This window comes from Adiantum capillus-veneris, chromosome 20 (assembly GCF_014529385.1).
Source record: "Adiantum capillus-veneris isolate H3 chromosome 20, ASM1452938v2, whole genome shotgun sequence".
Classification (NCBI taxonomy): domain Eukaryota; kingdom Viridiplantae; phylum Streptophyta; class Polypodiopsida; order Polypodiales; family Pteridaceae; genus Adiantum; species Adiantum capillus-veneris.
This window is the reverse complement of record NC_140950.1, coordinates 40,850,148-40,922,236: the sequence shown is the minus strand read 5'-3', so window position 1 is coordinate 40,922,236 and position 72,089 is coordinate 40,850,148.

Below are 72,089 nucleotides of genomic sequence, written 5' to 3'. Positions count from 1 at the left end.
GGTTTGGTTCCAAGGTCCACCACTTGTCCAAGCTAACTCTATTGAAACTTAGAGAGAAACAAAGGTCCACCACTTGTCCAAGCTAGGGTCCATTGAAACATGGAGAGAAGGATGCTCCACCATTTGTCCAAGATAGGCTCCATTGAAACATGACGAGAAGCAAGCTGCACCATGTCTCCAAGATGTTACGCTCCATCGAAATACATTAAACCCACGATATTTCGTAGATGAGGGGTTTACATTCAAGGTCCACCACTTGTCCAAGCTATTATTGCTAGTAGCCTGAGTGGTTTGGTCTCAAGATTCACCACTTTTATTAAGAATATGTGGGTGTTAAGATCCACCACTTGTCCAACCTATAAGGCTACATCTTAAAGGTTATTCTTTCTTACTACTTGGAGTGACCATGATAGGTTTTACATGGGGGTTTGGTTCCAAGGTCCACCACTTGTCCAAGCTAACTCTAATGAAACATAGAGAGAAGCAAAGGTCCACCCCTTGTCTAAGCTAGGGTCCATTGAAACATGGAGAGAAGGATGCTCCACCATTTGTCCAAGCTAGGCTCCATTGAAACATGAGGAGAAGAAAGGTGCACCATGTCTCCAAGATGCTAGGCTCCATTGAAAAACATTAAACCCACGATATGTCGTAGATGAGGGGTTTACATTCAAGGTCCACCACTTGTCCAAGCTATTATCACTAGTAGCATGAGTGGTTTTGTCTCAAGATTCACCATTTTTCCACTCTATGTCATTATATTAAGAATATGCGCGTGTTAAGGTCCACCACTTGTCCAACCTATAAGGCTACATCTTAAAGGTTATTCTTTATTACCACTTGGAGTGACCATGATAGGTTTTACATGGGGCTTTGGTTCCAAGGTCCACCACTTGTCCAAGCTAACTCTATTGAATCATAGAGAGAAGCAAAGGTCCACCACTTGTCTAAGCTAGTCTCCATTGAAACATGGAGAGAAGGATGCTCCACCATTTGTCGAAGCTAACTTTATTGAAACATGGGGGGTTTTCGTTCAAGGTCCACCACTTGTCCAAGCTATTAGTGCTAGTAGCATGAGTGGTTTGGTCTCAAGATTCACCACTTTTTCACTCTATGTCATTATATTAAGAATATTAGGGTGTTAAGGTCCACCACTTGTCCAGCCTATAAGGCTATATCTTAAAGGTTATTCTTTCTCACCACTTGGAGTGACCATGATAGGTTTTACATGGGGGTTTGGTTCCAAGGTCCACCACTTGTCCAAGCTAACTCTATTGAATAATAGAGAGAAGCAAAGGTCCACCACTTGTCCAAGCTAGGGTCCATTGAAACATGGAGAGAAGGATGCTCCACCATTTGTCCAAGATAGGCTCCATTGAAACATGAAGAGAAGCAAGATGCACGATGTCTCCAAGATGCTAGGCTCCATCGAAATACCTTAAACCCACGATATTTCGTAGATGGGGGGTTTACTTTCAAGGTCCACCACTTGTCCAAGCTATTATCGCTAGTAGCATGGTTTGGTCTCAAGATTCACCAGTTTTCCACTCTATGTCATTATATGAAGAATATCTGGGTGTTAAGGTCCACCACTTGTCCAACCTATAAGGCTATATCTTAAATGATATTTTTTTTGACCACTTGGAATGTGCATGATATGTTTTACATGGGGTTTTGTTCCAAGGTCCACCACTTGTCCAAGCTAGATCTATTACATATATATTATACATACAATATTCAACTAGATTCCCTACCTATCATGTCCAGTAGCATGGATGCTCTAGCTTGAAGGTCCACCACTTGTCCAACCTATACTCTCTTATGTAAGGGAGATCTCGCTATAAATTCAAAACCTTCCCGCCTAAATTTAAAATATCCCTCCCAAATCTTAAATATCCCGCCTAAATTTTAAAATATCCCGCCCAAATTTTAAAATTCAAACTTTTTTATAAAAATTTAAATTTTACTACTTAAATTTAAAATATTCCACGCGAAATTGATTTTAAATTCAAGTTTACCACAAAAAGATATCATTATACCACCTAAATTCAAATATGCAAACCTCAAATCATTATATTGTACATAAATTCAAACAAATTCAAATTAACAAGCCTAAACTGATATTAGTTTGCATAGATATGAATTTATCACACCTAAATTATGTCACCATGTTAGAGAGAGTGGTTAGAGAATTTGAACAAGGTCCACCACTTGTCCAACCTAGATACCAAGAAGGATTGAGTGTACAAGGTATTGTTTGGAGGTCCTTATAGTCCACTGGTCTCAAGGTCCACCACTTGTGGTAAGGGTCACCAAAAAGTGTATATATTCATCCAAAGAAATACACGTATTTTTGGTCTACATGTCCTAGTTTAAACCATTTATGTCCATTAGGTGTATCACTAAACAACACTACTATTTTTGAGAAACAAAAGTTACTATCATATCTACAAATGGATTAGAGGAAAATCAGCTCAGCATACATCCAGAACTCGCTACAAGAATCGACTTTAACAGATCACGCAAGTAAGTCTTCCATTCAATTTTACTAGTATTACAATGTGTTAGTTATTTGTGATATTTATGTATGTATATATACTATGTGTGCATATCGTAATTAAGTGTAATTGTGTATCTGCATTATGTATGAGTATTACAATGAAATAACACAAATATACATACATACACATAGATAACACAGACGCACACATACATGAGCATGTATTTTCAAGAGAGAGATAGCAAGATACAGAGATAGATAGATAGAGAGAGAGAGAGAGAGAGAGAGAGAGAGAGAGAGATAAATACCTGTTTTTTAGAGAGAGGAGAGAGAAAGATAACAGATTTCACTGTGTTTATGTATGTGGAAGAGAGGAAGACGATGTATGGGAATATGTGCACGTATTTTCAAGAGAGAGACAACAAGATAACAGATTTCATTGTGGTTATGTATGTGGAAGTGAGGAAGACGATGTGTGGGAATATGTGCATGTATTTTCAAGAGAGAGACAGCAAGATAACAGATTTCACTGTGGTTATGTATGTGGAAGAGAGGAAGACGATGTGTGGGAATATGTGTATGTGTGCGGGGATACTTTTAAACTATGTATCTCTGTCTTTTGACGAGAGAGTGTGTGTGCAAGAAGAGTTACAGAGAACCATCTTCTCTATATGGAGAAAGACAGAGAGTGAGAGAGAAAGAAATACCTGTTTTTTCTCTATTCGTGAGGTGTGCAATGTCTCCTGAGAAGACTGCCCGATCCTGCCCTTTAGGAAAGCGTTGTGTACGCTGCTGTTTCTTTATCTTGTGCGCAAACTTTCAATCTTGTGCACTCCACCTGTGTGTTGTGTACGATGCCGAGCTTGCTCCTCTACGCGCGCGTATACTCCAACTGTGTGCGATCCGTGTGCGCTTTCTGTGTGTTTGCTGCTCGCCTGCTTTCTCTGTGTGCGTTGCTCGTGCGCTCTCTGTGTGCCTAATCTTGATAGGGTTTATTAGAATGCCACGTATGCTACAAGTCCATGTTTTATCATAGGATTAAAAAAAACAAAAGCAATATAAAAAATTAACCAATTCACACGGCCAAAATTAAAGAAATCATGGTTGAAAATATGAAAAACATGCGTAACTCTATAACCTTGACCCCGCCCGGGGCGCTGCCCCGAACCCCGCCCAGAACAATATCCCAAAATCAACCTCCCAAGCCCCGCCATCGAGAGCGCTATATTCCACATCCCCATCAAGAGCGCTACCCCCAAACCTCATGTGGAAGTGCTGCCTTGTCACCCCATTGTGGCATTGCCCTAAGATCCCGCATCTGGAGTGCTAAATGGGAACATTCTTCATTAGTGAAATTTTGAACATAAATTATATTAGCATATACTTAAATATAATACAAATATTAACATATTAGCTATACTACTAATTTACTATAGCAGTTCTAGATTATGTCCCATACTTTATTTAAGGTGCCAAAGGTTTGGCCTTATGGTCCTAGATTTAGCCAAGTGGTCAACACATATAGGACCAAGTGCACACTGTGCCACAAAACTTGGCCACCACTTCACTTGCCAAAGTTTAGGCCACATGGTCAATCCTAAGTTTCCAATGTTCTTATTATGTCACCTTTTGCCTCGTGGAAAACCTAGGCTTGTTTTCACATACTCAGGCACTTCAAGCCACAATAAATTGTCATTACTCTTCGGCAACCCTTTTGTTCAAGTCTTTGAAAAAACATTGTTTAAGGCCACCCTAAACCATTTTCATTTAGGGGTGTCTAAAACTAGCTTTTTGGCAATTCGAGAAGAAAATGGTCAAAGTTTTATACTTAGTTTTAACCACTTGACCAATTCAAATATTGGAAAGCAAGGTCTTGTAATACTTTTCTTTGGACATCACACATTAAAACTAGGTCCCTCACTTGTCCAAGCTATGCTCTAATACAATAAAGGGCTTTTGGTTTCAAGATGCACCACTTTCCCAACCTTGATTCCATTAAAGAAGCTAGCTCTACTTAGACATTTAATAGCAAGGTCCTGCAGCAGTTCAGATTGAACATTTTCCATGGCAGCTAGGTCCACCACTTATCTAAGCTATGCTCTAATATAGTAAGGGGGTTTTGGTTTCAAGATCCACCACTTGTCCAAACTTGATTTGGGAAGCAAGGTCCTATAATAGTTTGCTTTGGACATTCACCATTACAACTAAGTCCACCACTTCTCCAAGCTATGTTCTAATACACTAAGGAGGTTTTGGTTTCAAGGAGAACCACTTGTACGACTTTGTTTTTGGAAGTAAGGTCTTTACATAGTTCACCTTGGACCTTGGACATTGGATACTACAACTAAGCCCACCACTTGTCCAAGATATCCTCTATATATAGCCAAAGGGTTTGGGTTTCAAGATTCACCACTTTTCCAACCTTTCTTCCATTAAAGAAAGGAGGGGCATTATAACTAGGTCCACCACTTGTCCAAGCTATGCTCTGATATAGAAAGGGGATTTTGGTTTCAAGGTCCACCACGTGTTCAACCTTGCAAGACTCAAGGGATACTTGGACATTGGAAAGCATAGTCCTATAGTAGTTGATAGGTGGCAGTGGGTATTACAACTAGGTCCAACCTATACTCTCATATAGCAAAGAGGCTTTGCTTTCAAGGTCCACCACTTGTCCAACCTTGCTTCCATTAAAGAAATGAGGGGCTACGTAAACATTGGCAAGAAAGGTAGCAAGGTCCTAAGGTGTTTCACCTTGGATATTGGGCATTATAACTAGGTCCACCACTTGTCCAAGCTATGCTCTGATAAAGAAAGGGGATTTTCGTTTCAAGGTCCACCATGTGTTCAACCTTTCTAATATAGAAAGGGGATTTTCGTTTCAAGGTCCACCACGTGTTCAACCTTGAAAGACTCAAGGGATACTTGGACATTGGAAAGCATAGTCCTATAGTAGTTGATAGGTGGTAGTGGGTATTAAAACTAGGTCCAACCTATGCTCTAATATAGCAAAGAGCTTTGGTTTCAAGGTCCACCACTTGTCCAACCTTACTTCCATTAAAGAAATGAGGGGCTACGTAAACATTGGCAAGCAAGGTAGCAAAGTCCTAAGGTATTTCACCTTGGATATTGGGCATTATAACTAGGTCCACCACTTGTCCAAGCTATGCTCTGATATAGAAAGGGGATTTTTGTTTCAAGGTCCACCACGTGTTCAACCTTGAAAGACTCAAGGGATACTTGGACATTGGAAAGCATAGTCCTATAGTAGTTGATAGGTGGCAGTGGGTATTACAACTAGGTCCACCACTTGTCAACCTATGCTCTCATATAGCAAAGAGGCTTTGGTTTCAAGGTCCACCACTTGTCCAACCTTGCTTCCATTAATATAGCAAGGAGGATTTGGTCTCAAGGTTCACCACTTGTCCAACCTATGCAAACCTTTTTCATGTTGTAGCATGATTTTTTGTTTGAAGAGTATTTTTCTATAACTATGGATTTAACAATGTAATCTTTTTACTTACAGGATGGACTTCAAATCTGGGGAGAAAGTACATATGATACTTGACAATGAAATCGTTGGTATTGGTTGTGTGTGTAGAACAGATCCAGATTCCACTTGTGGTGGTACAAAGATAGGGCTGGGAAATGTCTCCATACTAGTGGAGGAATGCTTGAAGGATGTGGTCCTACCTTTTCCTACAATGGATACTTCATCTCTCCAAGGCTCATTATGGAGTGCTGTTCGATGGTCAAAGCTTCTTTTGCAATCTTTTGTATTAAATGGGAACTTAATTGATCCACACGAAAGGTACAATGGTGATGAAGAACATGATCATTCTGATCCTCTAGTTACATATGCAATACCTATGACAAGCCCAGAATTTGAAGCAATGATTCGAGAGTCTTGGAGAAATCAGAGGGTCCTTTTAAAAGATGACACAATGATGCAAACCATGAATGAAGGGACCATCTTATATGTATTTCCACATGATTATGTCAACTTTCAGGAACTTGGTCCTGATTGTGTGGGTGTGGGTATTGAAAGAGAAAATGCAAGCATTGATGATGTGGTTGAAGTGGGTAGCATCACTTTGCTAAAGCGGCCCATCAAGCAGACAACAATGTTGAATGGGAGCCCATTACAACGCTTTGTTCCTGTTGATGGCATGCATGCTACATATGAGGATGTATCCAACGATGGCAATGTTGGAAAAAAACTTGATGGGAGTAATGTTGTCCAGTTGTCAAGGAAGAGACGATACACTTTCATGAACAGGACTCAAAAATCAAAAGCAGCACCAGCTTCGACTTTTTACCTTTCAAACAAATCAATTCAAAGGGTATCATGCATTGATTGTTGTGCACAAAAATGCTGCCAATTTGCAGATCGTGATATGGTGACAAGGTTACGACAACAATTTTGGGGAGAGTCTCAAAAATCACGCACTAATTATGTTTATGATGTTCTTTCTATATGTTATCAGAAAGATGAGAAGTCACGATACCAATTCAGGCTAAATGGCTCTATTGTTTGTTGTAGAGCATGGTATGAGCTACATGGAATACCAAAGACATCATTTTATCGATACAAGGAGAACTTTGAAAATGGTGTGCGCCAATATGTACATGGGAACACATGTACATTGAGAAGGGGACTTCAACATACTAGTTTAGCAAGAGCACTACTAAATGAGTTTGTGGAAAAAAACTATGAGAAGATGCCACATAGAAGTAGAACACTGCTAGATGGCTCAAGAGAGACTCAATTGGTGATTCCATCAACATACAAACAAGTGGATATTTTATGTGAAATCAACACGACACTTGACCAAATGGGCTATGAGAAGAAGCTATCCCAATCTTCTTTTGGTAGAATTTGGAACAAAGAGTACCCACATGTCACTTTAACAAAGACGAGTGAGTTCTCTAAGTGCAATATTTGTAGCTCAATCAAGGCAAGGTTAGAAGCTAAACCTTCTCTTGAAGAGAGAGCTCTTCTCTTGAGGGAGAGAGAAGTTCACATGGCACAACAAAAGAGTTGCAGAAGCCTATATTATGCATGGCGCACGTATTCAGAAACTCAACCACAAAAATATGTATGCATAATCCATGATAAGATGGATCAAAAGAAGACTGCCATTCCTAGATTACGCATTGTTCCCAAGGGTGTGGATTCAGGATATAATCTGCAGGTGGCATTGATTGGCATGATCACTCATGGACATGGAGAAGGTCATTACGGACACTTTGTCTTGAATGGTTTGTGGCCAGCTGATCCAAATCTTACAATTGGCTCAATTGCTAATTGTTTACATAACCTCGAGAGGATAGATAAGCATCCTCTTGGTGATCTAGTAACAAATGGACTTCCAAGGAGCAATATTTCACTACTACATGCTTTGAACTCAAGGGATGCTTTGGACTACCATAACTTGAGTGATGGAAAAGAGCCCATTGTGCAGTCGTCAAAAATTGCAGAAGAGGAATTGGGGTCAACATTTCGCAGATTGCCAGAGAACTTGTTGCTACAATTGGATAATTGTGCAGGGGAAAACAAAAATCGATACTTATTTGCCTATTTGTCAATGCTTGTTGCAAGGGGTGTTTTCAAAACCATCCAGCTGGGATTTTTAATGGTTGGGCATACACATGAGGACATAGACGCCATGTTTAGTAGGTTTTCAGAGAAGTTGAGAGTTACACAAACCTATACTTTGCCACATTTGATGGATACATTACGAAACAGCTCATCTTCATCTCCAGCTCCATTTTTTCTCACAAAGATCCCCGATTTCAAGCAATATTGTGATGGCTATCTTTGTGATGGACAAGACATACTTGTTGGACATTCCAAACCGCTTCAGTTCAGGTTCTTTATGCAGGATGAGACACCAATGATGCAATATAAGGCACATGTAGGTGTATCAAGTTGGAGTGGAAGTATTCGCCTTTGGAAAACAGACACAGAAGGCAAGCCAATGTTACCACATGGAGATCCACCTCTAGTACAAATGGCGGAGTATGTCAAGGCCCACGAAGAAGTCATTTTGGGGCTAAAGAACTATATAAAATTTTGGAAAAATTTAGGGAATGGTTCAAGTATTCCGCGATATTATAGACCCGTGATAGATTATTGGAGTAAGGTAATTGAAGAGATTGGAAAAGCAATCATATCAGAGGGAGTCTTGTATGAAATGTTTTGGCCAAAAACTCAAGAATATTCTCACCTACAAAGCACTACAATGAATTTGCAACAAGGAGCAACGATCATTTTTGTGGGCCTCAACGAGATAGGCCAAGGGAAGAGTTTGACCCTATGTCTGATGTGCACCAAGGTGACTTTCTTATGCTTGTTCCGAGTGACACAGAAATCTATCCAGTGTGGCTTGCAATGGCTTTATCTGACATTGATAATGAGCCTACATCACCAAACTACAGAAAACTCTTGATTCAATATTGGGCACCTTGCGCGAGAAAAAGTGGGATGACAGATACTCAAGCTTACAGTAATTGTTGGAAGGGTTATTGGGCTGTCAACTATAAGGACCCACAAGTGTGGGAAACTATAGATGCAATTGTTTGGTCCTGGAGACCCAACAAAGAAGGACCATTTTCTAGAATAAAGATTCCAGAAAGACATGCTCTAAAAGCCAAAGAAGGCCTCACTCGTGCACATCAGCCAGACTTGGATCAAAGTTCAGATATGGTATCAAATGTGGAGTAGAATTATGTGGAGCTTCTATTGTGACTATACTAGTCAATTTGTAAACAAAATCTTTTTTGTATCTTCCTTTGTTTTATGTAATTTATAGTTATTATTCAAATCCATGTGTTGTACATCCTCTTGACTTTTGGTGTTTATCAACACCACAATCCTATGAGATTTTCACTTTATTTACTAGCCACACACCTCAATTTTTCCCACTTTAAGTGGAAAATTCCCAAATTACATGAATTCGGTCGATTTGGAGATTCCCATAATGTGAGATTTTTACCAAAATACCTAATATGGTCTTTACAATGAACAAAGTCGGAGAATACTACGAAGGGGAAGAAGGAAACACCACCCTTCCAGTGAAATATAAATTGGCTGAGGGACATATCAAAAGACCCTTATGACTGCTTGAAAAAGTGATAGTTAATTCCCGTGGGATTGAATATCAACACACTTTTGCCATAGTAGACTTTGGAAAGAAACTCAATTACGAAATCCTATTGGGAAGATCTTTCATGCGACAGGTACAACTCATCCAAGACTGGGGAAACAATTATCTATATTTGAAGCAAGTGGGATCATTAACAAGGGTTAATCTAAGAGATCACACATATAGAGATGTCATGAAAACACCCATCCAGGAATTTGATTCAGTCTCTTCGGCTGAAACTAAGCTTCCATCTTGATTGAACAAAGACATTCTTATTTGGATGTGTGGAGCCTCAAAAAATGGGAGCTTAAAACGAGAAGAATGCATCTTAGAAAGGGATTGCACAGATGAAGCCTATGTACCTGAACCCTTTCCAGAGCATTTGTTTGAACCATTTGAGTGGACTCAAATCTTAGCGATAATGGATGTATGTGTAAATACGTCTATGCCCACTCAATTTCACAATGAGGATGGCTATGACATAATTCCCATCCAATTAATGATCTCAACCCTTCACATTGAAGACGAAATTCCAGAATCCAAGGACTGATGAAAGCTCAACAAGTCTTTTCAGACCTCTACTATGATGCAACAGATGAGATAGAAGAACATTCAGCTACCTCAGATGATTCGGGTCGGAAAAAGAACATGTGAGAGCTAAACTGCTCATGAAAGGAGGGGAGGAAAAGTTTTTTGACTTTTCAAACTAGAAACCAAGAAGACAAAAACTGTACAGATGAAAAAGAGACACTAGAAACGTGAAAGCTAGACCTATGCCATCAGTCTCCAGTAAACCATAGTTCCTGATGCAGATAGATGCACATGATTGTGTCAAGGACAAAATCATTGGTAAATATCCTTTAAACGAAGAACTTGAAATGACAAAAACACTGAGAAAAACGAGAAAGGAAACTCAAGCAAAACCAAAAAAACAGGACAAGAACTCAACCATGACACGAGTTGAACGAAAAAAGAAGTATCAAGAGTTGAAAAAAGCTCTAAAGGAGATATATACGACAAAAATGGAAACCATAGAAGAGGATGGTAAAGATGTAATAAGCGTTCCATCCCATTACAATAAATATACTTTCCCGGACCAAAAAATCATAGTCGAACAACCTGTCAGGGAACTATGAAAACAGTGTGAGTCCTATGAAGGACCTAAAAACGTGAAAAAGATAGATCTGGCCAAACCACGAGAAGAGCCTAGACTTGCATACATTGCAAATGACCTGATAGAAGAAGAAGAAGAGCTTTTTTTAAGCTTACCGAGATATCTTTGCTTGGTCATATAAGGATCTCAAGGGTGTTGATCCAAAAATCTGTCAATATACCATACCCATCAGAGATGATGCTAAACCAAGTAGACAAAGACCATACACATATAACGAGACATTTGCCAGGAAGATCAAAGAAGAGATTGAAAAACTAAAGGAAGTCGAATTCATTTATGAAATTGAACACACACATTGGGTTTCTCCAATTGTGGTAGTACCCAAGAAAAATGGAAAATTAAGAGTGTGTGTCAATCTCAAGAAAGGGAATGCCGCTACTACTAGAGACAACTTTCCTCTTCCAATCACTAAGAATGTTTTAGAACGAGTTGCAAGTAAAGAAGCTTACAAATTTTTAGATGGCTTTCTGGTATACAATCAACTTTTGGTTGACCCAAAAGATCAGCATAAAACTGCTTTTGCAATGGAATGGGGTATTTTTGCCTATTAGGTTATGCCATTTGGGTTAACTAATGCTCCTGTCACCTTTCAAAGATTGATGAGCCATTTTTTTAAAGAATATCTTATGAATTTCTTGGAAGTATATATGGATGATCTATGCGTACATTTATCAATCTGAGCTGATCATTTTGCACACCTCAAAAAGGTATTCAAAAAATGTAGACTTTATAGGATTTGCCTAAATCCTGAAAAGTGCACATTCATAGATAGACAAGGAAAAATTCTTGGACATATAGTGTCTAAAAATGGCATAGCTATTGATATGGTTAAAATTCATGTTATTGATGATTTGCCTAGACCAACAACAGTCAAGGGGATTCAAGCCTTCATGGGACATTGTGGATATTACAGACGATTCATTTACATGTACGCTATAATTGCAAAACCCATGTATAGTTTGATCACTTTGAATGGACTAATGAGTGTGAAGAATCCTTCATGAAGCTTAAGCAAGCTCTCACCTTAGCTCTAATATTGAAAGCACCAGATTGGAATAAGATATTCCACATACATGTAGATGCTTCCAATTTTGCCATTAGATGCATACTAGCTCAACCAGGAGATGGAAATTTTGATTTTTCTATTTCTTATGCTAGGCGACAGTTGAACATGGTAGAAAATAATTTTACCACCATCGAAAGGGCAGGATAGGAATGATCTATGCCGTAAAAAAGTATAGACATTACCTATTAGCAAACAAATTTGTGTTCTTTGTGGACCACCAAGCCTTATTGTACTTGGTCAACAAGCCATGCAACATAGGAAGAATAGTGAGATAGTTCATCATTCTTCTGGAATTTGATTTCACTGTAGTTGTACAAAAGGGCACTACTCATCAAAGAGCAGATCATTTGTTAAGAATAGTTTCAAGAGAACCACCTAAGGGTGTAGATGATGATCTACCAGATGCATATCTATTCTCCGTAGAAATGATACCTCGATGGTCGAAAAACATGGTATCATTGATGACCATAGCTCAAGAGGATTTGCAAATACCACTTCCTATTACAATTAGATTAATTGAGCAATCGGCTATGTATCAGTTACTAGCTGGAAGGTTATACAAAAGAAATCAAGATGGAATATTGCTCTTATGCATTAATCCAAAAGAGAAAACCCAATACCTAAGTCAAGCACATATGATGGTAGTAGGGCTTAACTTTACGGAAGACCAAACTATGCAACGGATCTTGACACTTGGAGTATTTTGGTTAGCTATGAGGAGAGGTGTTCATTCTTTTGTGAGAGATTGTCATGAATGTCAAAAACAAACATCCATACCTCATGTAACATTGCTCCAAATGTCACATGTTCCTAAGTGGAGTAACTATCTAGTCACTTACTTATCGAGCCGAACATTTCCTAAGTAAGAGATTATGCTCTTATCGGAAGCCAATTGTATCGGAGAGGTAAGGATCAACACTTGCGTCCTTCATTAGGAAAAATATGGACTCTCCTTGGGCCTTTTTGATTAGTGAAGGCTTAAGGGAGAACCAATGAGAAGGCTCTTGGGATATCACCTAGAGGGGGAGGAATGGTAGGGGTGCAGCCTAATTGTCTCCCTCTTCAATGCTTGGTTCTTAGAGAGAGGTGGGAGGTAGGCTAGGGGGGGGGGGGGGGGGGGGGGGGGGTAAATAGGAGGAGAGAGGTGTCATAAAAGAGGGAGGGACCCCCCCAAAAAAAAAGCGCATCCTTAAAAACCTTAAAAATTGAATTTTTTTTAAAAGTTCCAAAGTTGACCCATTTGCCTCCAAAAAGTGCCCCAAAACATAAACTAACTTAAAAAAGTCAAATTTTCCCCCCAAAATCCACTTTTTTCTCTCTCCCTCATTACTTTTCTCTCCCACACTCTCCCTCTTCTCCCTCCTCCCATTCTCTCTCTACAGTCAAGGCAGCCATAGCCAAAAGCTTTCCACCACTCTCTTCCTCTCTCTCCATAGCTCCCCCTTCTCTCACACCTCCATCAACCCTCTACAGTCCCACACTCCATAGCCCACAACTCAACTATCCTCTCTACCTCTCACTCCTCCTCTCTTTCTCTATCTCTACTGTCAAAGCCACCATAGCCACCATAGGCAGCTCACCTCACCCTCCCCTCAGCTCCTTATTCTCTCTCCACAGTACTCAACTCTTTCAAATCCCTTCCTAAGCCCAACTTCCCAAGCATGTCCATGCATAGACGGCCCAAACGAGAGATAGAGGAGATTGTGTTGCACAACACAAAAGACTCAGAGGGGATATGGATCCCACAAGTGTTCAAGAAGGGTGCATGGATCTACATGCAACCGTCACGTGCTGGACCTCATCGCGTACGGTGTCGAGGCGTATTGGAAGGGCCGGCTATTGGCATTCAAAAAAACAAAGTCCAGAATGGTGGCCATCGTGCAACACGTCTACAGTGCAGCTGAGCTCCACCTCAAGAGAGCTTCTACTCAATTTGCACCTCATTGTAAGTTTTCATGGTTTAGCTATCCTATGCATATGTCATGTTTGCGTTTATGTGATCATTATGTTTAACTAAGGGCATTTGTAAAGATATTTTTCCATCCAGCTTAGTTGAGGAGCAGCCGCTTGAGTACCTCTCAGGCACGTTCATGGTTGTGCATGCTCACATTGGGGAGCTTATGTTTCCTAATGTTTCATCGAAAAAACTTACCGAGCAGCGAATATTCATGTACTCCCACAAGTACGTGGTGCCGAAGTCAAGCCAAAGCTATGGTAGGTTAGAAGCCGTGGAGACACCCTCATTGCAGAGTGCAGAATGGCCAATTCCAGACCATTGGGCTTTTCTTTCTTTCAAGTGCAAGATGCTACAAGATTTCCAAGGGTCCCTAAAGTTTGGTAAGGCAACCAGATCGGTGGGTCTCAGTTGTCATTGTCCTATTCATTTGTTTGTGCATGCATTCCGCTCTCTGCCGATTGTAGAAACACCAACAATGCTTGTTTGCAAAGAAGTTGACATAGATGCAATGGACACCATTATAGGTGTCAATTGGGGCTATGTTGACGGTTTGCATGATGGTGACCGTTATAAGTGCAATGTGTCCCCCACACAGCTTTGCCTTCGGTATTTGAAAGCAAGGTGCACCTTGTATGCACGGTTTAGCTATGAGAGGTGGATGCACAAACGTGGCAAATGGATACCCTTGCAGCTGACAGCTGAAGAGATTCAATCCTTTGAAATTCGTGTCCGCATGCCCAATAACGAGGTGGAGGTGGTTGCAGTGAATCCACATTGGACTCTTGCCAATCTTCGGGAACACTTTGTCATAATGGGATTCGAGGATGTCGGTAATGCAAGTTTCAAACTAGAACAACGCAAGGTCTGCTTTGTGCTTGCTTAGCTACCTTTTCTTATTTTTTGTGGGTTTTTGTATTTTGATTGTCCATTTTTGGTTGTATAGATTGGAAGGCGGATGGAGGCCACTATGCTTGTTTACAAAGATTGGGCTACAGACGAAATCATCTTGTCTAAGTGAATTGGCTTGTAACTTTAATCGTTTATATATTGGATATTTTATTAAAGATTTTGAAAAGTTTTAAGGTGTTGTACTTGAGTTTTAAGGTGGTGTAAATTTATTTTTTAAATGCACGTTTTTTGTTTTTTTTGAGATGGAATATGTCTATATAAGGAGGACCACCTCCTCATTTCACCATTTTCATCCCAGCATTGCAGAGAGACCTAGCATACCCAATCACGCAAAGAGAAGACATGGCTGCTACTAGTGCTTTAGATGCATTCCTTACTGAGGTTGGGCATGCAAATCGCCTTGAGCTTCAAGCATTTTTCACAACCCAACCCGATTTGGAAACCACCTTGACCCTCCACTCTCAATCTCTTGAGCACATTACTTCATACATTTCCACGTGCATGGGGAGATTCATTGTTGAGTTACCAAACCGGCCAGGGAAATGGGTCCCTGAAGGCCTTCTCCACCACATCTACCAAGGGGACAGGCCATTTCATCAGCGGCTTGCACGCTTTGCCACCATAGCACAACCCGTCGAACAATATGTGCTGCTTGAAGCTGATGATGTGCGAGCAATGCGTAAGGGAAGGATCGGAAACACTTTTTTCTCTGTTCAGGCCATAATGATCTTCCTCCTTCACGAGTGCCCAACAGGCCCTGACGTAGTGCTACCTCACTTGCAGATCGGCGGGGTATTGGTTGATGTGAAGGACCCCAAGCCCGCGGCCATTGACTCATCCGCAGAGGAGAGGACACTTGCCTTGACCTACCCTGTAGGGATTCAAGGCCTCTTGGAGGCCTCTCCATCAGTCGGTTCATCCTCGGGACCGCCAGAAGGAACCACCACTCGGGATGCCATCCCTGAGGTAGAGATTACCCGCTTCTCCTCCATTGTGGTGGGTGGGGAGGAGTTTGTGTTTATGCACGATCTGGAGAAATCCTTTGGGCTTCGCATGGATGAGTGTTTCGCCATCCTCGATGCCCATGGCAAGTTTGAGCTTGATACCACCACATCCCATGACGATGATCTCCTACTGCCCATGGGGAATACTTTGGCGGACACAGTGGCGATCGCACAAGCTGAGGTGGCAGTGGCCGAGCAAGCCAAGGTCTCTGAGGAGGAGTTTTTGGCCATGCAAGCCATGTGTTTGGCTAAACGCGCAAGAGTGGATTCACCACCACCTGCTGCAACACCTGTTTTGCTTGATCCAAAGTGGATCTTTACTTGCACCCGGATGCCGATGAGGAGGATCGTAGACAAGAGGTATAGATGCTCACATACATTTGATTGTTACAAATGATTTTGTTAATGTTATATCATAATTCTGTGCCATATCTCAGAAAACCTATGTTCTGCAGGATGTTCTGGAGGGGTTGACGCCTGGGCGCAACGGTTAGGGGGGAGGAGGACGCCGTTCGGACCTCAAGCGGCACTTGCTCACAACCTTGGCACACTTCCCACTGGTGTCGTGGTGTTTGTCCATGCCGACTACTCTCCCAATGGTCGCTACAACATTTTTGCTCCCCGTTCACTCTCCAAGGCGTTGTGTTTAACAACACTTGCCCAAACGGCCAACCTTGTAGTGCTTGTAAAGAAAGATTTTGCAATATCCACTTTCGGTGTAAACTTTCGCGGGCGCTTTATTGCCCATGTCGGCATGAACCAAGTTGTAGGGGTTAATGACACCCAAGAAATCACAACCACTTTACTAAACAGGGAGCCACCCCAAAAGGCCAAGCGCTAGAAAATTGTAATTAGAAAGATCCTAAAGCAAAAGCCGGATATCATGTAAAGCATTGATTTCTTTAATGAAACTACTTTTTGCTGTCTATGACTCTCTTTCTTGCAAGGTTTTGAATTTCTTGTATGTTGGGCTTCCATTGTGTATGAGAAGCACCATAATTTCTGCTATGACTACTAAAGGGTTTGGCAGGCATTAAAATTTAAAAAATGTATACTTTGTTATATCTAGGCTTCCAAAGTTATGTATGTGCCTAGTAAAGGGCTTGGAAGTCCCTAAAATATGCTGCCACAATGGCGTGCATTGGGGCTTTCCATCAGCAGATGAAGTGTGCAAATGCGCGCCCTTGTGGCAGATGAAATTGGACACATCTAGGAGCATAGCCAGGTACAAAACAGAGTGACAAGGCATTAATACCCAGTTGCAAAACAGAAAGACATGGATACCCAGGTAACCTTAAGCCCATCTTGCCCCAGATACCTAAAGTTGTATTAACAAACCACAAGAGTAAACTATGTGGCAATATATAAGCCCTTTTTGGAGTATAGGACCATATCCAGTTACAAAACAGAGTGACAAGACAATAATACCCAGCTGCAAAACAAGAAGACATGGATACCCAGGTAACCTTAAGCCCATCTTGCCCCAGATACCTAAAGTTGTATTAACAAACCACAAGAGTAAACTTTGTGGCAATATCTAAGCCCTTTTTGGAGTATAGAGTTGACATGGACTAAGGGGGGATGATTGCCAGCAACATCTATGCTAATTGAAGCATTGAAGCAAACAAAACATACTTATTGCTTGTCAAAATTGTTTGGAAACCACTGGAAAGTGTCTGCAAAGCACTAGGAAAGGCTGCCACAAGGGCGCGCATTATGTCCATCCATAGGGCTCTGGAAGCCCCAAATGCGCGCCCTTGTGGCAGCCAATTTGGGGGCATTCCAAGCCATTTTCAACACTTTGTAGATGTTTTTGCCATGCAATAGTGAGTCACATAGCATGGATACATCAGGAAGTGAATGCCCCACTTAGCCAAGGTGCTAAACGTAGGCAATTTTTCACAATAACAAGCTAATGGCTACATACATACAATAGAAGGTAGACAAAACTTGAACCAGTGCTACATTGCATGGTACATAATTAAATCAATACAATGCGCAGTGGGGTATACAATAAAAGACGCTTATATTCAAATTCTTCCCAATACAATGCACAGAGTGGGATATACAATCAAAAGACGCTTGTATTCAAATTCTTCCCAATCTTGGAGTTCCGTAAATACAAAAAGGTTGATGCCTAATTACAAGCTACTCCTCATGGCGCAAACGGCGAGCAAGCTGCATATCCTTGGGCATAATGGTTACACGCTTTGCATGGATGGCATAGAGGTTAGAATCCTCGAATATGCCAGTTAAATATTGCTCTGCTGCCTCTTGGACTGCCTCTATGGCCACGGCGCCCATCCGAAATTGAGTGTTGTACAATTGCAAAACCTCCCTGCATAGCCTTGCAAAAGGGGCCCTCCGAATCAAGAGCTCGGTGCTCTTTTGATAGTGTCGAATCTCCACAAAAGCATGGCTGCGCTTTCGTACCTTCTGAGGTCAACGTGGAGGTGCATTTTTGGCACGAGTCGGGGCAACTTGCTTCCTCTTCTTGTAAACAATGCTCTTTCTCTTTTTTTTCTGCACAGGAACTTCCAACACCTCATAATTTGATTCCACCCACTCTCCATCTGATTCGTGCTCTTCACTATTGACCGGATGTGATGGTGTAGGTCCACTCCCTTTAGGAAGTGTCTTACTCCCAATAGACATGTGAGCCTGATAAGTTTGTATTTGGACGCCAACCCATGGGGCATCTTCATCCGTTTGCATCTCTTCGGAGCCTTCTGATGGTTGCTTTTGGTTGTTTGTTTCTTTGCCCTGGTCGCTCTCATCCTCCTTGTTGCCATCAGAATTGTTGGAGTTCGATGAATAGACAACAAGAAGATGCTTCCGTCTCTCTTTTGCTACTGTAGAGGACTGACCATGCTGATTTGAAGCTCCAGCTTCTTCTGTGTGGACTTCACCTTGAGCTTGTGAAGTTCCAGCTTCTGTTGCTGTACCTTTGAGTCGTTGGCCATCCGGCCCCTCTGGATATGCAATCCTAGCCGTTTGTTTTGTTCTTGCCATGGTTGCACCTAGTAGGGAAAATGACAAAATGAGCCCCTTCAACCTTTAAATAGGTTTTTTTGAGATTTGGGCCCTTTCACACTATGCGACCAATTGAGTGAAACTCAAATAAAGCAATTGAATTTAACAACTAAACCTGGATCATGCGGACGGCTGACGCGACGCCCAAACGTTGCCTTTTCGATATTTAGTTGCACGCCAAGCTTCATGGCCCAGGGACGCTCGCGAGCGTTTCCACTTCTCGGATGCTGCAGTACGGGAAGCGTTGCGTAACTGCTTTGCTAACATCGATTCTCTTGCTTTCTCAATAGTACGAGTTCTCCCAAATGTGTGCCTAAAAAACCAATTAAACATCTCTTGGAGGTAGTTGGAGTGTGAACTACCACCACCATGCCGAGTATTCTTGAAGTAGACTCCTTTGCTCGATAGTGGGACTTCTCCATGCCTTGTGCACTCCATATATCAAGCGAACCATAACAGTCCATGAAGTATGCACCATGCGCATAGAGAATGTGCTAAAACAACCAAAAAGGAGATAAGCGAATAGAAAAGTTGCATTTTCAAACATTGCATATGTATTAAGTCCGTTAAAACAAACCATGTAGTGTGTAATCTTGCTTTCAGACCATCCGTCCTTAGCGGCCTTTGTGAATTCATAAAGCACCTTCTTGAACTCCTCTCGCTGCTCAACGGTGGTGCTTGAAAGATTCATCAATTGCACAACCTTTTGAAAGGATGACCATACTAGCTTGCTTTGGTTAGCAACCTCCACATTGGGATCTTTGTCCGTCGTGCATGAACACAAATCTTTCCACAACTCCCACCGCTTCTCACTTGCTAGATCGACACTTGCCTTGGATACCTGCATTGGAGACTTTGACATCTTCTTGAAAAATCGATGTGCTTTGGCTCCATTCATGGAAACCTTCTGTGCCACCTCATATGTCTTCTCCCTACAAGTCTTTGCTACAACGTTCACCCTTGATCGGTGACATCCAATCTCATTAAGGAGCGTCTCCACCCCCTGCAAGGAGTCTTTTGACCGTTGAAGGGGCTTCATTGTGAAAGCATAATCAATGTGATGCTTTAGGATCCTATCAAATATTCGCATAAACGCATGCAATGTACAAAAGTGAACATTGTTGAGGGAGAAGGGAATTATGGGATTCCACCCAGGATCTTTGCTATCCCTATTGGGCACCTGCAGCATATCACATGAAAGAACCGAAGTTTGCCACTCCCTATTTATATGGTCATCATTATCTTCGTCCTGACCTTCCACTTGAGTTGCTCGACTTGTCTTGTGCCCTTTCGTACAGAATGGACAGGGAAGTAAAGAATTTGCACCTTGTTTGCATCCAAGCATGCACTTTATGGTCTTTAGATCACCACCTAAATGCCATTCAACATCAAACTCCCCACGTCCTGGAACCATGAGCTTCTCACCGTTTATTTGAGCTTTACTGACCTCTGTGACCCATGGGATTCTACTGAAAATCCATGCAAGGACTTCATGTGTCTCTTTCGGAACTTCAATTGCACCAAGCCACCATATATCCTTCTCTGATTGCACACTAAAAGAGGGCTTTGTCGCTTCACTCGAATTGCAAGATTGCTTGGCATAAGCTAGGGCTTCATTCATAAGCGTGATGCTCATTCTCTCCAACTTTCTCCCTTTAACAATTACACACTCATCCAACTTCAGCACGAACACAAGCTTGCCTTCAAGAACTGCCAACAACATAAAGCCTCAGAATGCATGTTATGACACATCATAGAGCATGTAGGCAACTCTAAACTAACCTGCATCACTCAAATTGTAGAAAACATCCATGGACTACTGCAATCGTATCAAGTCCACAAAGATATTGTTGAATTTGGTGTAAACAAACCCTTCGGTCCGCAACACACTGTTAGAAACAACACCGCTTCCCTTCCCGCGGCCCTTCCTTTCTTATGATTTGCTACGGAGCGGCTGAAGAGGCATCATGTCTTCAATATACAAGTAGTCCCCTAATCGGTGAACAACATCTTCATTTGACACCTTCTTGGCAATCTGCACTCTGTGAGGAAGTGGGAATAGGTTTTCCGTGACTCCTCGACTTCTTAATGCATCTTTGAACACTTGATGTATTGCTTGATAGCCCTTGGTACTAATCCCAACAGCATCACAAATATCCTGAACATCTAGATCAGTGACAATATTAGAAAAATCACTAAGAACTCTCTTAGTGATTGTGTCTTTCAAGTGTTTTGCCTCTAGAGCATCAAGCATCCCAATAGAATCCTCTTTGTTGAAACAAGAACGAAGTAAAGTATCCCTAGCTGACGCATTCTCGCTGCCGCACGTTTCTTGGACGAAGTTCCTATTGCCCAAAACAACAATGATGAGGTGTATTAAACTTAAACAACATGAGGGATAGAACATGTTACCTCATAGCTGTCACCCTTCGTTTTCTTGCACCTCCACGTGGTGCAAGAGACTGAATTTCGGACAACTCTCGTTTCCTCACCCTACCTCCCATGGCAGTACTCTTCATGTGTGAAAGAGTATCCTCAAGCTTTTTAATTACATTTTCCTTGGTTGTGATGGTGCTCTTTGCCTCCTCAAGCGCACTAGTAGCTGTTTGCATCTGATCTTGAAGATTGTGGAAACTCCCATTGAGCAACTGCTGAGGGCGAGCTTTTTGAAATGGGGCCTCTAAACCCAAACCAATGGGCCTACCCTCACAAAATGTTCGTAAAGAGGTACGCACACTACTTGGGGCACCACCTTCTTTTGGGAGTGGAGAAGGAAACCAATCAAAATAACACTTGCACTCACCCACTCAAGCAACACACTTTGGAAACCCCCTTACTCTATATACACTTTTGACACTTGAACACCATCAACGATTATGCAACCCAATGCCGTGCATCAAAATGAAATATGCAATTTGTGGAATAGCATTCACCTTCTCCCCATAAGAATACCCATAATACATCCAAACTCTTCCTCTCTCAAGCACTCATCAAAAAAATCATGCGCACAAGACTTGCCTCTCAAACACACAAGAGAATCACTTACATCAAACTAACACACTTTGCATAGAGAGCTCATCTCCATCTATGCAATGCCGTGACACAAATAAAATCACCATGAGAGGTAGCCACATGCATATGTAATGAAGCAAAAGAGAGTTGGAGTGAGAAATTTCTTTAGACCAATTGAATAAGTGTGGAGAAACAAACCAATGGTAAATTGAGAATAGAAGACTTACTTAATTTCTCGCACACCTTTTAAGGGGAGGACAGACGCTGGCTAACCATCACGAATTGCGACACTTGAAAGTTTTGAAGATGATTTCATGATCATTAACATAACCATGAGAGATATCATGATGTATTTACAAGTTATTGAGGTGCTACAAATGATTTATTGGGTTGATGGAGTAAGAGATTGTAGAATGGAAAGAGTGGAGAATAGAGTTTGCACTTCCTCCAAAGAGGAGGGTTAGGAGGGAGGATGTGAAAGAGGGAGAGTTGGGGTTTTCTCTACTATTGATCAAGAAACAACATGAAGTTGAAAATATAGGTGTGTGTCCTTGAGTGTCTCCAAGGGGGGCTATTTATAGTTGTGTAGGAGTGGGATTATGCTACACTTAATTAGAGTAAGTGATTAGACCTAATTAAGTGTCCTTTGACCACTCATTGAATATTGGACATAAAAGGGACTATTTATTCACCAAAAATATCATTTTAGACCGTGAAGGCTCCATAGGGGTACATAATGTAGGTGGGCCCCACCATGAGGCCCTACGGGTGGCTCCTGCGGGGTATCTCAACTTGTCTGTCTTGGCATTTAGAAAGCATCTTTAGGTTGGTCCCATCACATGAAAGTGACCTTGAACACTCATTGCTCTTCTAGAAGATGAGTAGGGGAAAAATAAGATCTCACCCTCTTGATTTACTTGATTTACAGTTCCCTTTTGCTGCGAATCTGACAGATTTACACTATTTTGACCATAACTTTTTACCTGTAGCTCGGAATGACATGCTTCAAAAGGCAAAATTGACCTTCTCAACATGTTTGATATGAATTTGGACTATTCTTCATGCCCATGCACCAAGGAATTCGGTTTGGAAGGTCCACACTAGGCTAGGGAACCTTTTGCTTCCAAATCTTCTTGTATGGGCCCTTTACTTGTATGCATCCAAGGGGAATCATGCTTTTTCAAAAGGCTATGATGCTTAAACAAATAGAGGAGGGCCCAATATTATTTGCTTGTGAAAAGAATATACAATTGGAGTATTTTTGAAAGGAGAGAAACTATATGTATATTCTTAAGAGATATTGGGCCACCTATGTAGGGGGCATAGAAGACTTGTAGAGAGGGACCATAATCTTTGGTAAAGACAAGTGGAGAGTTGATTTCCATGGGAATTTATCTATATGGGGTGGAAGATGGATATATTATTTTTCTACTACTAATTCACAAGAGGTAAGAAAGTTTGGGGGCATATAGTTGGTTATTGTATGCTTATTCTATTTACAAAGCAAAAAAGAAAAGGGTGGTAATATAAATATATGACTAAGGTGACATTTTTGGGAAGAGTATAATGTATGTGTCGCCACAAAGGTTAAACGAAGAGGGGGAATTTACTCTAGATAACTTAATAGCGTAGAAAAATATATACACATATGAGGAAGAGGACGTTGAGTAGGCTGACAAATGTTGCAAAAAGATGGTTACCATTTTATGCCACTCATATTAGCCCTCCCCCAAGCCTAGAGATATTCATATCTTTAGGAGGACGGTGTTGCTTCTTTTTCTTTTTTTTTCTTCTCTTTTTTTTGTCATTTTTCCTTTTCCACTTTTTTTTTTTTCCAATAGGAGGAGTGTCATGCACTCTTTTACTCCATTAGACCTGCTTTTCATTACCTCAATCCCATAAATTGGAGATGGGAGGGTTGCCTTGGGTATGTTCAGATTCCAAGGCTGGTTCTTCTTTGCACATCAAAGCTTTAAGAATAGGTGGAGCATTTGCCAAGCCGAAGGGAGCCATGTCAATTTGGAGCTTAGACGATGTAGGCAGATGACTGCCTATCAACGGATTGATACGTTGAAAGTAGGGCTTTAATCTCCATCCATTGACTCTGATCTTGTGGAGTTTTCCTGATAAATCTGCTAATTTGTAACTACCATTCCCAAACTTTGTTTTTATCATGAAAGGTCCCTCCCATCTTTGCAAAAACTTTTTGTCAAGTCGAGCATCAAGTCGGTTATCATAGCGAAGAACCAACATACCTTCCTTCAATCCTTTCCCCTTGAGCTTCTTGTTGATTTTATCCCTTTGGCTTGTCGCTTTGGTGATGTAGTGATCAATGGACTCTTCTCTATCTAGCTCAAGTCGTTGGAGATCTAAGATCCTTTCATGTAGAACCTCTTTTGGTTTTTTTGCCACTCTTGAAAGAACGCGCAAGCTTGAGAGCTCTACCTCAATGGGGAGAAGTGCCTCCTGTCCATAAACTAGATGAAAAGGGGCGAATTGGGTAGATACCTTGAAAGATGTCCTATACACCCAAAGAGTAGCCGTCAAATGGCGATCCCAATCATTAGGCCGGTCCACAACCTGCTTAGAAATGATCTTACATATCATTCCATTCACTTTTTCCACCAATCCATTGCATTGAGGATAGTAGGGTGTGGAATGCAGGTGTTTCACTTTTAACCTCCTCAAGAGATCATTCAGAAGGTCAGCCCTAAAACCCGAGCCTCGATCTGATAAGATTTCTAGGGGTGTTCCAAACCTACTACAAATATGATCAAAAATAAACTTTGATACCTCTTCAGCTGTGATTCGGGTTGTGCTTGTTGCTTCCGCCCATCGTGTCATGTAGTCAACACCCATGATGATGAAAACCTTCCATGTAGAAGTACGAGGTAGGGGACCTATTGCATCCACACCCCACTTTTCAAAAGGGCCATAAGATATTATTGGGACTCGAGACTCATATGTTGGTCGTCTATCCCTAGCAATTTGGCATGGCTTACATGGCTTACACCAATATTGGACATCACGATGTAAGCTTGGCCAAATAAACCCTGCTTGTAAAATCTTCCTACTTGTAATATCTCGAGAAAAGTGACCACCACAGACATCATCATGACATGAAAGAAGAATTTTCTCTATCTCTTGCACACCTGGTACTCTCCTCAAGACCAAATCTTTCCCTTTGTGATATAAATCATCCCCGATCAACTGGTAAGGTGTGGCCTTCTTAACTAGTCTATGTCTTTGCACCTTGTCTAAGTGTTTGGGACACTCACCTGCTTGTAGAAAGAAGATAATGTCTTTTAGCTCCTCTTGACCTTGATATTTGGGTTCATATAGTTTCACACCTCCTACCGCCATTTGAAGCTTTTCATTTGCGAGTAAGTCTGCTTCCTTGTTATGAGTTCTCACAATGTGTTGTACCTGTGTTGCTTTAAAACCCTTCATCAAAGCTCTTACACTACTAAGCCACTCAAACAATGTACGATTCTTGCACCTCCAAGTCCCTTGGATTTGCCTGACCACTAGCAAAGAATCACCTTTTATAATAAGTCTTTGTATGCCTAATTCTTTGCATTCTTCTAACCCAAGGGTTAGAGCAGCATACTCAGCCTCATTGTTAGAGTGAACACTGGGTAGAGTGATACCTTTTCTAACCATTACCTCCTTTTGTGGGTTCAAAATGATGATTCCCCCTGCTGCTTTGTCTTGTTGGCGTTGATAAGCTCCGTCAAAGCATAAAGTATGGGCATTATCAATCTCCTTCACTTTGAACTGTTTTGAGCCTTCCTCTCTTTGTAGTCGTGATCCTTCCCTTTCTCTCACTTTGTAGGTGAGAATGTCTGCAAGTCCTGCTCTTGTGCTATCTTCTACAAGGAAAGTGTATTCAAATTCTTGGAGTTCAAGCACCCACTTTGCTATTCTAGATGAGAGGCTCATGTGTTGTACTACATATGGTAGATTGTGCTCTAAGGTGAGAAAAACAAATGGCACAGGGAGAAGATACGATCGAAACTTCCTTACCGCAAACAAGATTGCAAAGACCACTTTCTCCATTTCAGTGTATCCCTTCTTGGCTAGAGTCATCACCTTGCTTGCAAAATAGATCGGCCTCATGTATGATGTTTTAGGATCTTTTTGCATCAAAACAACACCAATTGCTTCGAAACCTACACTTGGAGTGACATAGTAGGTCTCCTTTGGATCTGGTGGCATTAGGATTGGGAGAGAGCTAAGAATGCCCTTCACTTCCTCAAAACATTTTGCATGTTCCCTCCCCCATTCAAATGTAGATTGGCTTGCCAACCTATGCAAAGGGGCGATGGCTTCTGCTAGGAGATGGATGAAGCGAGACATGTACCTCACTTTGTGGTTGAAGGTCATTAGCTCCTTAGTTGTTGTTGGTGGAGATAATGACAAAAGAGCCTCTACTTTAGAGGGATCCACTTGAATTCCTTGTGAAGAAACCACATGGCCTAGCAAAACCACCTGAGATTCACCGATATGACACTTCTCTGGGTTGAGTTGTCCCCCAAATTGATGGAGCCTCTTAAGCCCCTCTTCAACCTTTTGGCAGTGAAGTGATCTACAACTATAAATACAGAAATCATCCATAAAGACTCTTATAGATTTTCCAAAGAATGGCTGAAATACAAATATTGTGAATCTCATGAAGGTGCTAGGAGCATTGGTGAGCCCAAAAGGCATTACTCTGAATGCAAAACATCCCCAAAGTGTGATGAAGGTGGTTTTTGGTTGGTCCTCTTCTGCTATTCTAATTTGAAAATATCCTGAATACCCATCACACACAGTGTAGCATTCGTGACCTGCTACTTCATTCAAAATTTCATCTTGGAAAGGGAGAGGGAAGTGGTCCCTCTTTGTCGCAATGTTGAGGGGTTTGTAATCCACCCAGACCCTCCACTTACCATTCTTCTTGGGAGTGACTACAATTTGTGATACCCATTCGGAGTTGGATACTGGAGAGATGAAGCCAGCCTTCAAGAGTCGATTCACTTCTTGTAGGAGAGCCTTTTGTTGCACAGATCCTAGTCGCCTTAACTTTTGAGCCACGGGTTTGGTCCCTGGTTTCAATTCAATTCGATGCTCTATTACATCTACACCTCTTATTTGTGAGTAGTCAGTGATAAACAAATTGGGATACCTCCTTAACATATTGATGTAGGACCTCTTCTCCTCACAAGTAACATCTTTTGCAAGCATCTTCTCAAATCCTTCTTCAAGGTGGTGGCATCTTTCATCCCCTCGTGTGTGATTGTCTGTTGGCTTTTCTTCTACTGGAACATCTTGAGTGTTGGCGTTGAATACAATTCCCATTATCTCCAAAGAAGACTCCTCTTCACTGGTTGATGCACTGGTTGATGCTTCCTCATCACTTGATTAAGGACTCTCCTCCTCGCTCTCTCTCATCTGCCGTGGTTTCACAGTTGATATCTAGTTGCTTTCCTTCTCGCCAATCATACACCACCGGTTGACCCTTCTTAAGAATCAAACGACCACTTCCCCATTTTTGATTTGTATTCACAGCAATGAGCCAAGGCCTCCCTAGGATGATGGGATAGCCCTCCCCCTTAGCTGGCATGACATACATATCCACTCGTGCATCTATGTTACATACAGAGACTTTTACATTTTCAATGATCCCCAAACACTTCACACTTGAGTTGTTGGCTAGCCTAGCTTGACAATTAGAGGACTTTGTAATTTCAAGCCCTAACCTGTTCATTGATTTTTCCGTGATCACACACATTTGAGCTCCACCATCAACATATACATTAGACACCTTTTTACCCCTTATGTAAGCATCCACAATGGGTTCCACATCTTTTTGTAGCTTTGAGGCCACAACCTTAATGGAAAGATTTTCTTTCTTTTTTGGAATTCTTGTACTTACCAACTTTGGCCATTGCCTTCTTACTTTGGCTTATAGGTGTAGAAGTTGAGGCCATGAAATGTTTGGCTTTTGGGTTTGTAAATCCTCCTGGATGTTGTAGGGCTCTAGCTCCTTTCCCAATGGGAAGTCGTTGATACCAATTTCCCTTCGCCTTGATCTTTTCTTCTTGCTACTTTCAGCTTCTTCCATCTTTGACTTCTTCTTCTTGTCCCTTCTGGCTGAATTTGTTCCTTCACTTCTCATGTCTTCATCCTTATCATGTGCTCTTGTGCGTTTTTCTTCCGGCATAACATCAAAGTTTAGAGTATGCTCATCTATTACCTCTTCTAGCTTGATGATGTTGACTCCTCTTTCTTCCTCCTCATGTGGGACGGGAGGTATATTTGCTGGTGGTGGTGGTCGACGAAGGATTTGTGGGCCTTGAGCTTCTCCTTGCTGCACAGTGAGAGGAGGCACTCTGGGGGGATATATGTCTCCCGGAAGTCGCCTTGGATGTGGACAATTGTACATGCCATGGCCCATTTCATTGCAATTCCAACATCGCAACTCTTGAGCTTGTCTTCGTTGATTGCGATTCCCTTCTCTTGGTTGTCGTTGTTGAGGTAGGCCTTGTACTAGATTCAGAGTGAGGTTCTCAAGCTGTTGAGTTAGCCTTTGTAAAACCTCTTGTTGAGAGTTATCTCCTATTTGTGAAGATTGTGCAAGAGGGGCTCTAATTGGTGCTTCCATGGTTTGTGAAGACTCCCTCTCACTCACTTCATTCAAACCCCTTGCTCTATGTGCTTGGAAGTGTAGTTTTCTAAACTTGATGATGGCTACCTCACATGCTTCTTCGAAGGTGGATGGGAATTTTAGCTCTACTTTAGCTTTTAAAAGTGGATACAAGCCAACCATGAATCTCTATTTTTTTAGAAATTTAGGTGCACCACCATGATTTTCTAATGTAGCCTCCCACCTACCCCATAGATTGACAAAGGTTGCTTCATAAGAGGGATAGTCTTCAAGTGATACCTGCTTATGTCCAATAAGACGTTTCCATAGTCCTTCAGAAGCATCACCTTGCCCGAACTTGGAGAGGAAGCTTGCTCGCAGTCTCTCCCAATTGGACTTGATTTGGGGTTGCAAGGTCTCATACCATGCTTTAGCTTCTGCTTTTAGAACCAACGGGAAGGCTCATAGCTTTACTTCCTCTTCATCTCTCCCGGATACGAGATGTGCCATCTCCAAGTTGTCAAGAAACTCTTGCGCATCTTCCCCACTTCTTGCATAGAACGTGGGAAAAGAACTTGACATTTTGTTTAGACTTAAAAAAAAAAAAAAAAGAAACTTTTCTCTTACGAGCCGCACAAGATTGTTGACACTATAAATCTGATTACATTAAAATGAAGATGTACACATCCATTGTTAATTCGTACTTTATCATAGGTAGAATAAATGGATTAATTGAAGCATTGATTTCATTGAGGCGAGTGGATCCAAATATCCTCCTTATGATAGATTGAAACTTAAACTTAGTTGTAATGATTATATGAATGGATTGCCGAGCAATAGGCCTAAAAGGTTCATTGTTTTGATCGTGATTCATGTGCTACTCCTCGTTGTTGGTTTGAAGACCTCGTTCCTTCATATGGCCCTTGAGCACCCCTTCACCACTCCTTGTTCCTGCCTTTAAAACAAAATGAAAACGTGAACATCAAAAGAAGGTTCATAATTGATGATTGGAAGTATAATTGGATTGGGTGATGCCAGTATTTCTCTAAGTCTTTCTGCACCAAATATAAAAACAATCCGTTGCTGGAAAAAGACTTTTCTATCTATGTGAACATTTACTCTAATGTGTTGTACAAAATGAAATGGATAGATGGGAACTCCATTGTTCATCACTAAAAAATTTGAAGGTAACTTGAAAATATGTTCCTCCGTGGGGGCACCACTTTATGAGGGCGAGCTTTTTGAAATGGGGCCTCTAAACCCAAACCAATGGGCCTACCCTCACAAAATGTTCGTAAAGAGGTACGCACACTACTTGGGGCACCACCTTCTTTTGGGAGTGGAGAAGGAAACCAATCAAAATAACACTTGCACTCACCCACTCAAGCAACACACTTTGGAAACTCCTTTACTCTATATACACTTTGGACACTTAACACCATCAACGATTATGCAACCCAATGCCGTGCATCAAAATGAAATATGCAATTTGTGGAATAGCATTCACCTTCTCCCCATAAGAATACCCATAATACATCCAAACTCTTCCTCTCTCAAGCACTCATCAAAAAAATCATGCGCACAAGACTTGCCTCTCAAACACACAAGAGAATCACTTACATCAAACTAACACACTTTGCATAGAGAGCTCATCTCCATCTATGCAATGCCGTGACACAAATAAAATCACCATGAGAGGTAGCCACATGCATATGTAATGAAGCAAAAGAGAGTTGGAGTGAGAAATTTCTTTAGACCAATTGAATAAGTGTGGAGAAACAAACCAATGGTAAATTGAGAATAGAACACTTACTTGATTTCTCGCACACCTTTTAAGGGGAGGACAGACGCTGGCTAACCATCACGAATTGCGACACTTGAAAGTTTTGAAGATGATTTCATGATCATTAACATAACCATGAGAGAGATCATGATGTATTTACAAGTTATTGAGGTGCTACAAATGATTTATTGGGTTGATGGAGTAAGAGATTGTAGAATGGAAAGAGTGGAGAATAGAGTTTGCACTTCCTCCAAAGAGGAGGGTTAGGAGGGAGGATGTGAAAGAGGGAGAGTTGGGGTTTTCTCTACTATTGATCAAGAAACAACATGAAGTTGAAAATATAGGTGTGTGTCCTTGAGTCTCTCCAAGGGGGGCTATTTATAGTTGTGTAGGAGTGGGATTATGATACACTTAATTAGAGTAAGTGATTAGACCTAATTAAGTGTCCTTTGACCACTCATTGAATATTGGACATAAAAGGGACTATTTATTCACCAAAAATATCATTTTAGACCGTGAAGGCTCCATAGGGGTGCATAATGTAGGTGGGCCCCACCATGAGGCCCTACGGGTGGCTCCTGCGGGGTATCTCAACTTGTCTGTCTTGGCATTTAGAAAGCATCTTTAGGTTGGTCCCATCACATGCAAGTGACCTTGAACACTCATTGCTCTTCTAGAAGATGATTAGGGGAAAAATAAGATCTCACCCTCTTGATTTACTTGATTTACAGTTCCCTTTTGCTGCGAATCTGACAGATTTACACTATTTTGACCATAACTTTTTACCTGTAGCTCGGAATGACATGCTTCAAAAGGCAAAATTGACCTTCTCAACATGTTTGATATGAATTTGGACTATTCTTTACGTCCATGCACCAAGGAATTCGGTTTGTAAGGTCCACACTAGGCTAGGGAACCTTTTGCTTCCAAATCTTCTTGTATGGGCCCTTTACTTGTATGCATCCAAGGGGAATCATGCTTTTTCAAAAGGCTATGATGCTTAAACAAATAGAGGGGGGCCCAATATTATTTTCTTGTGAAAAGAATATACAATTGGAGTATTTTTGAAAGGAGAGAAACTATATGTATATTCTTAAGAGATATTGGGCCACCTATGTAGGGGGCATAGAAGACTTGTAGAGAGGGACCATAATCTTTGGTAAAGACAAGTGGAGAGTTGATTTCCATGAGAATTTATCTATATGGGGTGGAAGATGGATATATTATTTTTCTACTACTAATTCACAAGCGGTAAGAAAGTTTGGGGGTATATAGTTGGTTATTGTATGCTTATTCTATTTACAAAGCAAAAAAGAAAAGGGTGGTAATATAAATATATGACTAAGGTGACATTTTTGGGAAGAGTATAATGTATGTGTCGCCACAAAGGTTAAACGAAGAGGGGGAATTTACTCTAGATAACTTAATAGCGTAGAAAAATATATACACATATGAGGAAGAGGACGTTGAGTAGGCTGACAAATGTTGCAAAAAGATGGTTACCATTTTCTGCCACTTACTGCCAATGACGCAAGTAGATCTCGGACCGCGCAATCTCGTGTTTGTTGAGTCTCTTGCAGTAGCCCAACAAACCTTGCTCTCCATTTCCAACGTATTGCAACAGTGATGGAATGTTTGTAAAAGACGGATGAACATTGAGAGAAGGATCCTTTGGATACAAGCATCCGTCTGTCCAGAGATCCACATTCTTCTCCCCTTGAGCACGGCGTTCGTTGGCTGAAGGTAATGTACCCAAGCATGTTTTCTTTGTCGGAACATACTCTTGAGGTAGGCGCAGGAAAAGCCCCGTCATTGTAGGATGGAGAGATGGAGCTTGAAGGATGGAGCTTGCTGGGACATTGTTCACGTCGTCAAGAGGCATTGTAGGATGGAGAGATGGAGCTTGAAGGATGGAGAGATGGGTGTGTAGGTGCAGCAGTAGGTGCAGGTGCAAGGGGGATGGGTGTAGGAGAGGAGCTTAGAGTAGGAGGGAAATTTTTCAATTTTGGGGGGAATTTCCTAAAAGTTTGGAGGGAGTCAAAAATGTTGAATTTTGAGTAATTTAACTTAAAAATCTTTTTTTTAAATTATGTGTATATGTTGGGGGTACTTTTTAGGGGGGAATAGAGTTTTTTTGAAAGTTTTTGAAAAAAGTCATTTTTTTGACCTCTTTGACCCACGGATTTGCTTAGGTGGCATGGGAGAGTTAAAAGGCCACTTACAAGTTGGCCAAAAAGCTAGAGAGAGAAGACCCCCTACCCCCCTACTTTTCAAATGGTTTACCCCCCTTCCCTAATTTTTAAATGGTTACCCCCCCCCCCCCCCCCCCCCCCCCCCCCCCCCTTCCCCCTACCTTTTTAGGGGTCAAAAGTGGAGGAGACCCTACCAAAATAGCCCCATTCAAAGCCTTTGTCCCCCTTAATCTTGGCAGGCTTCCTTTAAATTAGGGATTCTTAGAAGGCCCATGGAGAGTCCATTTTTTTCCTAATGTGTGCAAATGAAAATGAATACATTCCTATAATAGAACAAGCACATGCTGGATTAGCTGGGGATCACTTTTCTAGTGAGACCACCGAAAGAGAAATCTTAATGGTAGGCATATGGTGGACAACACTTTTTGCAGATGCCAAAGAATATGTTTAAAGGAGTGATGCTTGTCAACGAGCAAAAATGCCAACCCGTGTGGATAGCATGCCCTTAAAACCAATGATGGGGGCTAGAGCTTTCACAAAATGGGGTATATATTTTGTTGGGCCAATACAACCACCTGCATATAGAACTCAAGCTCAATACATCATTGTAGCTATAGACTATTTGACCAAGTGGGCCGAGGCTAAAGCAACTCAAAAGAATGATGCTAGAACCACTGCCGCATTCTTGTATGAGTATGTGTTCACAAGATATGGACTGCCAATAGAAATTGTCAGTGATAGGGGAACTCATTTCCTCAATGAGGTAATTGAGTATCTGCTTAATGAATTTATGGCCATCCATAACAAATCAGCTCCCTATCACCCACAAGTAAATGGACAAGCTGAGCATACGAATGAAATTAGCTCGGTATTGACTAAAGTGGTTAGTTTAGGAAGGACAGAGTGAGAAATGAATCTCCATGCTGCTCTATGGGCTTATAGAGTTTCATTCAGAATAGCTTTAAATGCTACACCCTTTAACACTAGTTTGGTACCAAAATAGGACACGAAAGTGTCCTTTTTTTACAAATTTAAATTAAATGCTACTTGCATTAGACATTTTATTTAAGAAAACCCTCTTGATATTCTTAAATATGTTAGTTAGAGGGTCTTTTACAAATATGACCTTGCATTTTAGAATCTACCATGATCAAGAACTATACTCATCAAGTTGACCCTCATAAGAGTGCGATTCATGGTTTTAAGAAATTGACTTTATAAGCTCAAGAAAAAATGAAGCAACCTTGTAGAAAATTTTATGTGTCTTTTCCACAGTTTTGCTATAGATAATTGAAAGTTTCATGTGCAAAAAAATTGACTTGGGAGTATATAAAATAACGGAAAGTTCTATGTGTTTGATATAGCCATTTCAAGCATATCGTTGTATACAAAGAAAACTATGTTTTTGATGTATTTGTGAGTTTTAGAAAGTGATGCATTGCTTACCCTTTCCATCTAGGAGTCAAGGTGGAAAATAGAAGAGCTTTGGTATGCAACAATTATTGGATTATTTTAAATATTCAAAACAGCATAAGACAGAACTTTGATATTTTCATTCTTGAGACATAAGCATTCAAACCTCAAATAATATCCAACTTTCTATGTAGATCAACTAAATGTATCAAAGTACATGGTACATACACAATTGGGGTGCCCAAAACCTTGGTTTTAATGTTATTATGGAGAGCTCAAGATTTTCAAGAGTTTTTCCATGATAAAAAATTCAAGATAGACTTCAAGCAACAAGATTTAATTGAGTTAGGGAGCCCAAAAAATACGTAGATTCCTGGTTTCAACATATAAAGTCATTTGTAGTTGTCAAATTGCACTAGAATAGCCCCAATTCCATGAGGGGAGCTTTGGAAGACCAAAAGTATGCTCTAATTTAGCACGTGCTCAAGTATGAAATTATGTCTATAACTTGCATGTGACTTGGAAACTTGCCTTTCAAGTGCATTCCATTGTTTTGTAACACTAAGTGCTAACACTTGGACTTTATAAACATAAAAAGGGCCATTTCTACAAGAAGATATAAGAAAATTTTAATGATTTTTTTGGTAAAACAGCTTGAAATTTCACTAAAATTTATGACTTAGAACTTACCAGAATTCTACCCATACGGATTGTATTCTGACATGGAGAAAAATTGAGTGTTGTCTTTCCCTCATGACCAACCTATGGTAAAAGCAAGGTATACAAAACTTCTTTCTAGCTTAACAAATAAATTGCCAAAACTTGAAAGGAAAACAGGACACTTTAGTGTCTCAGGACACTTAAGTGTCCAAGTACAGAACTAGTGTTAACCTTCTTTATGGTCTTGACGCCATATTGCCAATAGAATTTCTATTGCCGACACTAAGGGTAGCTAAGAATCTTGAGTGGACTGGACATGATTTGTCAGAGAGATTGGAAAAGCTAGATGAGAAAAGCTAACTGCTGCAGCTTACATCTATGCACAAAAGAGGAAACAAAAACAATTTTTTTGATTCCCATCTAATTACAAAAATCTTCAAAAAAGGGGGCTTGGTTTTAGTCTATTCCCTTAAGCAACACATTCTCAAGTTTTAAAAAAAGGAAAACGGACCATTTGTCATTGAAGATGTGTCTCCAAGTGGAGCTATTAAGTTGTCCACCATAGATGGTGAACCAATGGCTAATTGGATTAGTGGATGTCGTTTAAAAAAGTACAATTTGCCACTAACCAATGAGTTGCTAGAAAGGATGCATGCAGCTAAGCAAAGAAAGATAAAACGACAGCAGGTTATTAATGAAGCCAAAGAAGAAGCTCGGCTTCGGATACTCAAAAGGAAAGCTGCTCTCAAGAATCAACAAATACCTATTCCCATCAACATTTTGGAAATAGATAACCGACAATGGGAGTTGCAAAAATATGTTGTGTCAACTGATGATGAATGGTTAGATGGAATGGACCTTCGCATCAAAGTACATGTCAACAATCATAGCATGAATGCATTAGTCGATACAGGAGCTCAAGTAAATGCAGCCAGTTATTCCACATACAAGAAATCAACAAGTCAGTCATTGACAACAGGAATAGCAACTATCAAGGGATGCAACAAGAACCCAACACCAACATTGGGAGTGGTCAACTTGAATGTGATAGTACATGGATGTTCATGTCCTCATCAGTTTGTATGCTTACTAGATGAACACATGAGTGAGACAATGATTCTTGGAATCCCATGGATGCGGACTTACAAGGCATTACTAGATTGGTATACCAATCAGCTCAAGCTATCACCTAAAGACGGACAACTCATTCTTCCAATTGCACCAAGCAAGGAGGAATAGAAAGGAGGTTACTAACAGAGCAGTCCACGAAGAAAACAATCTTCTCCATCCTATCGACAAGCAAATGCTACAAGTAGCATGCAAGGAGTCAGGAAAATTTGGGTACCAAAAGCACAACTTAAGGATAAGCCGATTCAAATTTGGGTGCCCAAAGCATCACCAACAATGCCAAAGACAGTTCCAAGATTCCAAACACAAAGAAAAGCATCTTCAAATAAAGAGCCTAACACGAAATGGATTTGGTAGAAGAAGGAGCATTTAACTTCTCCGCAAACTGTAAAATCGATCAAGCAATGGAGGGTTAAGTCTCAGAAGACTCAACAACACCTGGATCAAAAGGCCAAAGGCATTCTGAACCACAATCATGCTCACAAATTGGTTCAATCACTGCAATATGCCTTTGGCCTTTTGATCCAGGTGGAATGAGCATCTACTAGTGCTGCTGCTGAGCATGAATGCTCTAGCAGGCTAGGGGGTGGGCAAATTATGTCAGGAGTTTTTTGGAGCAAGGGATTGCGCATATGTATATACACATGCATGGTGCATCGAATAAAGGATTGCCTATTTTCCATAGCCAGGTGGTTACGTGGGGCCCACGTGTGTACAGGTAGGACATGGTGTACATAGTGCATCGATTTTCACTATTACTAGTACCAGTGTGTTTTTTCTATAATAATGAGGAGTTGGTAGCGCGTAAAAATTCTCGAGGAAGCTATCCGTGGGACAACGACATGAGGTAAGCAGGTGCGTCAGATGGCATCTAGTGGCGTCAGGAGGGCGAATGGGGTCAATACTTGCACGCGGAGAAGTACGAACACAACGGGGATGTTTTCTTGTGATAGTTATGCAGAAAGGTCATCATGAGAACCACTTTTTGGGGCCAATTCACGTGGTGGAGAGACGCATTATTGAAAAAATTTGAGTGCAGGTGTGCGGATGATGCAAAAAAGGTGACAACTATGCACTGCGAGGTCAGTTTTTGGCCTGTTCGGGGTCCGTTTGAGGTCAACTAAAAGGCCAAGGGTGCCCAAGTAATAAAGCTAAGTGTGGGAACTGAAAAACTAGAGAGAAGACCAGAAAAAACGTGGAGAAGAGAGGAGGAACAGCCGCACGTGTGTTTTTGGGGTTTTTAGAGTCTGTTTTGGCCGTAAACTGCTCATCCGATGTCGGATTTGAGCACTTTGACATTGTAGATTGGGGTTTTGGGCTGTTCCGGACGCAATGGCGCTGTCCATTTTGCCAAATTCCTCCCTCTTTTTCTGCTATTTTGGCTGTGTAAGTTTCTCCTATGAGCAAAGTTTCTACTCCACTTTGTGATCGTATCTGGTATCTTTTACCCATATTGTGTGAGCTGTTTGCCCCATTGGTGTTGGCCCAAGCTCATTTGTATCTAAACATCAGAAATTCTCCTCTTTTGAGCTGAGTTTTTTGGGTGTGTGTGTGTGTGTCTGTGTGGAGTGGGCAAGTGGATAGTCTCTCTCCTCTCACTCCAGAGGTGTGTTCCTTGTCTCGGCCAGGTGTGTTGTGTAAGCCAAGTGGTGCCCCATAGTGTGTGTGTGTGTATCTTCCCAAGAGTGTGTTTAGGGTCGTTATAGAGGCGCTGTGTGTGTTTTCATCCCGCTCACACCGCCAAGCTGCAGGTGAGGACCCTAAAAAGTGGGTGCCAAAGGATTTCTTGGAAAGAGGCAGAAGACCCAAAGGATTTCTTGGAAAGAATGTACCAGGAAGCAGAAGCATTAACGCTAAAAGAAGCCCAAGAAGCTGAGAGAAAAGCTAGAGAAGATGCGTCCGAGCAAGAGAGACAATTAGGAAAGACAATAGCACAAGGAGAGACCCATCAAGAACAAAGTGATATGTCTCCTAGACCATCTTCACCTTCTACGAAACAACATGACCACCCCATGCCAAGCCCTCCACCATCACCAATAGACAGACCCACGAAAGGTGAGCAAACTAAAGAAAAAGAGCCTATACAGAAAGAAGCACCAGAATATGCACAATAGGCAGCAACCACTTCCGAGCAAGCTAAAGCAACAAAACCAGAACCGCAAAGAGAAGCAAGTCCAAAACCAGAGGAGACAACAAGGTTTGAGAAAACAAAGGCACAAGAACCAAAAACTTCACCGTCTACCGCCAACCAATAGGAAACGACCGAGGCATCCACGAAGCCTCAAGAAGACAAAGCAGCCAAGACAACCGAATAGCCTCAAGGAGAGGTAGAGACCCGTCCTCTAACACAAACAGCAACCACATCCCCACCAAACGAAGCACAAGAGACTTCTGAAACATCAAAGCACCTCACAGACCCTGAGGACTGGTAGGCTAATGATGAAGTAATTCTCCAAGTTAATGAATATGCAAAGCAGATCCAGGAAATGAGAGAAAAATGCGATTAGCAACACTTAACCGCAATGCTAAGGCTAGAGAGTTAGAGATGGTGATAGATGCGCTCCAAGGAGAGGTGGACAACAAATTAAATGTCATCATTTAAATTTTGTAACTTTGGGGGGTCATATAACACTGTTACCCTCCCCAGGCTCATCACATTAGTAAACTCCCTTTATAATACTTACGCTAAAGGTCACTAGGGTTAAGCCCACTAGAAAGCCCTAGTACATTTCACACAATGCTGCCTAAATCGGATTAAGAACCTAAGTAACCATTTCTTATTAGGAAGGCATTCCCCATGGTATTAAGAGAAGATTTCTAATACCTAGCTTAGTCGGACTGCTTGATTTTTAAACCTAGACAAGTGATTATGACAAAACATTACATTGAATTCAATGTTTGATACTAAGCCAATGCGCTGAATATTATGCTACCAATCACAATCAAAGCAGACAAACATGGATGCAAAAAGATAAGGGCAATGCTAATGGACAAGAAACACCTGTTTGTGTTGATGGTCGCGCTTGATCTGAAGTGTGAACGAGAGAAAGGTTCCATGAAGGTCCAAATCCTATCAATAGCAACACGCTCCTGTACACACTAGGAAACAAAAGGAATACCTCCAGGAGGCACATTAGTAGAAAAAGAGATCTTTGCTAATCACTCAACTTTAAAACAGAAACACTCCTATCGTACTAATCTTACCTACCCTCCATCACTCAAGTGATGAGGATCAAAGGTGTTTTATGGCATAGGTTTCTGTTTCACTGTACCAGATGTGAATGTGTAGGTCTGAGTCAATGTTTTGGCTTTTAATGTGCATACTTGTTTGCTAATTGCTCTTGCTCTTTATTTATTTATTTATTTATTTTTTTTGGTGAGTATAAAGCTTTATATGTACATTCCCTAAGATTGGTGATTGAGAGGTCAGGGAAAAAGGTTGAGAGGGAAACAAATGAATGATGACTGTCAGCAAACACTCCCCCCTTCCTTGGGTAGATCATACCGTTTGAAATGAGCTTGTCACCCTTTGAAACCAATTGTTCCAGTTGGTAATAGGTGAGGATTTTTTCCAGTAGTTTTCTATTACCCTAGGTGCCTCATCAAGTTGCAAGGGTGGTAAGGTACTCTCCCAGGATCGAACTTGAAGTGGTTCATCAGGTGATTCTTGAACACTGGGAGGTGTGGATTCTTTTGTAGCTTCATGGAGGTCCACTACTATAGATGGAGGCTGTGTAGAAGCTCTTACCTCTATGGATGTATTACATGAGGAGCTAGAAGCTTCATGGGACTCCCCCCTTCCTGAGCTAGGTGGAACAAATCGTTCTTTCTTTGGTACCCAAACTAGCTCGGGAGCGGGTGTGTAGCATTCTGTGATTTTTTTCTTTTCACGATCATTGATTCGTTTTGGAGCTACGGGATTGGGCTCACTTGGGTCAGGTGATAGGTAAGAGCACAATCTACGTTTTGGCACCCAGATTTGATCATTTCCTTGATAGTAGCCTTGGGCTTCCAATAGTCGTTTAGGGATCCATCGCAACATTTTCTTAGTTTTCTTGGAGCGAGTGGTACGTTTCTTACAAGGCTTCTGTTTTTTAGCACTAGCTATGGTCACTAAAGAAGCTTTAGGGACCCACTTGTATGTTTTCTTCGTTACATTAGGATGAGTCTTGTCGGAAGCGATATGCATTTCTTGTAGCATATTTAAGGATATAGGCATTTCAACCCCCTCAGGTGTTACCCAGGTCGTCCCCCTATTTCCCCAAGTGTCTATGGTTGATGCTAGGTGGACCCAATCCACATTGTCCGACTCAGTCATACCCGGTAACACATCCATGTAAGGAGAATCTTGGCCAATGTCTGTATCCTTCTTACAAGTGTAACAATATTGTAGTGGGGCCGAGTGAACTGTGGTGTCAGAGCGATGATCAATAATGGTTTTACTCCCTAAGGGGTGTACCTTACCAGTCACCAAATCCACTCTAAGGACAGAGTCTTGGAATTGCAAATAGACATGATTTTTAGACCAATCATGAACCATTTGTGCTTCCCTCATGAATGGTCGTCCTAAAATCATTTCATATGACATAAGGTGTTTAGAGAAATCCATTACAATGAACGTATGTCGTACCTTGTGTCCTAGAACTTTGATCTTAAGATCCTTGAGCATCCCCATAGGTTTGGCTATGGTACCATTTGCCATCTTTACCACAATGTTAGTAACACTGAGGCGGGGTTTTCCCATGGATTCCCAACAATCTTTTGTAACGATGCTAACTCCTGCACCACCATCAAGAATTCCCTTTATAGTTAATCCCTTGGTAGTGATGGGTAGGGTCGCATTAGACTCGTCGCCTTCAAAATACTGCCCTAATTCGTTAATGGGTACCTCAATCACAGACTCGTGTCCATCCAAGTCAAGTGATTGCACATGATTTTCCTCATCAATCATAATCGAGTCAGGCCTATTTGGTTGCGCAAACTGCGGTAATCCCGTTCGTAGCTCTCCGTTAAGGAATGCTCGAAGTGCAAGGAATAACTCAGGATCTCCATACAGCTTTGCTATGATCGTGGTTCGGACCTCAGAAGACATGAAGTCCACTAGTTTGGCAACATTCATTGGCGTTTTGCAGGGTGTAGGTCCTTGACTAGGAACTGGTGAGGATAGAATCTCATATTCCTCAATGGGATCAGGTATTCCTTCGTTAAACATCCTTTCCAACAAGAAGGGTGTATGCTCACTTTCTGATGTCCCGTCCTCACTCCCTTCTTGGATGATACTAGATATGGCTAACGGTCTATGGTTCATGTGGGGTGGATGAACTTGCGTGGGAAACACTGTGTCATGAATTTTGACATGCATGGGTTCTGGTTCTAGTTCCCCTTGAGTCTCCTCCACTAAACTTCTTAGATGTTTCACCTGCTCAATCTCGTCTACTGGGTTTGGGTACGTCCCAATCTTCTTTTTACGATTTTTCCCTTTTTGCCCCTGCGGTTTAACTTGGGGGTCTTGGATTGGATTTGGAAACACTTGTGGTGTTTTCAGAGGCTCTTTATGGTTTTCTCTTATTCGGTTTTCATTTGGTTACATGTTACGGTTTTCTTTGTCGGTCTTTCCCTTTGTGGTATTGGTTCTAGTCTCCATTGTCTCGATTGAATCTGAATCATCCTCGAGGTCATTCATATACATGGGGTCATCTCCTGTTCCTATGTTTGTTTTGGAACTTGGCTTTGAATTTTCCGTATTCTGCGACTTCTTCCTTCGTGTCTTCTTTTTCTTTGCTTGGATAACTGACGCGGTATCTCTCTCTTCGAGGATATGGCCTGGCCCTTGAAGCATGGACCGTGTAATCGCATAAGCGGGTGCGACGGGTGGTATTGGCGATGTCACACTAGCAATTTCGACCAAATTCAGGGGTGTGATTTTAGGCGCATTTGGGTTATAGGGGCATTGGGCAATCAAGTGATCTATGCCACAATGATTACATGTGAGTATTGGAATTGTAGACGTGCTCCCTTGATTCATTTGCATCTGTGCAGCATTCTTTTGCAGCCTAATAGGGCACTCCGCTGCTCGATGTGGTCCACCACACTCGTAGCATTGAAGAGGTGGCCTCCTAGCCTGGGTGTTGATATTTTGAACTCTGGATGTGAGAGCAGCAGCTTGATAAACCGGCTTGACTTGCCCCCAACAATCTTCCATGTAGTATATAGGACACTCTTCCAATGTATCAAGTCCGTAGGCAATACTAGTGTCTATTTCCTCCTCACAGCCATCTGGATAAGCATTTGATGGCTCGCAACCCACTTGGTTCATAGGGGCGACTCTTGGATGCGGGGGCTGCGGTCCTAGCACAGGAGGTGGTAGCGGTGTAGCTTGTACAACATTTTGAGATCGAGGAACCATGTGTTGCGGTAGTTGCTCAACAGGTGGAGCAGGCATCAATACAGGAGCTCGAGGCGCATCCGTCCAGGCTACAGGTGGTCTATTTGCCATCATACGTTTGATCATTAAACAATCCTTAGCTTGGTGACCATACCTACCACATGCGTTGCAAGTTCCATTAAATTTTACTCTAAACGTAGGGCACTCACTAGTGCTATGTGGACCTAAGCAAATGGAACACCATTGTTGCTCCCTTCTTGGATACATGTGACTATTTTGAGGGGGTCGATTATCCTTAAGAGACTCTTGGATTGCCTTGGTGAGGTCTGTCAAGAATGTCTCAAATACCTTTGGCTCATTGGCAATGGGCTTTGCAGTCCTGGGTTCATACTCAATGGCTTGTGAGCTAGTGGATCTCGTGTCAGTAGACACCCTCATGCCTGCTATCATCAAGTTGTCCTCTAATTGGATTGCATTGGCAGTGACATCTTCCCAGGTTGTGATACCTCTAATCACTAGTCCATTATAGATTCCTTCATTCCTCAACCCTCGAATGAATCGATCAAGCAGTTGGTTATTGTTGAAGCACTCATTTACAGGGCAGCGAGAGTTTAAGTGCTTTAGACGACTAATGAAGTCCCTTACTGACTCTCCTTCCTTACGTTTGGCCTTCTGTAGCTGAGATGCTACACCCCAAAGCACACCTTCTCGTATGTACTCCTTTAGAAACAACCTTCGAAGGGTAGGGTAGATTGTTTTCTCGTCCACCCTTAGGGTCCTATACCAATCTCCAGCCTTCCCACTTAATGTCAAGCTTAAGGCATTGCACTTATGTAGTTCGTTGCGTTCCCCTAAGGAATCACATACTTGTTCAAACACTTCAATGTGTTTTCTAGCATCTTCGTCCCCATTGAATTTTTGCGTGAGTTTGGCAATTTGTACTGCCTTACTTCTAGGCTCTCTATCAGATGCATGACGCATATTTTCCGCGATAGATCGACCTATGGTTTGAGCAAACGCTGCCAAGTCACCTATGTGAGGAGGCAGGGCCGGTGGAGGTACTCTTGGAATCATATGTGGGAGAGGGACGGGTGCCGGTCTTGGCATATGTGTGGATGATGCAGGATATGGAACATAACCGGGCATAGGTCCACTCGGATAAGGGCTAGGGAGCGGCACTCGAGGAGCGTAAACAAGTGGTACTATTGGAGGTGTGGGGGCCATGTGTGCATAAGGGGCTAGAGGCACATACGGTCGAGGCCCCATATTAGGTACTACGACACTAGGTAGTGGCACTGCGCTAACCGTAGATGTCATCGGTACATTCTTTGTCAGGCTTATCCCTGGAGTGAGCACTGGGTTTTCCTTAATAGAGGGTTGAGCCAAGTTAGGGAAGCTAAAGTTTTCGCTCGGAGGCTCAGATTGCATAGAGACCCCAGGTGAAATGACGTAAGATGGGTCCATGGGGCTCATTAGAGGAGTCTCCATTTGTGATAGAGTAGGCTGTTGAGCCTTGCTCGTATCCAGAAATCTCATGGGGCCAGTTGAGAGTATATTTACCCCTCGGTTTTGCCTTTCGGATTGAATAATGCCATGGATAACATTACAGATCATTTTCTGTTGATCTTCGATGCTCGTGGCACTAGAGGTGGATTGTACAATCTCTATCCATCCTACATGGGAGGCATGGCCAGAGTGTAGATCCGTCAACACCTCAGTGTGGAGGTCGTATGTCCAATGATCATTAATGAACAATCCTTCTAGAGTCGACGTGTTAACGGTTTCTTGTGAGGTAGAAGCAATGTTGCTCCCCGTGGTTTTACTTGTCACCAACGGTACTCTAGAGGGAACTTCTGAAGGAGGCAGCTCAACAGGGCCTTCTTGGTAAGAAGTTGGTAGGATATCCACATGGACACTCTTTGGGGGTGTGGGGTCCACGTGCGATGTGAAAGGAGATTCCACTTCCCCACCCCCTTCGTGTGCTTCATTTGCATCAGGTTCCCAGCGAGTAGCTCTACCTAATGTTTCCATGAAACGGCTAAACATACTAGTACTAGGCTGTGGAGCTTCGGGAGGTGCATGGCCTTCTCTCTCAGTGTTTTGGGTAGGGTATGCTTCTATGATTTCTGAGTCGGAGGAGGAATCACTAGCGGCTATTTTAGGGTCTTGGGTGGTGCTACCTTGTGTCCCCGCTGAGGGTCTAGAGCCTATCGTGGATGGGTAATGGGTGTCCGTATGAACAGAGGCACCCTCAATATGCTCGTATTCTAGCACCCGCCCAGAGCGTAAGTGCATGTGCTTTTGATACCCTAAGGTGTCAAAAAGCTGCTCTAGGAGGCCTTGTGACTAGTTTTTAACGTGTTTTTTTGTTTGTTTTTTTGCTAGATTTTTTAGAGCGTGTCGTGGAATGGGCCGTGTGATAGCTCGAAACGAGCGTATCGGTCAGAGGGTCGTGCCGTGCTTTACAGCCCTCCGTTTGGTCACTCTATGCCCTCGGAATCCCTAAAACTGTCAATTTCCAGTAAGGAACTAGGCCCAAACTAGAAAGTCTAAGGGTGCAAGTGGGAAGAGAAAGGAGGAGAGTGGAGGACTTGTCCCACATGCTCTCATTCCCTCTTGAGGGAGTAGGGTATATATATAAGAGTGAGTCTAGTATATATCATAAGACTGAGGACTGAGGCCTGGGCCTGGGCTCGGGCTCGGGCTCGGGCTCGGGGAAACGATCCCGATCTATCTTTTATACAAACCAACCCGTCCGTTTTAAGAGTCACGTTTTTTATTTTCTAAAAATTTCGCCGCCCGCTCACTCGCGTTTTTATTTTTTGATTTTTTTAGACTTTTTTAAAAAAAAAAAAAATGCAGAAAATACAGAAATTGAAAATGCAGAAATGCAGAAAATTGAAAAAACGCAGAAATGCAGAAGCCAAAAATTGCAGAAATTGGAAACGCAGAAATGCAGAAAATTGCAGAAATTGAAAACGCCGAAATTGAAAATGCAGGAATTGCAGAAATTGAAAAAACACAAGAAATGCAGAAAATTGAAAAAGCACAGACAATAGCAGAAATTGAAACTTGACAGAAAATGCAGAAAACGCAAAAAACAGAAATCTCCACACACTCCTTCCCTGCCTTTCCTATGATAGAAATTGCACCACAAGGAAGCGTAAAGTGCTAACCGAGCTTAGTGTAGGGCATATCCCCGGCAGCGGCGCCAAAAATGTGCGCTCCTTGCCGCACTGTCGAAGCAAGGGACTTGCCAATACACCGTGTGCGAGCCACAAACGGCTCCAAGCACACAACAAGCCTAAACTAGCAAGCTCAAGAGAGCAAAGGGTGTGTCACTCACCGCTCTACGCTCGCCTTCGTGGTGGATTCCTCGCCGCGATGAAGAAGAAGCTGTAGTCGTGCCGCGCTCAACCGCCTCGCCGCTGTCGTGCCTTCGTAATGCTCGATCGCACACACACTCTCCCTCTCTCTCTCTCTCTCACACACACACACACACACAAGGAGGTGAATAAGAAGAAGATGGAGATGGAGATAGAGCAAGAGCACTCTTCTATTGCACAAATGAGAGAATGAGTAAAAATTAGGTTTAGTTGGCTTTTATATGAGCTCACCCCATTCACACTTGGGCGCCCATGCTTAGCCAACTAACCCCTTGAATGTCCCAGTTAGAGTGCGCCTCTCATCGGCGATCACTCTTACCCTTTTTCTATTGGTCCGACAAGCCCGGTACCTGACTCTAAATAATACATAATATGGTTACAGTGTCCGTCGTAGGCGATAGGGTGTCCGTGAGCCACGAGGGTTAACAGTCTCCCCTATCTCTCATGTGCTATGCTCTACAAAATTTGCCGAATGCTGCTCACATGTATTGAAGTCTTTCATGAGCCATAGCAAGTAGGAGCACCATGGATGTCCTTCCTTGAGGGCAATAAGGGTTTATGCTACGACCTCAGTGGCCAACCTTTTGAACATGTCCGCTATGGCTTCTATGCCCGCTGCATGTTCTTGCCATCTCATAATATGTTGGCGTTTGAGGAAGATTTCTACACAGGATTTTTCACTTGGCGAACAAAGATTTTTGGGTCATTGATCAGCAATCTAACTTCCAGATTCGTAGGCTACTCCATAGTCAAGCTCAAGAACAGAGTCACTATGCAATTTTTGCAGGTTCCAGACAAAGAAAGAAAGATCAGATATGAAAAAGCTTTACATGCACTTAAAGACCGCCTCGCTAGCCGTCAACCCGAAGACTACTTCAGCCCATAAAGTTGTGTCAAGGGACGACACAGGCGAGGAGGGAGGGATGTTAGCAGCAAGCTAACTCGGATACCATTTTTTGGAGCTCTCATTGTAAAAACAATTATTATTTTGATGAATCAAAAGTATTATAACTTCTATTTTCCGGATAAACTTTGTATTTAATGAGCCGGAGCTATAAGCTTCCAGATTGTATCAACCCGTCTTTATCTATCTTTAGTTAGAGCTCCCAGATTATTAGTTTTGACCACCAAAAACCTTGGCTAAGGTATAAAAGCCAATTTTTGTAAGTTATTTTGAGGTTTTTGGATAATGAAATACACAGCGTGAACTAACATCGCTCACTTCTCTCCTTCTCGCACTTCCTACTCCTTCCCTCGTTGTCACATTGTAGTCGCATCTGTTGTGTTGCAACCGCAAGTAAGAGCTCTACGCATTGACGTAAGCAAGTCACAATAATTCGTAGTTGTTGGCGTCGCGTGACCCGCGGCCTAATTTCATCATAAGTAGAAATCTACACTTCAAAATAAAAAACTAAGCATAGGCGGGGTATTGGAGCATCATTGCTAATCATTTAGATGCATTCTGGGTTGAAAACGACTAGGTAAAAATCCACTGCTGTTAATAATCACGATTTTTGCACTCGACCTAAAGTGAGATTTGGGACATTAAGCATGTGTTCTTAAGTCTTATAAACATGTCCTAGAAGTTTCGTAACATTTGGATGTCATTTGATGCTATAACAGATGTGATTTGTTCGCCGATGAGTGATTGGCTTTTGGTTATTACAGTCACTTGAGTGTAGCCTGAGTTAAATGCAAGTTGTTTGTTGTTTTTCAAGAGATTGACAACCTCTTGTAACCTCTATGCACTAGTCGAGTTAGCTTTATCCCATGGATTGACAATTTAATCGTGGTTCTCTCTACATCTACAATAAGATAGGAGTGAGGTTAGACACCCGTCCCACATTAGGTTATAGGCTAGGTTATAGCTTATAGGTTAGGTTTAGGTTATATATTAAGTTAGGTTATAGGTTGAGTTAGAGCTAGCGGCAAATAATAGAAAAAACACAAACGGACTTTGAAAATGACTTGTGTACTTCATATAACGCAAATGGACTTCAGCTAGGGTAGGTTATAGGTTATAGGCTAGGTTAGGTTATATGTTATGTTATGTTAGGTTAGGTTTAGGTTATAAGTTATGCTAGGTTAGGTTTAGGTTATAGGTTAGGTTGTACATAAAAGGTTATGTTGTATGTTAGGTCAGATTTAGGATATAGGTTAAGTTAGGTTAGGTACATAAAAGGTTAGGTTAGGTTATAGATTAGGTTTAGGTTATAGGTTCCAAAAGCTCAATTGGAAGTCAAAAGCGCACATGAAGTTCAAAAACAATAATAAATAGTCATTGACTAATCAAGACAAGATTATTACCCTGTGGTCCTAATCTTCGTGTACCTCTAGACCAAGGTGTGCGGGGATCCGGCATGGCTAGAGAATGTGAGGTTGTTAGAGCTAGCAGAAAATAGTTGAAAAAACGCAAACGGACTTCGAAAATGACTTGTGTACTTTAAAACGCAAACAAACATTGATAAACGAAGTAAAATAACGCAATCGAACTTCAAAAGTGCACACAGACTTCAAAAACTCTAATATATAGTCATTGATCAATAAAGACGAGATTATTACCCTGTGGTCCTACTCTAGACCGAGGTGTGCGGGGATCAGACCCGGCTAGAGAATGTGAGGTTGTCATGTAGCTAGGAGTGTCTGGTTATAACAAGAGTGTTTTAATTATTTGTTGCATCATTGGGAGATAAAGTATGGAAGATAGGATGGCGTGTCCTTGTGCGCATTGCAAGCATCAGATCTTTCAAAAACAAAATTCTGTCACCAGCACATATGAAATCAAGGTCTCTTTTTGATAGAGTTATCATTGCTATCATGCTGTCGATATGGACAGGATGGCTGAGGTTGGATGGCTGAGTCTCATGGTCCAGAGACAATAGATCAAACTCTGCAAGTAGATATTGCTCCAACTTCATCTTAGAGAAGATGATTTTTAAACGAAAAGCCATTGATTGAGTCTTCCAACCAATACCTGATGTGGCATTTTAAGAAGTAGAGATGGAGCAAATGTTAGACGTGTTCGTTGACATGGATCTCATCATTGAAAACATAGAAGACGACGACATTCAAGACAATACTGCCAACCAACCTCAGCCATCCTGTCCATATCGACAGCATGATAGCAATGATAAAGAGGGCGAGATGATGCAAACTCTTGCACGCATGCCGCTTTACAATGGTACAAAAATCTCAGTTCTCCGTACTACTTTGGCAATGCATTGTTGTCTGTCTATGGGTGGTCTAACACCTCCGTCATAGAGATTTTCAGGTAAATACAATGTATTCTAAGCATGATAAAGTGAAAATTACAATTCAATAATTCGATCAAGGGGCTGTCTTGTTCATGTGACGACAAGTTGCTCAACGAGCAAATCTTGCTAGAAGGGAATCACATGCCCCCTATCCATCCACCTGCTAAAAAGTTTCTTAGTAATTTGGGATTGGGTTATCACAAAATACATGCATGTCCTAATGATTGTATACTTTTTTGCAATGACTATGCAAATTTGGAACAGTGTCCCAATTGTGGATCAAACAGGTACAGAGAGGAGACACAAGGAAAATTTATCCCTGAAAAGGTCCTTCAACACTTTCCTATCATTCCAAGAATAAAGAGCATGTTCAGGTGCAAGTCTATACCCACTTTGATGACATGGCACTCATATACTAGATCGACAGATGATGTGATGTAGGTACCTACTGACTCTTGTGCATGGAAGCACATAGAGGAAAGCTGGCCTACATTTAATAATGAGCCTCGCTGTATCCGCTTTGGTATGGCAATGGATGGAGTAAACCCATTCTAATTACGGAGTTCTTCATGGAGCACATGGCCTATTTGTCTGGTTAATTATAATCTTCCACCATGGCTAGCTATCAAGAAGGGCCATCTGTTGTTGTCACTGATCACCTCAGGAAAGTACAAAGCAAAGAACATGGATGTCTATCTGGAACCACTTATAGAAGAGCTCCAAACCTTGTGGACAAGAATTGATGTGGTTGATATTTCCCAATCGATCGGACGATGGAATGTACATGTGCAAGGCATTCTCATGTGGACCATGCACAATTGGGCAGGCTTCGGTGAGTGTTCATGTAAGTGCCTTTGAAACCATAACATACATGTTATTCCTGGCTATGCCAACGCCTTTATATTTTAAATTTGTGCTTTTTCAAGCTTGAGTTACTCGGGCAATCATGCATGTCCGAAATGTGGTCCTCGACTTAGCTTCCGTCGCTCTGAGCATTTGAGCAAGACAATTTATGAGGAGCATGGTAGATTTTTGCATGAAGGACTTGAGCTACGTGGACCAAATATATGCAAACATGACATGCATCCACTGAAAGCGAGCGATTGGAAAAACATGTGGTTGGAGAGGGGAGATTTCATGCCACCTGGAATGAAAAGACTTTCTATTTTCCATGAACTCCCGTACTGGAGTGACCTGCTGATTCATCATTTGCTTGACCCAATGCACATCTTCAAGAATGTGGGGAGATCATATGGAAAACCATCACTGGAAAAAGGGAGAGTAAGGCCCAAAGAGATGACCTGCAGGCTGTGGGTCGAATGCCAGAGACTCGACTTAAACCCAATGGAAAGTTTGCTATACCAAAAGGACCATGGGTTTTGAGTCGTGCAGAAGAGCAACAAGTGAACAAGACTATTTTTTCATTCAAGACTCCCATTGGGTACATGCGATGTTTGAAAACTGCTTTTACAAGAGATGACAATCTTAGTGGTCTTAAGTCCCACGATTAGCACAAATTTTTACAGTTTATCTTACCAATTGCCATAAAGGATTGTTTGACATATGACATTAGAAGAACAATCTATAAAATCAGTGAGTTGGTACGCTGGATCAGTTCAAAAGAGATAAGAGAAGACAACATTGACGCAACACGCTTAAATACTATTGAAGCACTGTGCATGGTGGAGAAGTACTTTCCAACAAATATTTTTACCATCCAAATGCATGTACTTGTGCATGTGGTCGATGAAGTTGCAGTTGCTGGGGTAGTCCATAGCAGGTGGATGTTCTTCTTGGAGAGATTTATGAAGACCTTAAAGGGATTTGTTCATCAAAGGGCTTGCCCCAAGGGTAGCATGGCCGAAGGGATACTGAGGTCAATGTCAAGGTGACAGGGGACGAGCTGCAGGGACAAGACATCATTAGGAAGATAGAAATCACAATGCGAGAAAAGCTTATGAGATTTTGCCTTCTCAACTCAGACATCATGCAAAAGTGGCTAGAGAGGTACGAAGGGGAAGAGCAACAACGCTTGATAAATCACTTGCAATTCAAGCGCAATCGTGCCACTAGATCATCTTCAGAAATTGCTCGACTTTCCAAGTGGGTGGTGGTTAGATGCGACAATCTCAGAGGCAAAGAGGAATGGAGTGTTGATTATTGAAGAGGAAGAGGAGATGTCAAGGGGTTGCGATTGGCATGTATATTTTCACAATGTTCTTTTCGAGTTCCACATGATAACATTACTTTAATAACTTTAAGTCTGTTTCAATTTTGTGGCTATAGTATCACAAATATGGAGCTTTATGGTCGCATGGGAAACACTTCAGAATGTAGCGAATGTTGAAGATGATGAAACAAGAAACAGAAGGAAGATAGCAACTCAGAGTAGGAAGAAGATGGAGAAGGAGAAGACACAGAGCTTGCGTACGAGATCTCTGTAGTCTATCTCTCTGTATTAGAATAATAGAGTATTTACAAACTCAGAGCTACAAAGCTTATATGAGACCCTAAGAGATAAGGTGTCCTTTCACACCAGATGTCCAGGGGGAAAAACCCAGTGGGAGAAAAGTGCCCCTGGTGAAGCGCGTATACACACTAACACTACTACATGTCTACATCCCCCCTGTAGTGATAGTGTGAATCCGTACAAGGTAGCAGATCATCATGTGTATGAGAGTAAGCCCAAAGATTTTCGGAAAGCTTCAAACTTTTCTCATGATAACTCCTTCGTAAATAGATCTGCAATGTTATCCTGAGTAGAACAGTAAGTTAGTGTGATCTCCCCTGCATGTAGCCTTTCCCTGACATAGTGGTAGTGAACCTCTATGTGCTTTGTTCTTGCATGAAATACTGGATTCCTTGCAACTGCCATAGCACTTTGACTGTCAGTGAAAATGGTAGTGGGTGCCTGTTGACACTCACAAAGATCTGCCAATAACCTGCGTATCCATACACAATCAACTGTTGCCATGAAAGCTGCCCTGTACTCAGCTTCACAAGTTGATGTAGCCACTTTGGGCTGCTTCTTGCTTAGCCAAGATATACATGCATTTCCCAAGAAAAAACAATTCCCACTTGTGGAATGTCGTGTGTCAAAATCACCAGTCCAATATGAATTGCTGTAACCTGTACTTTGCAACCTGTTTCATTTTCAACCACGGCGACATAATGTTGAAAAATTGCAAACACATCTGACTTTGCTTTGAGTGGATACACCCAACAAAACTTGGAAAAGTCATCAATGAAGGTCACAAAATAAAGGCTGTTTCCCATAGATGGCGTCCTCATAGGACCACATACATCACTGTGTTCAAGTTGCAACTTTCGTGTCCCTCTAACTGAACCATCCTGTGAAAATGCAAATCTGTGCATCTTTCCAAGAACGCAACCTTCACATACATGTCTTGGTGGCATCTCCAATAAAGACAAATCATGCACCATATTATGACGTTGTAAAGTCATCAAACTGCCATAACCAACATGCCCAAATCTAGCATGCCACAACTCAGCATCCTGCATGGACTGAGTCTTTGTTTCTGCAATACATACCTGAATCTTCTTTTCATAACGGTCTAGCACAAATAGTCCATTTTCCAGCGTACCTGTAGTGATAAGAGAATAACCATTCTCTCGATTTCGTACAACACATCTGTCATCCTCAAAAATGACCCGAAGACCATTTTTTGCAAGAGAGGATACAGACAACAAATTCTTCTTGATCCCTGGAACATATAAGACATCTGGCAAGCATAAATCTGAACCATCTGAAATGGTAATCAAAATCTTACCAACGCCTTTGATTGGATAAGAAGCATTATTTGCACATGTCACCTTCTTTCCTGCTGGAGCTGCATCCAATGAACAAAACAAATCCTTCCTTGAAGTAATATGCCTGGATGCACCACTATCAAAGTACCAAATCATTTGTGTCTCGTCATCACTGTAAGCAAAAAAATCTGAATATACTAAGAAAGCATAAGAATCCTGCACAAAGTTTGCAGACTCTTCTTTAGCTGTAGAAGAATCACCAGAAGCTGAAACAACCAAACTTGACTCTTTCTTCTTTTCTTTAGCAATTCGCTTTTTACACTCACTAATGTAGTGACCAGGTTTCTTGCAGTAGTGACATTTACCTTTCTTCTTGGACTTGTCGGAATCACCTTTAGACTTCTCTGAAGACTGTCCTGCACCAGACTTGGAGTGATGAGTACTCTCTTTACCCTTGTTTTTGTTCTGTACAACAAGAGCATGATCCATACCATCCACCTGTAAAGACTTGTTCTTACGTGATTGATCCTCCTGCAATAGCAAAGCCACTAACTCTTCAAAACGAAGAGGCTTAGAATTAGCTCGCAAAGACAGAGTCAAAGAAGTCTGAAAAGTCAAATAAGATGGTGGTAGTGAATTGAGTGTTTTGGAAACCAAGTCCTTCTCTGGAATCACTTCATCAATGCTAAGCAATTGCTCTTTAAGATCCCTGATTTTTGTAAGATGCTCGACGATATCGTCACCTTCGTCCATCTGTATTTTGTCAAGTTGTTTCTTCAAAAACTCTATTCTGGCAGATTTCTTCCTCCAAACATAGCTTGCAAAGTGTCCCAAGCATCCTTAGAAGTTTTGCAAGATCTGATATGTGGTGTGATTGTCCTCTTTATGGTTAAGGCAATCACAACCATAGCTTGTGCATCTTTAGTATCCCATTTCTTTTGCTCTGGAGTGACTTGTGAGGGTCCTGCACCAGCAGCTGCACCACGACCAGGCGTGGCAGGTGCAATGCTACCTGGACGAACTTCATCTCCAGATACATAATCCCACAATCCTTTACCAACCAAAACATTTTTGGCCATAAAAGACCAAAGAGAATAGTTGGTACCATCCAATTGGTCTTCGGATGTAAACGCACCAAAAATCTCTTTCTCCGTAGATTGAGCCATACTGTGGATGCACACAAGAGAGAAAAAGAACCTCCAAGAGATTCACAAATCTCCTCTCCAATGCAAGCCAAACTCTACACAAAATCTCAGCACAAAGCTAAGACAAGCTGCTTCCGAAAAGAACTGTTTACTTGAAGAAAATCTATCAAAAAGCACACCCTCTTGATCTAAACGCCTCCGAAAAGTAACTTCTGCTACGCTGCTCAGAACAAAATTCTGAGGGCTCGAACGGCTTCAAAAGGGGGGTAAAACGACAGGTCGCCTCCTGAGAATACTCCCGGAATGTCGAGGATGCTCCCACGAGCAAATTTTCCGAAAACTGCGATTGCGCACGCGGACGCAAAAACGCAAGTAGAGGCTCTGGAAATCACCTTGCTCTGATACCAATTGTTGAAGATGATGAAACAGGAAACAGAAGGAAGATAGCAACTCAGAGTAGGAAGAAGATGGAGAAGGAGAAGACGCAGAGCTTGCGTACGAGATCTCTATAGTCTATCTCTATGTATTAGAATAATAGAGTATTTACAAACTCAGAGCTACAAAGCTTATATGAGACCCTAAGAGATAAGGTGTCCTTTCACACCAGATGTCCAGGGGGAAAAACCCAGTGGGAGAAAAGTGCCCCTGGTGAAGCGCATATACACACTAACACTACTACATGTCTACAGCGAATCGACGAACAAAGGGTCATTTTTGACAGTGGTGTTAGGGCAAGATTTGTCCAAAAAAGTAGAGTAGTAAACACAGAGACTAGCCAACTTGAATACTTTGGCTACATCCAAGACATCTTGAAGATCAGCTTTAGAAAGTTTGATATTTTTATCTTTGATGTCAAGTGGTTCAAAGTTATTACCAGTGGCCCTAATGCAACTGTGCGCAAAGACAAGAGTGGATTGATCCAAGTGAAGTCTAGGCGGGTGTGGACAGATGCGCGGGATACATTCGCAACATTTTGAACAAGTTGTGTTCACACTAGATCCACTATGGAGAGAAAATGATGAAAATGATTTGTCTAAACCGCGTTGGCTCTATGTTGTTCAAGTTGCTCCACGGAGCAAGGAAGTGTGTGAAGGATTATATGTTGAGGTCAAAGAGGTGATTCGTGAACAAAGTCCAAGGCCGACAGATGATATAAGTTTGGATTTCGAGCTGGAGGTCAGTGGTGAGCATATGCCTGAACCAAGAGATGAAGTGTCAAATACTGAAGCTAATGCGGAGAGCGACAAAGAAGTAGAATTTGACTACAAAGATGCAGAAGTACAAATTGAGATAGACATCTTTGGTGCATCAGATCTCATAGAAGACGAGAGATTAACTAATGATTTTTTCTAGGAAGTCTTTGTCAAACTCTTTTTATTAGTCTACAATACACTTTAGATTCATTCATTTGTGTTGGCGATTTGTTTATTTGTATTGATTAAGCATTTCTTCTGTAAACTAACGTATTTTGTGGGTTTTATTTACATATTTGTAGCCATGGCCGATGAGACGATGAGCCATACTCTCCTAGTTTTAGTTTTTCTGTCACTCCGATTGGCATGTCACCCGAGCAGATGGGATCCTTTTTGACATAGTTCACACCAGAGCAGATCGCAATGGCACATAACCTTTGGGCAACAGGTTCCTCTAGACCTACTATGATCGACACTACACCTAGGACTAGTGCGCCCCCTACACCAACGGGTGGTTCATCCTCAAGACGAGGTAGATGTTGTTTTGGAGGCGGTGGTTGTTGTGGTAGCGGTTCTACCGATCCGTCCACACCATCGAGAGAGCGTCCACCACTCTCTTCAGTAGATAGTTCACTGATTGACACACCACGTACACCTTGGGGATTACACGAGCATGATCCTAGCAAGTTGTACAAGATCAGGGATGGGACTGTTGTGGCGGATAGGGTCGGAAAGGCCATGCAACAGAGGATTTGACAACTCTCTATAGTTCATTTTGCTCACTCTGTGATGGAGTTTGGGATAATCTCGACGATGAAAGAAAGAGGTACATCATCGAGGCCATTCACAAAGAGTACATGCCGGCAGAGGGGTACGATCCAGTCTCAAATGGCTGGATTTTGGGAGTGGGGAAGGCCACAATGTCATACCATCGATCAGAGGTGAGAGACAAGTACAATGGTGACAGTCCAAAGCCAACATGGTTGGATGCAGAGGAGTGGGTGGGGATTGCACGAGAGACACAAGACAATCCTGACAGATTTTAGCAGCAGAGAGATGCAACCAGAGCACGTTTGAAGTCTGCTAAAGTGTCACATCTTGGGTGTGGAGGCTACAACACACTTTGACACGAGTTTGTAAGTATTACATGTATGCTTTGCATTGTTGAAAATATATATGTTATTTGAAGATTTATCTCATGATTAAACCATAATTTTGTAGGAAGTTGCCATGAAGCGCATTCCAACACGTTGAGAGGAGAAGTATGGGTACAAGCATGGAGTTGTGGCCCTTTTGACCTACCTGTAGGAGGAGGGAGTTTGGGAGTCGACGTTATGGTTATGCTTTTGAGAACTTGTCATGATTAAGCTTTTGATTTTGTGGTTTTGTTCTTTTTATAGTTTTGCTAATCTATATACACTCGCTCTTTAGTGTCAACTTGTAGGTGGAGTGCGGTTGCTTGTGCACTCTTCCTTTGGGCAGAGAGGGCTATTTTATGTTGCTACAATACATGTAGTATTAGTTCCTAGCCCTCTCTACCCAAATTTTTTTTTGCAGGTCTGGTCGTCAAGATTGAATTCGGTACACGTGCCGGTATGGGCCTCGGAACAACCGTCGGTATATGAAAACATTTTTGACGCATATAACTGCGTTTATTTCGACTATATTATTCTGGCACATATAACAACGTGTATCTCAACGGGCTTTACCGGTGCATATATCGATGCCCCGATATCAGCGTTTATTACGATGCTTATTCCAAGGCATTTTACTTTTAAAAGAAGCTTTGTCTCGTCGATATATGCGCTGATTTTTGCGCGACGTGTTATAGTGATTGTGTCAACTGTCATGCTCAACAATAATTCTCTCTATTAAAAAAAGCTCTCGGGCAAGTTGGAAAATCTAGTTAGTTGTTGATGAAAGGGGTATGTGGCGCCACGGACTCATTCCCCGCTGCGATAGCTATCAAAATTCTCTAGCATGCCCGAGATTCACCCTTGGAACCTTTTTTTCAATACAAATGTGATACAATTTGACAAAAAAACCAATTTTATATTAAAAACAAAAACATTTTTACGCAACAGTGCCAGGATTTTCTACCGACGTCAATGGCATGGCTCCATGCTTGAACCGGTCCACGCAGGTGTAGACTAGTTTGTGATTTGATTAAAAAAAATACAAAAATCTCAATTGCATAGCTTGTTGAAGAGATTGAGCGTCACTTTGTATTGGACGATGACGCTGCTGGAACGTTCGTGCCGGTGCGGATTGGTTTCAATAGGGCATGTAGGTGCTGAACGAGCTGTGGGGCAGAGACAAAACCTCGTGTTATACATATGTGATTTGATTTTAAAAATATAAAAAAACTCAATTGTCTAGCTTGTTAAAGAGCTTGAGCGTCACTTTGTAGTAGTATATATTGCACGCTGACGCTGCTGGAACCTGTCCGTGTTGGTGCAGACTGGTTTCAACAGGTTACACACGGGCTAGCAGAGCTGTGGTAGACACAAAACCTGGTGTTGTACATATGAATCGATGAGATACCTTCCACACATATAGAGGACCAGCCAAACAAATGGCTGGATAAAGAATAAAGAGGCAAAATGGGGAACCCACCCACCTGTCGATCATATCTTTGTATCATGTGTGCGTGTGTGTGAGTGTGTGTGTGTGTGTGTGTGTGTGTGTGTGAGAGAGAGAGAGAGAGAGAGAGAGAGAGAGAGAGAGAGAGAGAGAGAGAGAGAGAGAGAGAGAGAGAGAGAGAGAGAGAGAGAGAGAGAGAGAGAGAGAGAGAGAGAGAGAGAGAGAGAGAGAGAGAGAGAGAGAGAGAGGTTGGAATTTTATAGAGAGCTTGGCCTTACAGAAGAACACAACATAAAAAATAAATGGATGGGAAGGAAATGTGGCTGGAGAGCTGGCTAGTGGCGATGTCGGTGAAACTTATTGGATATAGAGCGATGATGATGCTAAAACGTTGGAAAGCAAGGATGGATTTGATGGTACTGACTAACAAAGTGGCTAGAGAGTCGTGACTGGGGGTTGGCAACATGGTGGTCTGATGGAGCTCCACAGAGCTATGTGAGGCCGAGCTGAGAGCGTCCAGCGTAGTTGAGCGAGTTGAGCTACGACGGTTTGAGATGGCTAAGCTATGATAGGCCAAGCATGTTTATGCACTTAATCATGAGGTTTCTCAGTTCTACAATATTATTCTGTCTACTTCTCCCTTACAGAGCGGTGTTGGTTCCAAGATTTCACCAATATCTATCAAAGAGGACCTCCAAGACAACATCCAAAATTGGGCAAGTGTTGTTGATATCATTAGATGCTTGACATTGCATACCAACATTACTGTTGCACTTTGTCAAGCTTGAGAAGTAATGCAAGTCTATGAGCATCCATCACAATATGATGGATATATTGCTTTTGAGATGTCTCCACAATGTGATAACTCAAGCATGTATGTTATGGAACAATGGTTGATGGGCATCCTTGGACAAAATATTTGACTTGCAGTAATGATTTATTTAAAGGTATGGTGTGCTTTAGTAGTAGGTGTTGTAGCCACTTGCAGTGTGTTGATGTAGATTGCAACTACATCCCTACGACAAAGCTTCCCAATGAAACCCAATGGAGGGGTCAATTGGCACGAGCCCCTTAGAAAGGATTGATTGGTCCAGAGCCTAGAAAATTGGTATGTGTTTGTCATTATCAAATGCCAAAATGCATTAGTGCATGTGTCTGAATGACATGAGTATTTTCTTCAATATACCTTGCGCTTGCATCAATTTGTCAAGGGTATTGCTCATATTTTCTCGAAAATTGGCTTCGCTCGATTTTCTTTGCTCGACTCTCACTTCTCTTGTATGCACTAAAGGAAGCAAAGGGATCAAGAAAGCAAAAAAAAAAAAAGACAATAGAAATCTATGCACTTTTTCTTATACAACCAAGAGCTTCACTCCTTTAAAACGCCCTTCCATGAGACTCTATATGCGCTCTTATATATACACATAGTTTGGCCAAAACCCATCCATATCAAGCTCAATTTGAAAACCCACAAAGTTCAACAAAAAAGCTGAAAAAAAATGATGGAAAACTTGGGGGGAACCTTGCCCTTTTGCAAAGAATTGCAACGCATAGTCTACCCTCGACTACCTGCACCACAGGGAACTACACACAACATAGTTGCCATACCTCAAACCAAGATGAAGAGAGGTCAACATGTAGAGTTAAGCACCCACATTGATCAGCCCATTTAGGAGAAACACACTCTCACCTCACCACACCAGACTCTCGCAGGAAGGCAAGAGGGGGGCACCCCTACGTCAAAACCCCCACCCTTCACCGCAAGCTGCAACAACACAGGGTTTCTTCTTCACAATTGAATACTCCTCTTCACTCACAAACCCCAGCTAATAAAATTTCAGTTTTTCTTCAAAATTTTAAAGCACTTACTCACTCTTTGAAGTCTCAACACTTCTATGTAAAAAAATGTTAACCACTTATGGACACCCTATCACCTTTGCAAGACGCCTTATCACTTTCTTTGAGTCATGGACCGGGCTTGTCGGTCCTATAGGTGTTTAGGTGATCGTCGATGAGAGGTGCACCACTTATCTCATTTTTATGTTATTTATGACCGACCATTGTGGACGTTCATGTGTGAACGGGTCAGATTCATATAAAAGGTCCATTTTGACCTAAAATCCTCATTCTGGAGGTGCATATGCTAAAGAAGTGTTCTTGCTCTACCTCTACCTTCTTCTCCATCGTGTGCTCACGAGTGTGTGTGTATGCTTGAGAGAGAGAGAGAGAGAGAGAGAGAGAGAGAGAGAGAGAGAGAGAGAGAGAGAGAGAGAGAGAGAGAGAGAGAGTGATTGAGCATTACGGCAGCATCGACGACGACGAGGCGGTTGAGTGCGGCGGCGGCGGATCCCTCTTCTTTGCAGCACGAAATCCTTCACGACGACAAGCATAGAGCGGTGAGTGACACACCATTGGTCCATTTGTGCTTACTAGGATAATCTGGTTGTGTGCTTGCAGCCATTCGTGGCTCGTACACAGTGTTCGGCAAGTCCCTAGCCTTTGACATGTGTGATAAAAGCACACATTTTTGGTGCTGCTGTCGGGGATTGCCCTGCACCAAGCTCGAAGAGCACTCTGTGCTACCTCGTGAAGCCACTCATTTTTTTCCTTTTTGGTTTTTTTTATAGTTTTGATTAGATCTTTTTTTAGTACTGTAATGTGCGACTTTGTGCAGGTTTTGTTAAATCTATTTAAGCTCTATAAAGTGCAGATTTAAGCATGTATGTTAGTGTTAGTAGCTCTGTAATGTGCAGGGTTTTTACAGTGGGTAGTGAGCAGGTTGTTAGTTCTATTAGTGTTGCAGTGTGCAGTGTTAATTAGTTCTGCTAGGTATGGAGCGCATAACTGTAGCTAGTTCTGACAGAGTTGCAAGGTGCAGCTACGCATGTTAGGTAGGCTTTCTACACGTGAGCTCGGTATCCGCACAACACAACCTATCACAAAAAGTTTTTTTGAAAAAAAATAATTTTAAAAATGCCCGAAAAATTTGCAAAAAGAAAAAAAGAAAAAAGAAAAAGATTATATTAAAAGAAGGGATTGAGATCATTCCCCAAGGCCAAGCCCACGCCGAGGCCTCAGTCCTCACTCTTATGATATAGTATAGACACTAATATATATATAATTATATATATATATATATATATATAGTAACAGAGGGCATGCGAGACAAGTCCTTCAAGTCCTCCATCCTTCCCTTCACACTTACACCCTTGGACTTACTAATTTTAACCTTCTTCTCGACTAGAAAAAGACTGTTTTTAAGATTTTGAAGGCCTTAAATAACCAAATTGGGGGCTGTAAAGCACAACACGTCCCTCTAACCAAGACACTCATTTTGCACTATCACACGCCATATTTTGTGGCTTGGTAAAAAAAAGGACAAAAAAATAAAATAAAATTGGGTTGCAAAACACGCAAAAAACTAGGTGAACGGCCTTCATGGGCACTCACCAACACTTCCAGGGTGTTGAGGTCACATGCACCTATGCTCTGGTCATGTGCTAGAGGATGATCATATAGAGAGTGTCTCCGTTTATGCGATCACCCATTATTCCTCCACATAAGGCTCTAGGCCCTCAGCGAGAATCCAAGGTAGTACCATTCAGGACACACATATTGCATCTAGTGACTCTTCCTATGACTACAATGTCATAGAAGGTTATCCAATGCCCAATCTTGATAGTTCAAGCCAAGACATGTATACCATGGGCCCACGGTCCGGGCCGAGCATATTAGCCACTTGAAAGAGACTTTTAGTAGAGCCACTTACTCTGAACATGGAGCTAGCGATGTAAAATGAAGGGGTGGAGAAGTAAATTCACCATTCATGACCAATGTAGACCCCATGCTCTTGGAGAGTGTGCACATGAATATTCCATTCACTGCACTCCTTGACTCTTTAGGGCTATTTCCCACCGAGGCTATATTACCTGATGGTAGAAGCTTGCCGAAGTGCAAGAGGTTAAGCGATATATCCTTGTAGCTAGGAAAAAAGAAATCAAAAGATTACGCAAGGTAGAGAAATGGAGAGAACTAAAGGCGAAGGTCCCTATGTCAACATCCATGCTAGTTGAGGAATCGAGTGCTCTTGAATTAGCAACCACTACGGGTCAAACCATAAAGACCCACATTGCATCTAGTTCAATGGACACCCCTAACACCTCGATCCTAGATGGAGCATTTCTAAATGAAAATTGGGAGTATGAACAAAAAACGGAGACTTTAACCAACCTATACACAGGTCACACATATCACGTGGGTTGGTTAGATATCCTACAATCCACATTGGGTGCTACGAGTGTAGAGGAGCAACAACAAATTGTTTGTGATGTCGTCCATAGAGTTATTGAGCTAGAGAGGCAGAACAGAGGGATCCACATGCCTTCAACGGGTCTCATAAGATTCTTGGAGACAGGGAAGTCTAAGCAACCAACCTTATCACAAATGGATACTCCCTAGGTAAGCTCGATGGATCCTCCATATGTTATTTTTCCAGGGGTCTCGGTACAATTTGAGACACAAATGATAGCTTTACCTTTCCAAGTTTATCTCATCTTTCTCTTGATGACACCACAGCTACCATGCCTACCCTAGTGATGGACATGACAAAAAACCACGCCATGGACCTCATTGATTAGTAAAGCACCACAGCATGGTGGCCCACTGCCTACAACAGTGCCTACAAGTGTGTAACAATCATATGCACGTATGGGCCTCGTGCTCATGTAGCTCCTACCTCTCCCATTATTTCCACAACTTATGCTCCACGACCACAACATCCAAGCCCTTATTTCAATGAGACCATACCAGCTAGCATTATCATGTCACATCCCATGTCTACTATGCCCAAGGCCACACATATGAACCTCAGGCCACTGCAAGGTGCAACATCGTACCAAACTTGGAAACCAAGGGCTGCCTATACACCAAACCCAATGCCAATCCCTACACCACATGTAGTCTCTGGAGCACCTCTACCCACTATGGTCGCTCACTTAAGTGACTTGGCAACATTTGCTCAAGCTATTGATCGATCTATTGCTGAAAATATGCATAACAGCCTGATAGAGAGCCTAGAAGTAAGGTAGTATAAGTGGCCAAGATCACACAAAAATACAGTGGGGATGGGGATGCTAGAAAGCATATTGAAGTATTTGAACAAATATGAAATTCCCTAGGAGAACACAACGAACCACATAAGAGCAATGCTTTAAGCCTGGCTTTGAGTGGGAAGGCAGGGGATTGGCATAGGACCCTAAGGATGGAAGAGAAGACGATATACTCTACTCTTAGGAGACTGTTCTTGAAAGAGTACATACGAGAGGGAGGGCTTTGGGGTGTAGCATCTCAGCTCCTGAAAGCCCAATGAGAGGAAGGGAGTCCGTGAGAGACTTTATTAGTCGCTTAAAGCACTTTGAATTCTTGCTGTAATCCATATGAGCTCTTCAATAATAACCAATTTCTTGATAGATTTATTAGAGGACTATGACATGAGGATATCTATAATGGCCTAGTCATTAGTGGTATCACCACTTGGGAAACAGTCAGTACCAATGCAATCCAATTGGAGGACAATATAATGATTCAAGGAGAAAGAGTGTCTATTGAGCCTAAATCTACTAGCTCGTAGGCATCATGGCATGAGCCAATGACCAAAATCCTATTGTTAAAGAGCCAAAGATATCTGAGATGACTTTATCCGATTTCACCAAGGCCATTCAAGAAAGCCTCAAAAAGATAATTGTGCCTCACAAAACAATCATATGTATCCGAGAAGGGAGCAACAATGGTGCTCAGTTTGCTTTGGTCTACATAGTACAAGTGAATGCCCTATGTTTAGAGTAGAATTTAATGGGAATTACAATGAATCTGGGAGGTATGGTCATCAAGGCAAGGATTGCATAGTATTTAAATGCGCGATGGCCAATAGAATAGCCTTATCATGGACGGACACACCTCGAGTGCCTACATTGATGCCGGCCCCACCTCTTGAACAAACGTCACAACACATGATCCCCAGGGCCCAAAATGTTCAAACAACACCATTACCACCTCCTGTGTTAGGAACAACCCCCACATCCGAGAATCACTTATGTGAATCAAGTGGGTTGTGAGGCATCTATTACTTGTGTGGATTGAGAGGATGAGTTAGACCCTAATATTGCCTATAGGATGGATGTATTTGAAAAGTGTCCACAATAATTCTTGGAGGACTATTGGGGACAAGTCAAACATGTGTATCAAGTGGCTGCTCTTGCGGAAAGAGGCCAAAATACCAATTTCACTGTCAAGAGACCACCTCTTCAATGCTACAAGTGTGGTGGTCCACATCATCGTGTAGCCGAGTGTCCTATTAGACTACAAAAAGAATGCCACACTAATGCAAACCAATCAAGCGAGTACAACTACAATGCTGATACTCATGTGTAATTGGTGTGGCATAGATCATTTGATTGCCCAATGTCCTAATAATCCAAATGCGCCAAAGATCATGCCTTGAGCTTAATTGAGGCTATCGAGTAGCCATCACAAAGTACACATGTAGGACCAGTTAATGTACTCACATGGTCGATGCTCCAATACCAAAATTATATTCCTGAAGAAAGAGACACAACATCAATTACCCAATCTCAAAAGAAGAAGAAAACACGAAGGAAGAGATCGCAAAGAGAAACAAAGTTAGGCCTTGTAACATTTAATGCACTAGTAGCTTGTGTGTAGCGGAAATTGATAACATAGTGAGCATTTCATAAAGAACAAGTTCGTAATGAGCATAGAGAGAGTACTTAATTTGAGAAAGCAACATAGCAATTTACACCTAGCTAATTTGGCATTGACAATACTTGAAAAGAGAGAGAAATAGAATAATTGACAACAATTGAGGGACAGATTTACATGGAGCCTATGGTCCCCCCTCCATAAAGACTTTGTGTTATAACTTCTCCCATCAAAGGAGAATTTTGTACAATACAATCTTTGTATTCCTTAACAAAACTAGTTGGTGCAATGAAGGTGGAAGCTTCATGCACCAAATTATTCTTGAAAACACATGTAGTGTCCCTAGCCTCAGTCCCAAGACCTCATACACCTTCAAAAATGGTGAGAGCTAGCAGGGAATGAGGATAGATTGAGAGGAAGAAGATGTATCTTATAAGAAAGAAGTATTCTCCTCACATAATCACTCTAATAGCATAGCTTAGCTTAGTAATTAGCATGGTAAAGGAGATGAACATGCCTTTGAAGCTTGGCTCTTGGTTAGATTTGCATTCCACATCCAAGAGTTGTTGGTGTAGGCCTCTACTTCTCAATGCTTGGAGAAGGATATGGAGTTCTTCTTGCACACATGAGTTGTGTGTATGTGTGTGTGTGTGTGTGTGTGTGTGTGTGTGTGTGTGTGTGTGTGTGTGTGTGTTTGTAGCATAAAAGTTAGACTAAAATGCTAAGCTCCCTCTCTCTTGGTCGACCCCTCTTGATTTTTGCTTTTGCTGGCATCCTATATTGGCTCTTGCAAAGCTTAGCTAATCACAAATTATAAGCATAATTGATAGCCTTTTGACAAGTGTCCCCCTTTCTCCTTTTGTGAGAGCTTTAGGTAATAAAAAAATTCAGTTAAACTCTCATTGGACCTCTTAGTCTTTTGGCCAACAGGAATCAGGCAAGCAATTGGGCTGCTGGATGCTCATTGAACCCCTTGGTAGACTGTCCAATAGTTTTCTAGGGAGATTAATTTCTATTAATTCTTTTATGAAGCATTATTTAGATTGATTAAACTAATTTTTATCTAGCCTAATTCTCATTGGTCCACCTCTATGGCCATCCAATAGGATTTGAGGGGAGATTGGGGGCAACTGGCCTGGGAGCCTGACATGTGTCCAGGATTCCCTTTGTTTATAGGGGGACCTTTGGAGTGTGTGTGTGTGTTTGTCTCTCATCCCCTAATAAAAGGGCTCGCCCCCCCCTTCCTAGGGATGTGGGAAGACTTTTTAGTCTTCCCATGACCATCCGATTTTTCCCTACTTTTGCCTTTGGACAATTGAATTACAGTTAGAAACCTTGGCCTATGGAAGTCTTAATGGATTTGAACCTTGGTTCGTTTAAGCCCCATTGAAGCACATCGCTATTTTGTAGACTGTCCCCCTTTGGATCCCTATTTTTGCTCCTTTGGATCTATGCAGAGACCGGTCTGGCATCCTTACCAATCTTCTAGCTTTTACTCCCCTAGTATTTTCCCATATTAAATGATTAGTTTAACACAAGAAAATCATTTGGTAGAATTAGATATTAGTTTTTATGACATTACCTCTCTCTTGAAATCATATTCCTCCTCAACTATGAGGTAGAGAAGATAAAGCCCAATCATTAGTCCATTTACTAGCAGGTAGAGGATCCCTATTTTACCCTACGAGACCGTTCCAGAGTGGATGATTGGTCCATTTGGTGCTTGAGAGCCTTAGCTGCCGCAAGCATGTCTGCACTTTAGTTTGTATCAATCTTCCATAGTAGAGTGACAAGCTCTACTAGGTGTTTGGGAGAAGTCGTCTCCACAAACATGATCCTAAGCATGCATATTTATTAACATTTGTGCACAATAAAGTAAAAGAGAGTCTTATAAGACAAAAACTTTGTTCATTTATACATATTTACATTTGCATACTCTAGGGAATCATTGTAAGCATTGACAAGGTTTAGGTTATCCTTTAATTGTATGCCTTGCATCCATCTACTAGCATCTTCAAAAGGATAATTTTTAAACTTGATAAGATATCATTGGATAGTCTTACCGCCTCGCAATACCTTGTCTTCGTGTTGGAGGATGGACTCATGTTGCAACACCTCTTCTTGGACCTTGATCTCCGGTGGGTCTTCAATGATTGCTTCTTGAGGCGGCTCTCCTTTATAAGGCTTTAGTAGGCTCACATGGAAAGCATTGTGTATGAGTCAATGGTTGGGCAACTTAAGTTGATAGGTCATCTCATTGATTGGCCTAAGAATCTGAAAGGGACCGTAGTACCTTTTTGCTAACTTAGCATAGTACCTTTGGTGTTCTGTAGGATTCTTGCCCGTTGTGTGCCTTAATCGAGCCTTGAGAAACTTAAGCAAGACCCAATCATTTTGTTTAAAGGCTAGGGCTCTTCTGTGCTTATCAACGGCATCCTTTTGCCTTTGTTGAGAGATGGATATAGCATCCTTAATCTTCTTGGAAAGATTCTTGCAAGTCTTGGCTATATTCATCTACAGTGAAAAATCTTCCCATGTACCTTGAGTAGCAAGGGACTTTTTGATCTTCGCTCTATCACCTCAAAAGGTGATTTTCCCGTGGAAGTATGTACAATGTTATTGTAAGCATACTCCACTCAGGGTAAGTACTTCTCCCATTGGGACTTTTGATCTACTTTTGTGACATAAGATTCTAGTAAATCAAGAATTGCTAGGTTAGCTATTTCACTTTGACCATCCACTTGGGGATGATAGGCCGGAGAGAAGTTTAACCTTGTACCTAAATTCTCAAAGAGACCCTTCCAAAAATTACTTATCATTCTAGGATCTCTATCCAACACTATGGAGCCGTGGTACTTGTCATAATAATCAATATCTAATTCTCCTAAATGATTTTCTCATATTAAACTGATCAGTTAATGTGGGGAAGTGCTAGGGGAGAAAAAGCTAGAATATTGGTTAAGCTAGCTGACCGGCCATAGTAGGGATCCAAAGGAGGGAAAATAGGGATCCAAAGGGGGGGGGCATCTGCAAAAGAGCCATGTGCAACAATGGGCTAAAAAGACCCTAAGGTTCAGCCCATTAAGACTTCCAAAATGCTAAGGTTCCAAAATTCAAAGGTTGTGTCCAAAGGGTTAAAGCTTAGGGGGAATTGGATGCTTTGTGTGCTCTCCAAAGTCAATGCACATCCCTACATGGGAGGGGGCGAGCCCTTCTTCTAGGGGATGAGAGAGAAAGCCACACACACACACACACACACACACACACACACACACACACACACACACACACACACACACACACACACACACACACACACACACACACACACACACACAAGCACCTTTACACAAAGGGAATTAGGGACACATGTCAGCTCCCTAGCCCAGATGCCCACAAGGTGTGCCCCATTCCTATTGGATGACCCTTGAAGTGGACCAATGAGAATTAAGCTAGAGTAAATCTAGTTTAATTAATTTAAAAACATTTAATAAAAGAAACCAATGAGAATTAAGTCTCCTAGAAGACTATTGGGTAGTCTCCCAAAGGGTCCAATGAGCATTCAAGAGCCCCATGGCTTGCCTGATTCCTATTGGCCAGGAGGCAAAGGGGTCCAATGAGAGTTTAGTTTAATTATTTAATTACCTAAAGCTCTCACAAAAGGGGAAAGGGGGACACATGTCAGAAGGCTATCACTTATGCTGCTCAATTGTGATTGGCTTGACTTGGGGAGGGCCAATGAGGCTGCAGGAAGAGCAAATAGCAAGGGGGCTCGCCCAAGTGAGAGAGGGGGCTGATTTTTGCAAGGATTATTATCACACACACACACTCACACAATCTCATGTGTGAAGAAAGAGAAGACTATCTCTTCCCAAGCTTTAATGGAGAACTCATCACCTACTCCAAGCTTGTGAGATAGAAGCCTACATCAACACTCTCTTGGCATGTGGATGCAAATCCAACCAAGAGCCAAGCTTCAATGCATGCTCATCTCCTCTACCAAGCTAATTACTAAGCTAAGCTATGCTAATATGAGTGATTATGTGAGGAGATGTACATCTTTCTCGTAAGATACTCCTTCTTCCTCTCAATCTACTCTCATACCCTGCTAGCTCTCACCATCTTCGAAGGTGTGTGAGGTCTTGGGTCTGAGAACGGGGATAATTCAAGTTGTGTTTGTTAAGTGTTTTGCTTAGTGCATGAAGCTTCCATCTTCATTGCACTAGCTAGTCTTGAAGGAACAAAAAGAATTGTATTGTACAATGTCTCTCTTGATGGGAGAAACCATAATACAAAGCCTTTTGGAGGGGGGACCGGCTCCATGCAAATCCGGTCCTCAACTATTGTCAATAGCTTAATTTCTCTCTCTTTTGAAAGTATTGTTGATGCTATCTAACTAGGTGTTATGCTTTTTGTTGCTCTCTCCACCCAAGCACTCTTGTAATTCTCATTAGGAATCTATTCTAATGAAATGCCCACTATGTTCATGCTAGTTTCCGCTACACATAAGTTATTAGGCCATTAAATGTTACAGTACTTGAAGATTTGTGATATAAAGAGGGTTGCCATTTGATGGGACTTGATAGTCTTTTTGATAGGTATGAAATGTGCTTGTTTGCTAACCTATCTACTATCGTCCATATTCCTATATTCCGATAAATAGACTAGGGCAATCCAAAGATAAAATCCATGGATATTCTCTCCCATGGTGAATAAGGGATTGGCAAAGGTTGAAGCAATCCAGGTTGCTTCCCTCTATCAAACTTTGTCTTTTGGCATACCACACATTTTGAAACATACTCTTGTATGTTTGCTTTCATGGTAGGCCAATAGAAATGTGTATCTATCCCTTTTAGGGTAGACTGAATCCCTCTATGCCCCGCATAAGGAGGAGCATGAGGTTCAAACCTTAGTTTATCACGTAGTGAGTTAGTAACGCATATCTATTGCCATAGAGAAGATAACCATCTTGTAGGGTAAAAGGTTCTTCCTTCTTCCCTAATGCAAGGACTGAAATGACATCTCTAAAATCGGGATCGATAACGTACTCATTTATCATAGAAGATAGATCATTGTGAGTTGCTATGGATACCGCATTCACTCTCGGTCGTCTTGAGAGTGCATTGGCTACTCGATTATGCTTGCCAGCAATGTGAGAAATATAAAAATGAATTTTCGAAAGAAAATTTTCCCACCTCATTTGTTTGTCGGAGAGCTTGGTCTGTGTCATGAAGTACTTAAGGCTTTGGTGATCCATTCACAAAATGAAAGGAGTCCCCAATAAATAGTGCTTCCACTAGTCTAGAGCATGTAGAACTGCTAAGAGTTCCTTCTCACATATGCCTAGAGCTTGCTCAATAGGGTCAAGCCTTTGACTTTCATAGGCTATGACGTGCCCTTCTTGGAGCAAAAAAAAAGAAGCTCCAAGGCAATCATCACAAGCGTCGCATTGGACCTCAAATGGCTTTGAGAGATCCGACAATGTAAGCACAGGTTGAGAGATAAGCTTCTCTTTAAGCTTTTTGAAAGCAATGTTCTCCTTGGTGGACCATATATACCTGACGTTTTTCTGTGTTAGGTGATGTAATGGTCCTATGATTTGTGAGAACTTTTCTATGAAGTGTCTATAGTACGCACACATATCTATAAAGATTCTTAGTTCATACAGATTTCTTGGATTAGGCCAACCTTTTATTACCTCTAAGTTTGATGGATCCATTTGGATGACATCTTGAGAGACAATGTGACCTAAATACTGAATCTCTTGTAAGAAAAATTCACTTTTCTTTCGATTTATATAAAGCTTATTCTCTCATAAAACTTGAAATATGACTTGGAGGCGTTGCTTGTGTTCGTCTAGTGAATTAGAGTAGATGATTATATCATCAAAGAACACTCCAGTAAAGGTTCAGTGAGGTTTGAATAGCTTCTCCATCAAGCAATTAAATGTGGCTGGTGCAATGGTCAAGCCAAAAGGCATGACAATGTACTCATAAAGACCAAACGTAGTCCAAAATGCGGTCTTACAATGTCTTGATCAACTATCCTTATTTGATGGTAGCCACTTTTTAGGTCAATCCTACTGAAGTAGGTTGACCCCTGTAGCTTATCAAATAGGTCTTCTACTCGTGGAACAGGAAACCTATTCTTGATAGTGATCCTTATCAGTGCTCTATAGTTGATACACATACGATATGTGCCGTCTTCCTTTTGCCATAATAACACTAGTGAACAAAATGGAGATGAGCTAGTCCTAACCATGCCTTTCTCAACCAACTCATACACTTGCAGCATAATCTCCTCTGGTTGATCTTGAGAAACTCGATAAGGAGGTTTATTAGGTGGGGAGCTTCCTGAAATGGTGTGAAGTCCGTGGCTTCCCTATATGTGGTTCGATACGCCCACAAGGCACCATCCAAGAAGTCATCCCACAACTTTGTCTTGTTTTTCACCATCTTTCTAATGATGCCTGCAATGACACCATTAGCTTTTTCTACCAAACCATTTGATTGGGGATAGTAGGGTGTATTGTGACGATGTAGAATGCGAAGTTCTTCACAGACTTCTGTGAGAAATCCCTTTCTAAACCCTGGACCATTATCAGAAACAATCTCCAAAGGTGTGCCAAATCTACAACAAATGTGAGTGTAGACGAATTTGCTCACTGTCCTCTCATTTACCTTTTCCACACTTTGTGCTTCCACCCACCTAGTCATATAGTCTACAGCCACTAGAATGTAGAGTTTACCATTTTTTGTCCTAGGCAGAGGACCCATAGCATCAATGCCCCACTTTTCAAAGGGTCCATTTGCAAGCACAATTTGCCTTGGACCATAAATCAATCTTCTATTCCCATTTACCTGACAATTGTGACAACTTACAATTGTGACAACTTTTACACCAATGTTGGACATCCACATGCAGACTTGGCCAAACATACCCCGCAAGAAAAATCTTCTTCACAGTTAATTCTTGGGAAAAATGACCACCACATGCCTCTTCATGCAAACCTTTTAGAATGGTTGGAATTTCCGCGATAGTTGGTACTCTTCTGCACACTTTATCCTTCCCTCTTTGATAGAGGGAGCCTTCTAGGAAGAGATACATGCTTGCCTTCTTCATGAGTCTCCTCTTCTGAGCTTTTGTGAAGTCTGGTGGAAACTCACCCTCCAAAATGTAGCCAATGATGGGAGCCAATGACTCCAATCCCTGGTACCTCGGTTGCTTCACAGCAGCCGCCACCATGATGACCTGCACTTCTTTCTTTACACATGCAACGGCTTGTTGTGCAAGTAAATCAGCATCTTCATTTTGTTTCCTAGGAATATGATATAATTGCACCTCCTCAAATTGATTAAATAGCCTATGGATGGTATGAACTTTGGCCCTTAGTCTTTCATTTTTGCATGCCCAAATGCCTAAAATCTGCTTCACAATGAGAAGTGCATCCCCTTTTACCATGAGACGTTGTATACCATGGCCAATGCATATTTTTAAACCATGAAGTAGTGTGTCATATTCTGCTTCATTGTTGCTAGCTGAACTTGGTAGATTGAACTTCTCTTTCATGACCACCTCTCCACTTGGGTTGAGCAACACTAGCCCTCCCCCTGCTTTTCCTGTGGCTCGACGAAAAGCTCCATCAAAGAACAAGGTAAAAGCATTAGGAATACTTTTTGGTGGTGGCAATGGTAGGGTCTTTACTTCAGGCACCTTAATCTCCTTTTCATGCACCCTATAAGTGAGAATCCCTGCCAATTGTGCACGCACACTATCTTCTACCTTGAAAGAGTATTGAAACTCTTGCAACTCCATAATCCACTTTGAGATCCTAGTACTAAGATTCATTTGAGATGACACCCAAGGGAACAAATTCTTTGCGGTGAGGATTACAAAAGGTTTTGGGAGCAAGTAGGATCTAAACTTCCTTATCGCAAATATGAGAGAAAGCATCATGAGTTCTGTCTCCGTATAGCCTCTCTCTAAAGCATTCATGACCATACTAGCAAAGTAGATGGGCCGCATCCTGGTACTATAGGGATCTTGTTGTAGCA